Below are 72,089 nucleotides of genomic sequence, written 5' to 3'. Positions count from 1 at the left end.
TTCCTTGGGGGACACCCCTCCTGTTCATCAGTCATGTGTTAGTAATTTGTGACACACAGTGCTTCATAGGGGAAATACCATGGGTGCTTTGTAGCATTACACAATACCTACAAGATCATTACTTATTCAGATCCATTCATCAGAAAATAAAATTAGAGAGAAACATTGAGTATAATATGTCATATATTAAAAACAAAGAAAGTCTGATCTGCGGCACAGTGGCGCAGTGGGTAGCGCTGCTGCCTCGCAGTTGGGAGACCTGGGGACCTGGGTTCACTTCCTGGGTCCTCCCTGCGTGGGTTTCCTCCCAAAAACATGCTGGTTAGGTGGATTGGCGATTCTAAATTGGCCCTAGTGTGTGGTTTGTGTGTGTCCTGCGGTGGGTTGGCACCCTGCCCGGGATTGGTTCCTGCCCTGTGTTGGCTGGGTTTGGCTCCAGCAGACCCCCGTGACCCTGTGTTCGGATTCAGCGGGTTGGAAAATGGATGGATGGATGGAAAGTCTGATCCTTCAACTACCTATTTTGAGAGAGAGAAAGAAGGTGAGGATGAAGAAATATTTAAAAACAGTTTTTGGTTCCAACTTATTTTCACAATAGCAGATTTCTTTCAGCTGTTAATACTGAGAAAAAATGAAAAGAAAAATTTAAGTAAAATAAAATGGAAATAAAATGCATTGTCACATTTAGTTGTACTTCAGTCTGCAGATTCTGAACACTTTAGCTGTTCTTCAGTAAAAATGCTGCCCAAAGAGTAACTGTATGGTGTACAGTTTGTGTAGCTTCATTGTCAAACCACCTTTCCAAACCATTTGATTTTGCAATAACAAAATTCTACTCAGGTACGTAAAGTGTAGAGAATGATTTTATTTTCAAAGAAGGATTTCTTGCTACTGTGCCAAGTCACAAGAACGCTGTTGACCACAAAATGCAAACACCTGACAAGTAAGCTGGAACATTTTACACTCATGATCCATTACCCAGGATGGTCCATAAGGCATATGAAATTAAGATTAAAGAAAGCCAGCAGCACGTCATCACTGACATCAGACCACTTGCACATATGATGATTGGTGTCCCTGTCTGTTTGGTTCAGTCACAATTTCAGAATGAATTTCTGTAAGGGATCATCTGTACCTGATCAGCCTGCTTTATGTCCTGGAGATCAGTGAAAGTTTCCCAAAGCTCTTGTTTCCCAATGCACATTTAGAAGTAGTTTTATGGTTTATGCAAAATGATCACCTTCATATGGTTTACTATCACTAGAACTAGAATCTCTGTGGCTGTCGCAGGCCATTTCTGAAGAACTGAAACACAACAAATCCCTTTCTTCTGCATTCGCTTTCCATTCCTATAACACATACTCGGCCCACCTTGTTACCGCAACTGTTGTCCAACATTTGCCTTCCAGTTTACTGGTGATGGGTAGACACGGAGATGATGGTTTGTGTGCGACTAGTGGGTAACATGTAATGTCAGGGATAACAGCATCCCCTGCATCCTGTGCAGAAATCTGGTCATGGCTGTCAGATTCTATTCCATGTATTGACCTTACCTGTCTTTTCTTGTTCCTTTAACAAATTCCTTTAGATATCTCAATCATGTTGTTCACTTTCTCACAAAAATAATCCACAGACCTTAACACTTCTGTTTAAGGGTATTGATCTCACTCGTGTATTTGCAAGGTTTGAGGCCGGTTACACTGTGTACTGCATAATTTCACAGTCTATAGAGAGTATTTTTGAACAACAGGGCAATAGTAATCTTTTGAATCTGGGTAATGTTTCCAGTTTGGCAGCCACCAGAGGAGTAGACCCTTCCTTATTTTGTGTCATTCCATCTGGACATTGAACTCAGTATTGTACCTGCTTTTTGAGATACCCATGAATTTATACCAACTCACAGGTGATTTGTGTTTCAGATCCACTGAAATGACGCAAATACCAGACAGTTCTATATGAATGGGCTGCTAACTCCCACTAATACGAGTTTAATATTTCATTTACAATTGATTTAGTGCATGCATGTTAGCTTTTACAAACATAAATGACCACACTGTAATTTTGACTGTTGCTGTAGGCCTGATGATCATTAAATAATCATTAGTTTTTAGGAGGAGAGAGTAACACACAGAATAAATGTTAATGTAATTATAGACACCAATAGAGTACCATTCTGGTCCTATTAGATTATCAGATATGTGCAAAACAATTTGAGTTACAGTACATAATATACCATTGTAAATGATACAATGATTACAGTCACTTTTAAAAGTACAACCGTACATACTTCTTCAGGATTAAATATCATTTATGTTATGTGTTATCCCTCCCTTATTCAGTGTTATAGCCAGCCTACGTTATTAGGATTTTGCCAAGAGGAGGCCTAATTAATTTGGCAAATACAGTTTTAGATTTTTATATTATTACAGAGTGCAGCTTGGAACAATTTAAAACAAAACCAAACAATAATAAACCATAAGCGGGATCAATTTGATAAGATTCAGTTACCATAAAATGAACAATTTCAATGTCAAACTTAATGACAATGCAACTCTTCTTCAGTGTTCATTTATAATATTAATATCTGCATTTCACCTTCCTTTTATACACAGCAAAATAAAAACCCTAATTAAGAAATGGTTCCAACTGCACAATTAAAATTGTACTTGCTGATCCAGAACCACAGAGCCATTTAAAATAAATAAATAAATAAATAAACACATATATAGCAAAGTTTAAAACTCCATTACATCAATGTAATACTGCTCAATACCACCCACTCCTGAAATAATATGAAGAAGAATGCATCATATCCCTCTTTCAGTTTCCTGATAATATTGGATAAAATGTTAATTTGCCAATTTAGTGCTCCTGCATATTCACTTTAAAAATGGACATCATCTTTGATGTCGTTTATGACAACACTAATCCGTTTGCTATAAACAGACTATTTATGAAATACAGATAACAAATACAAGGATCAGATAACGTGTCTCCATTTATTTACCCCTATGTATAGCATCTGCAAAAATGGCAAATACAGAGAAACTGTACTCGCTACCAGCATTCCTCACTGCACAACTGTCAGTCTCAGCTGTGCTTCATGCCATAACTTCATTATCTAATTAAAGACCCATGAAAAGGCGTTATTCAGTTTACTACATCCAGGCTACTGTTGATGTGTACAAGAATGGTTATCACTCACTAAATCACTAATAATAATACACTTGCTGCTAAGCTCGGCGGGTTTCAAAGAGTCCATTTGTATGGAACAGAATTCCAATCAAATCTGTTCAGTGGCATAATAACAAAACAGATTGGTTACAAAGTCCAATATTGCATAGTTGGATGCACACTGTACAAAATAGTACAGTAGAAATAATGTACACAACAAGAAAATGAGTGTAGTTCAGATGACCACTGTACCAGTTAAAGCAGCTTTCCCTTCCCTTACCAATAAGAATAGAAATTTCTTTTTAGTTTTAGTTTAGTTAGTGACACCACTCCTTATGCTCCTTGTCATTCATATATCGATGCCATCATAGGCTGACCTCTCTACACAATGTACCTTAAAAGGTGTCAAGGATTACAAAATATTACTGTCAAGGTCTGATCTTTTCTTGACCTCCTTTTATCCTCTTATCTTCTTAAAATTCTTCTAACAGATCCTGCTGATGTAGTGATGAAAAGTCATCTTTGCCTTTTCCTCTAACTATAATGCTATGTGCCCATTTCCCCCTTAGCCACATACTTTTTTTGTTGCAGTTTCTTAAAGTTTACAGTTTTTATCTAGTACCTTTTACTTAAGAAAATCTGAAATTTGTAATTTTAGTTCTTTCCACAAAAGAAGGCATCTTTGATTGTCAACAGTTTCTGGTCTTTTTGCTGACATGGATAATATACTGTATCGCTTTCTTCTTGGTTGTTAGAGAACTATTCACATGGCTTAAATTCATTTGCTTCTGCCGCTAATGTGGTTGGACTGCACACTGCATCATTTGTTTCTTCACCCAGTGTAGTACTGTGTTGATATTATATGGGAATTTTCCGAGTTGTCATTTGTAATGTCACACTTTGCTGAGTTCTTTCCAGTTCTGAGCAAGGTTGGTTTTAATTTTTTTTTGATTCATGCAAAACGTAATTAAACATTAACCCATTAAGTGTCTATTGTACCAATCCAGGGCGGCATGGTGGCGCAGAGGTAGCACTTCTGCCTCGCAGTAAGGAGACCTGGGTTCGCTTCCTGGGTCCTACCTTGTGGAGTTTGCATGTTCTCCCCGTGTCTGCATGGGTTTCTTCCGGGTGCTCCGGTTTCCTCCCAAAGACTTGCAGGTTAGGTGCATTGGTGATTCTAAATTGTCCATGGTGTGTGTGTGTGCCCTGCGGTGGGCTGGTGCCCTGCCCGGGGTTTGTTTCCTGCCTTGTGCCCTGTGCTGGCTGGGATTGGCTCCAGCAGACCCCTGTGACCCTGTAGTTAGGATATAGAGGGTTGGATAATGGATAGATGGATGTACCACTCCACATTACTACAAAACGAATTTATACCAATTGTGGCTGACTTGACTATTATTATTTGTATTGCATATGCTGGAATGAAATACCATCATAATTCTGTGAATTCAGGTAACAAAGTTTTGCTAGAGTTGTTCTATTACAGGGGTGGGCAAAGTTGTTCCTGGAGGGCCGCAGTGGCTGCAGGTTTTTGTTCCAACCCAAAATGCCTAATAAGGAACCCTTATTGCTCAAGTAACACTTCTGCTTCATTTTAGTTATCTTGCTCATTAGGATTTTGAACCCTTATTGGTTAATTTAGTCTTAAACAGCTGTATTCTCGGGTTTTAACTGCTCCTTATTAGCAAGAAGATGCAAATGACAAAGAAAACCAGCATTTCTCCATTTAGTGGGTTTCCATTGACACCGGTGTATGCTATTTGGTTTAGTTAAATACTTGTAAGGCAAGTGAAGGGAAAAAAGTGAAGGACTGAGAATTACTCATCCATTTTAGACTTCACATCATTTGGATGATATCCTTAGAAAGGAAAAAAAAATCTAGGAGATGAGAATGACCTGACATGGCAGAGTTAAAGCACCAACAAGCCATGAAATTAAATTATCTGCAAGGATTGTTTTCTAATTAAGCAACTGGGTTGGATCAAAAACCTGCAGCCACTGCGGCCCTCCAGGACTGACTTTGCTCACCCCTGTCCTATTAGGAGCTACAGTTTGCAAGGGTATTTGGGTGGAAGCTCTTACTTGGAAGCTCATTTTTCCTAAAGGATGTCAATGCAGTTTAACATCAGGACTTTGCAAAGAAAGCAAGAGTAGATGATGAAAAATTAAAAGAAAAGAAAAAGACAAAAAAAAAACCTGGGATATGAATTGTTTATTGAAAGAAACATTCAAAAGAGTAATAAGATAACAAGCAAAGGACCAAATTACAAGAATAAAACTACAAGAAACTGTCCCTATTTAAATACACTAGGCAGATTTGTTGTTCACCCATAAACTTAGACATCATGCTTACATTTAATAATAATAACGTGATGACATCACATGTCACAATATCAATTGTCACATAGTAGTTACTACACACAACATGGTTGCAGGACAAAATGTGCAATGCTCAATCATAAAATGTAGTAGTTAAATGATAGTGTGATGACATCACTCTCCAAATGGTAAAATAACTAATCCACAAGAAAAAAAAGAATAACATGCAAAATAAATCAAAATCAACAAAATACACAAACATATTAATATATTCATAGAGAAGTCATGATATCTAATACCATGTTTGTAGCTTTTGCTTTTAATCATGCCACTTTATACAAACATCTTTTTTGTTTGGTTTTTGGTTTAGGCAAAGAAGAAGGAATAGCCTAGTCTAGTAATAAAAACGTTTGGACAATATCTAGAGAGATGCTTCTGCCAGCAAGGAATGAATTTTAAATTTCACTCATGTTTCAGGCATGTCACATGTTTTTTTGCTTCATGTGTTTTTCAACATTTTGCTGTAGCTCTTCTTTTAATTTCTTTCCTTGCTTGTTACAACTACTGCATATGTCTGCCTACCCAGAGACGCCTGTGCCCAATTCCTCATCCAGTTTTCAAATGACTCTACATTTGTCCTTCTCTGGCCATTAATTTATCATATGTTATGACAGGAGCATAGTATCAAATGCTTGCTCAATGTATATAAAGAAGCGATTCAAAGCAAAGAAGAAACTGTTTCTGGAGTTTCATAGCATTCGGTGTTACTCCTAGCATGTCCATGTCTACTCCAGCTATTTTGCACCTTGTTGATTTATGTTTAATTTTTTTCAGTTCTGCATGTACTCACATACTGCATGCTGTTTTAGTAGAGAACTGGGAACCAAGGGGGGTGTACTGGTGTGACTGGGATCATGACACATTGCTGAGCAAGCAGAATTCACTGGTTCACTGACTTCCATCTTGACTTGCTGCCATATTTCACACAATGACTGTTAATGAATGCTCTTTTACACGATATGTGCATCTTATACACCTTGTCATTTGGTTTCAACATCACTTGTAATGCTGCTAACTTTAAAATATCACTCGTAGTTAAACTATTTTTTTAACACAAAAAAATGTTACCATTAGAAAGGCAGAAAATAATGCATCTGTGAACACCTCAGTTGTTTTTTCTTTCCTGGATTAATCTTTTCACTGTGAAAAAGAACGAAAGGTCTGATCTTGTCTTTTTACAAGCTGGGGAATCAAGTTAAAAGCCTTTGCTCTCCTTATCTCGGGAATAAGCCTCTGCTGGTATGACAGTTTGCTAGTAATGCTCAGCTTTTAAAGCACTCATCAGTTTTTCTTTAACACTCATTACTTCACTTGCAGAGAATGACAAATGCCGTGCTCACATTTAAGCACTGCCGCACTTCAATTAAAGCGCATGGTGTTAAAATGAAACCCTAGTCAGCTTCCACTTTCTTCTTTAGATCCATTTTTCAGCATGCCATTACTTCTGCTGCTTGGAAATGTCCTTAATGCCCCTATCATTAAATAAACTGTGCTTTTTGCCATCTTTCTTCGCTCCAGAGCATCACTTTGTCTAAAGAAATTCAGTGAAGAGTCCTGTCACTACCTCTCCCTTGTACTTGACAGAAATGTCTATACAACCTTTAGGTACATTTCATTTAATAAATGTTATCACTTGCAGTGTTTTGCATAATGTGAGTTTTTCTTTAATCATTAAAACTTATATGTGTATTAAAAAATTCCATCACATATAATGTGTATATATATATATATATATATATATATATATATATATATATATATATATATATATATATATATATATATTAATTAAGGATTCTGCAGGGCAACATGTTAAATAATGCTGCCTGAGGCAAGGTTTACTGTTGTTGACCTCCACCCACCATCCCATATATCCTTACTAGGAATTAAACACATAAAATACATTCTGCATTGTGATATACTGTAGACTTCACAATACAGTACAGTGCATCCTCCTAACAACAAACAAAATTATAAATAAATAATATATATTATTTTACGGAAAAAAATAAAAGGATTATCTTTAAATCAATAAAATACACAGCAGAGGGATTAAAAACAGTAAACATGTATATAAATTCTTCACTGCTTCTGTTTTTGACCTGCCAAAAATATTTTTATTTTGTCTTGCATTTGCGAAACGTAATGTGAAACAAAACTATTTTGCTCATCCTGCGCTATTCTCTCCATTGCCACTTGCCAGCTATGCCCTGCTAGTTAAAAGACACCTGCCCTTTAAACTAAACTTGTGTGTTTCAAACTAAGAGACATTTAACAGACATTGTACATGTGATTGACACATTAATACAATTCACAGAATTAGCAAAATTTTACAAAATAACATTATTAATTTATACACAACATGATTTTTGAAAACCAGGGAAACAAACATCAACATCATGTACTGACCTGTAGCTAGTATAATTCCCAAATGTTGTGCTGTCAGTTTGGAGACTTCATATTTTTCCCACGCTTCTCCTCAGTTCTCTAATTTCTTCCCAGAGTCAAAACTCAAGCTATTAACTTGCTTGGTGACTCTGCACTGACTCGGTTCAAGTCAGTCATGCTGTGTGTGTGAGAGTTCTGTGCAATGTGCTGGTGCCCATCGCAGGTGGTAACAGACTAAGGAGGTTAAAAACATAGATGGATGGATGGATTTCTACTCATTACCTGTAATGTTTTGAAAAGCTTTGAATGGTCCGTTATGTTAGTCCTCACTATAAAAGTGTCTATATAAAATAGATAGTCATTGATATCCTATTGTATGAGCAAAAAAAAAAAATTGTGACCCCTCAACATTTGCTTTGAAATAAGCTGTCTTCTTCCAGAATCATTTAAACATATATCTTTTTTCCTTTCATCCGTGCACATGTATAATGCAAAAGCATAGCCCTGATAATTTACAGCCATGAAATTACTTAAATGTTCATTTCCATGGTGTGGTCCTGTCAATCCATTATAATAATTTACTTCTTTACACATATATCCACATTCATTTCCTCCTGCAATTAAAGTGTTTGCATTCAAATGAAAATGGAGCTCACAGCGCACTTAACAGAGAAAAAAAAAGTCATTATAATTTTATGGCTAGGAGAACTTCTTAGTGCTGTTACTTGCATTTTGTAGTAAAGGCCATTCTGCACATGACACTGCCAAATGGGCACAGCCATCAATGACAACACTTTGACAAAAGATGCTTCTTATTAATTTGTGCAAAAAATAAATATATTGATCTTGGTTACATAGTGACATCACCTAACAGCATTTAGAACAAAATATCCAAGGCTTCTTCTAATGACAGAGTGGAAGCAGCAAAATACCAATTTTAAAAATACAAAGAAGTCTAGACAGATCAAATCATTGTTTTCATATACCCTATAGAGAAGAGTGTTAAGGCACAATTCTTTCTATGAAAATATTCTTTTGTGCTCACTTTGTTTTTTTCAAAGATGTTTAGCTACCAGACAAGATTGTGTAATACAAGAAAACATACAAAACATTTCAAATTTACAGTATCACCTCGAAATATTTTTGCAAATCAGATGGTAGTATAAAGAAAAGATATCTGGAAAAGCCAAAAATTCAGTATAAATTTTAACTTGTTTTAATCACTCAATCAATCATTTAAGCTTTATTTATGGTGTCTTTTACAGAGCACGCTACGTGAAGGCACTAAGAATGCACACAAGCATTCAAGTCAAAGCACAGTAAGAAACTGCAATCCAAGATTATTCAGATAAGTGATAAAAATAATGGCACAAAAAAGTAGATTGAACGTATGTGTCCAGTAGGAAGAAAACTATAATTAAAACAATCATACTTTCTCTTGCTTCTATAAATCTCTCTATATATAAAATCCAATGTCTGTCTGTCTGTCTGTCCGCTTTTCACGAGAGAACTACTTAACGGATTTAGATCGGGTTTTTTTCTATAATTTGCTCGAACATTCCGGTTGATTTTGCAACGTCTCTCATCGCACTAAGTATTATAGTTTGGTTTCAGTACCGATTTATTTGCACGAATCTGAGAGACAGGCTGTGGGCCAAGGGGAGGGGGAGGCAGGACCCTCCTCACTCACGCGCCAGCCTCCGTTCGAGTCGCTCTACCTCTCACCACGTGTTGAAGCGCACCTTGCCTCCACTCCTACCTGTTTGATCAGCACACATTATCATCTAGAGATTGTTAAAGAGTAATGTTTGACGTTTTTAAGAGAGAGAGAACAGCTACATGTGTTTTAGAGGGTACCTGATCATTGGCAGAGATATCAAGACCACGTGCTCTTCTCTCCACATGGAGGACTCTGTCCCATCAGAGCTGAACACGATCAGATACAGTGGCAACGTTTGACATTGGAGTGTACCTACCTTGCGCTTTTATATGCTTCCCCTTGGCCATATTATCCGTAGTTATGGATTGGGTTATCATTTTTATGCAGATGATACTCAGCTCTACTTCAATGTTAAAAGTGGAACTTCATCAGAGCATTCTCATCTCACAACCTGCCTTAGTGAAATTAAAACCTGGATAGAGCAGAACTCTTTAAAATTAAATTGCAATAAAACTGAACTCCTGCAAATTGGGACTAAAATGCAACTTAATAAAATGAGCTCCTTCCCAGTCCATCTTGGCAGTGATCTCATCAGACCTGCCTCTACTGTAAAAAATCTTGGTGTCATTTTTGATTCCTCCCTCACTTATTCCGCCCACATAAATCACATTAAGAAACTTTCTTACTTTCACCTCTGTAATATATCCCGTGTTCGCTCCTTCCTCTCCTTCTCTAATGCTGAGAAACTTGTCCATGCTTTTATCACATCCCGCATCGATTATTGTAATTCCCTACTGGCAGGTGCCCCTTCTAATCTTATATCACAGCTCCAGCTTATTCAAAACTCAGCTGCAAGAGTCCTTACTCGAACCAGCAGCAGCGAGCACATCACACCCATCCTGCTCCGTCTTCACTGGCTCCCTGTGTCCTACAGAATCGAATATAAAATCCTACTAATAACCTACAAAGCTTTAAATAACCTCGCACCAAACTACATCAGTGACCTCCTCCATCACTATGTGCCTGCCCGCCCACTAAGGTCCTCTGATTCTGGTAATCTTGTTGTGCCCCTCACTCTTCTACACTCTATGGGTGACAGGGCCTTCAGCTGTATAGCGCCCAGACTCTGGAATGACCCACCGAAATTAATCAGGTCAGCTGACTCCATGAATTCTTTTAAAAAACAACTCAAAACTCATCTGTTCAGGAAGGCTTTTAGCTCTACTTGACTTTATTACCCTTCTCTCAGTTTACTTCTCTGTCAAGATGCTCATGTAACCTGTATGTGTGTGCTAGACCATCAATTATGTTGTCTGTTTTTTTTTCAGAATTTACTGTCTTAATCTTCTTTATTTATTTATCTGGTTTGTACAATGCTATATACTGTATATTCTGCCGTTCTTTATTATATTCTGTAAGTGCCTTGAGCATGGGAAAGGCGCTATATAAATAAAATGTATTATTATTATTATTGGCCAGAGATACCTTGCCAACTTTTTACATTTTTGTCAAAGAGATCACAGCTACATTCCTACTCCTGATAGCAAAACCAAAAATATTGTATATCAAGAAGCCCTTGGATAACAATAATTCTTTGCATTTATATAGCACTTTTCTCACTACTCAAAGCGCTCAGCAATTGCAGGTTAAGGGCCTTGCTCAAGGGCCCAACAGAGCAGAGTCCCTATTGGCATTTACGGGATTCGAACCGGCAACCTTCTGACTGCCAATGCAGATCCCCAGCCTCAGAGCCACCACTCCGCCCTTCAAATGGTATCAATAAAAATTCTTCTCAATACAAATTATTATGTCTTATTTTTTTAATTTCTTTATTGATTTTTAAAGTCTATCCTGTTTCACTACTATGCGGGCAGAGCCACAGGGAACAGCTAGTACATATTGTAATAAAATCAGAAAAACAAAGCAAACAGTGCTAAACATTTATTTCTTCCATACATTAGAAAGAACTGTGAAAGAATTGCAGTAGACTGAAAACCTGGCCAAAACAGCAGACTGATGAAGAGGACATAGAATGTAAGAAGATGCATGGAACTAAAATCAAAGCAGACAAAGGTGTTCAGGTCATTTAAAGTATGAAATCGAGGAAACTGTGATTATAAGGAAAGTATTGCTCTGTGGGCAGTCTCTATGTTTATGTGCCAATGAGTCAGGAAAACTGAACCCAGTTCAGGTGTCTGGTTAGAGAAAAGGAGATATGAGAAATCTTTCATATTAACCTTTTTATTTTTAACTGACCTTCAAAACTCATTTGAAACTAGCAATAAAGAATACTTTTTGTTTTATAAATGCATGCAAACACACAACAGGTGTGTGGGTTTCTTAAAAATAAGGAAATTAACTTTCATACATGATCATACATATTAGCTTAAATAATACTAAATTAATAGCACTACTAGATGGCAGCAAAAGATCAATGGTGTGTATTATTGTTCTTCTTGACACCCACTGCACGCCCAACCTACCTGGAAAGGGCTCTCTTTTTGTACTGCCTTTCCCGAGGTTTCTTCCATTTTTTCCCTACAAGGGTTTTTTTGGGAGTTTTTCCTTGTCTTCTTAGAAAGTCAAGGCTGGGGGGCTGTCAAGAGGCAGGGCCTGTTAAAGCCCATTGCGGCACTTCTTGTGTGATTTTGGGCTATACAAAAATAAACTGTATTGTATTGTATTATTGAAATTGCTTGGAAGGGATGGCACTTTGTTTTTTTTTTTTGCTTAGAATGTCAACATGTGGATTTGAAACTTAATATGGAAAGTAAATTATTAAACTAGCTAAATGTAACAAAAAATATCAAGCTCATATGAAGTACAGTGATGTCTCTGTACTCATGGGGGTTATGTGTCAAATACACTCACGAAAACTGAAATCTGAAAATATTATGGTTCTGCTTTACATTTGCAATTTTAAATGTTTAAATGTAAAAGAGATTTAGATCAGTAATTAGGGCATAAATTTATAAGTTTACATACTTTATGCCTTTTACAAAACAAAAAAATACAACCTAATGTTCTTAACAAATACCTAAATACAATTTAAATGAACAGAGAAAAACACTGTACCTCACAAGGGTAACTGCTTTCTGTAGGAGTTTCTGTTCCAGCAGATGAAGAAGGATCAGTTAATATTGACATTTCTGGTTACAGGGTTGGCATATTTTTATGCTGCAGAAGCATTGTGATAGGAAGTTGACTTTTCTTTTTTAATTTACTAAGCAAAGCTGTGTAAGGTGTTAAAATATCTTCGAGATTCTCTTTGAATTTTTGTTGCTCAAAATAGGTTTTCATCATATTCTTAGAAAAAGTCGACATGGTATTTGGCATCACGTAATGCCGTGGGTATATTCTCCTACTGGAGCTTCTTCACTTCGTGCTGCAGAGCTGGTGGGGGGTGACCTGGTTGGTGGGTGAAGGGGTTTGGGCCGTAAGGGCGGGCTGAGGAAATGACGTCAACTCATTAAGTGCCTTCCGCAAATACTCGAATCCATGAATACAGAGGCCTGACTATAGTAACATTTAAAAATATCATAAATTACATATATAGAAAGAACATTTACTTGCTGCTCTTAAACATAAACAGTAGTCTGTGCACCGCCTTCACAGCATCAACACACAAGAAGCTGCTAAATTGCTACAGGTCTTCATTAATACATGGATACCGTAATAGCAGTACCATCCCTGAATATGGCATTACTTAATAACTTGAAGGAAAATCACTTACTTTATGTTCACACACACTTTGAATGAAACACGAAACAAACTTTACATGCATCAGTTCCCTGCTTACTACATCCTGAGACAGCATTCTTATTGACGTATAGGTGGGAACAATATCACACAAGTAATTCCTGGAAGAGGCAGACACCACAGTGCTTTTCAAAATGAGGGACAGCCTTTTAACAGCAGCACTGGCTAAAATTAAAAAGAGAAAAAATGGAGGCATTGCATTGCTTGTGTTGCTTCTTTAAACAAAGACATGGAAAGAGTCCAAAATGATTCCTCTTACCTGGTGATAGTTAATGGGCTTCCCAAATCACAATGCACTTATCAGTACATCTAACTTAATGTTACCATTTCTTCATGAGAATCTTTAAGTAAAAAAATGAAAGAAAAGAAAATAAAGCTCTTTTTACAGTACAATCGAGATCATATGACATTTGCTAATAGACACTGTATTTTAACCACAGCACCATATGTTTCTTAAATTTATTCTACTCGTTTATGTGAAATTATTTTAAAGTGCTTGTAATTTCTTTCCATTGCACTTCCAATTGATGCAATCTGAGTTTCTTTCAAGAAGACAAACATTCCTTAATATGCTTACTGCCAGCTTATTGGCATTGGCATGCTAATAAACCTAATTTTCTCTCAAGAACACATCTTTTGAGTGTGCCTTGCAGGCAATCAGAAAGAAAATGGATCTGCTGATGAGAGCTGATGCTCCAAAAATAAATAAATAAATAAAAGTTTTGTTGACGCTCCTTCTCATAGCTTCCTCATTGACATAACATTTTATTCTAATGTTCTTTTTTTTTTTCACGCAATAGCATAAATTTAAGAGACACTCTACATGATTATAACTGCCTTTCACCTGATGTTACATCACAAAGCTCTGTTCAATAAAACAGAACAGTATCCCTTAAATATCATTATAACTAACTTTGGCAGCCTCCGATTTGGCACTAGGATGGCACCACGAGTTCTCAGCAACAGGGAAAAAAATTGGCATGCCAATGTGGGAAGAAAGATTAAACACAAGGGGAACATACTAGTTGTCCCAGAATTAATTTACTTATGGGCACTGGAGCTCTAATGTGTCACCATGAAAAGAGCTGGAGAGTTTCCATCAGGATGGTAGAAGAAAGGTAACCCAAAAAACATCTGCCATCTTTAACACAGTGATTATTTATATAAGTGACCAAACTTACACTATTACACTAGGTGGAGACACGGTCAGAAGTCAGGCAAGGATCTATAATAATTAATCTATACTTAAAAAGAACAAAGTAAACTCAAAGTGAACAGTCATTCCTAAGGCAATGTTCCTAAAATTATTAAATATTTAAAATGCTAGCATAGTCCCTATATCTGATAAAATATATATGTGGTATTTGTGATTTTACAAAAATGAGTACTAGGCCATGTAATGATTTTTTTAATTAGAAAAAAAAAATCTCTTTTGTATTGAGAAAATAATGATTTTATCTCTCTATATAAAATCCAATGTCAGTCAGTCTGTCTGTCCGCTTTTCATGAGAGAACTACTTAACGGATTTACATCACGTTTTTTTCTATAATTTTTTTGAACATTCCCGTTGATTTTGTGACTTCTCTCATTGCGCTAAGAATCCTAGTTCATTTGCAGGAGTGATTTATTCGTGCTAATCCAAGAGAGATACTGCGACGTCAGGAGTGGAGAGCCGGGCAGGGCCCTCCTGGATGTTCTGTTTCACTACTATGTGGTCGGAGACGCGAGGGGCAGCTAGTATATACATATGTATAAGTGTCTGTGTGTGTATCTGTGTCCATGTGTGTCCATCTGGTTTACAAAAACTAGCTAAACATGTAGAAAAAAGATAAAAAAAAGGATCTAAACATAAGAAAATTGGTCTTATAACCCTATTTTTGTTGTCCAACGTTATACGCCGAAATTATACGCCTGCAACAGCAGCATGGTAGTGACTTTCTTGCACCCAACCCAGGGCACGGGAATGAGGTTTCTAGCTGTAGTGCTAATGACCAATAACTTTGAGTGGTGGGAAATGGTCGAATGCAAATAACACTAAATTGATGTACACTCCAGGTAACCAAAGCCCCAACAAGACCAGGCTAGAGTTTCTAAACCAGGCCATTGTGGTAGCAACTAGCCCTGCATTTTCCCAGCAAAACACTTTGACTATAAGAGCGATCAGTTCAAAGTGCAATGCCGAGAGTAAGCAGCAAAAATGGGCAACTCCATCCAAAGAGGAAAAACTGGTGCAAGGGAAAGGATTAGATGCATATTATTATACCAGACCAAATAAAAAAAACAAAGCCAATGTTGATTATTTAGATTTCAACCCCTCTTAGATGGGTAGCACAGAATATATAATAAAGCGTCAATGTCTGTGAGTGTGTGTCCGGTTGCTCACAGCAATCTGATTGGTCAGTTTGGCTTTGGTCTGATTGGTCAGTTTCACTGGGGTTGCTGAGACAAACGTTAGTGAGACAGGAAGTGGTAGGCAAGGAAAGATGTAGGAGGATTGCTGAGAGTTACCTTCAAAGGTTGTAAGCATTCACAAAAATAATAATGATGTTTTCAAAGTGGGTAATGTGGGCCTGTCTACCATTAGTGGAATTCAAAAAGGGGACAGGAGTTGAGGAATGTCCCTTAAAATGACAGAGACTGAGAAGCAGGCTCAACATAAATGCGACTAAAAAAGGAAGTGCTGGCTAGCACAAGTTGAATTACAGTACATGAGGATGCTGATGGTACACACCGAGATTGGTTATTTGGCACTGGCAGTAGCTCAAGGTTATGCTAGCCAGGAGTCTGTGCATAAGTGCGAAGCTATTATTATGGATCATTGATAACTATTCAAAGAGCAGACAGCATCATTTTTCAAAAAATACAGATTGAATATTAGAAACTGTCTAACTTATAAGTGCTAATTTTCTTCACTGTGCATTAATTGAGCAAACACACTCCTAAACAAGTTCTACTGAACACATACTACAGGACCTCCACATGTGGTGAGTTAACATTTTCACCGCTCTCTGCTTTTGTCTTCAATCCAATACTTACTTGATTACAGAATCAGCATTGCTGCTGTTCATTTAATTATTTTTACATCAATATTTTATTAAAATATTTCTTGAAACCTGGACTTAACTAAGAATTAATTTGAGTTTACATTGAAAATTCACATTGACTAGTACTTACCCCTAGAAATGCAAATACATGCCTTAAGATTTGGTTTGAGCAAGCATCTAAAACACAGAAACATCCTAGATAACAAGGTGCAAAAATGGGCATATTATATAAATATTTCCATGCCTGTGGTAAAATCTTAAGGCAAATTGCAAAACAAGCACAGGGAAAGTTTGAGTTAAAAAAAAGCACTCAGCCCATTTCCAAACATAGCATTTACACTTTCACTTAATTCACCTGTGGGTTGAAAGAGTGAGAGTCTGAACTGGGCAGTAAATCACTCCATATCTGAGTCCACATATGCACACACTAATGCACCCTAATGCTCACACCCATACTGAGCCAATTTTGAAACACTTCTTAACCTGTCAAATACTTTTTGCTGCAAGTCCAGATTTTGCACAGTGAGAAAGTGCAAAGTCCATAAAGGGAGCAAATCTAGGATGGACTAATTGGCAGCGCTACCCACTGCATCACCACCCCACATGCATGAATATGTTCAGATTGCATGGGCACTGTTCGCACCATGGAGAAGGATCTCTCTGCAATATGACACAACAAGCACATTGTTTTTATGAGACTCCCGCAGGATGAACTCTGAACTGCACATTCAAGAGGAGAAAAAGTGTCTGCTTCGTTTAGAATTCTCGCGCAAAGCATTCTGGACTTTGAAGGCGTCTCAGAAGTCTAGTTTCCTAGCAACCATATAAACTGTAAGTCGTACTCGTCTGGGTGGAAGGTGGGTGATCTGATTGGGTTTTCACTGACAATTAGTTTTAAACAACAGTAGTATAAGTTTAAATTTGAGAATTTAATTAATATTGAGTATTAAATAATAATGTAAAGGCGCTTGCGAACTGCACAAGACTAGTCGTGACTGTAACATAGATTTTGTGATACATTAAAACGGGAGCACTGGAACAATTAATTTAAAGTTGCATGAGCTCAGTGAGCCATCGTTTTTTCCCCACATCTCCGGACAAGCAGGCTGGCAAATTAATAACCATAAGTTATCCAAGTGTGAGTGTGCCCTGCAATAGGCAGGGTTGGTTCATGTGACAAGGGGAGGAATGTCCTTCGATTTTTTTAAATTTTAGATTTATTTATTTTTACTTTGTTTCGCTTTGTGCTAGTGGCGGTGTATTCGATTACGTGCAACATACTCGTATGTGGACGAAGAATCGGTGATTAAATATATTTAAAAGCTGTGATAAGAAAGAAAGAAATGTGTATTTTTCTGTAGGTGCTGTTATTTGTAAACGTCACTTTGTTCTTGAATTGTTTTTAATACTTTACAGCGTAATAAATATTTGACTGTAAATAACGCACATATTCTTTGTGCAACAGAAGGGCCATGACTTAAATTTAATTATATATTAAAAATAAATTTATATAATAAAACTATTTTCATAACAATTTTTAAATGCATGCATGCATTGCCTACTATCAAGCCGAAACCTTTAACATAGACTGATGCAAAATAATTGTAGGTTTTTCTGGTGCAAAGTACTCAGACTTACATTTCCTCCACGATCGTGTGTTTTGTTATGGTGCCCAGAGAACGCCCCAGGTGACCCGTGACGATCATTAATGTCTCCTTTCTTTATGTCTTTCAAGTTAGGACAATATAAAGAGTAAAACACAGAACTTTGCCAGCTAACTCTGCTTTTGAATACTTGAACGGAGCGCTCAGTCCGCCGCAGCTCACTGCTGTCCACACCAGGCTACTGTGACGCCAGTCTCCACTGACCAGCGGGCTCACATCAAGGGACAGCGCTGCTTAACCCTTTAGAGCCCTCTTACTGTTTAAAAAGATTGTACGTGTATGTAAGATTAATACAGAATTAAACATCCATGCACAGAAAAAGGTAAAATCTCTAAAACAAAAGGCACATAAATAATGTAGGCTAAAAGGATCTTATAGTAACAAAGGAACTTTGAAATGACAATTTTACTTCAAGAAAAAATGTTTTTTTTTTTTCAGTTCTCCCCTACAGATTCACAGCCCACATTATTATGTTGTGATTCCCCCCCACCTTCGCCAGTATGGTCTGGCGTGAGTTCTCCTAAATGCCAAGGAATAATTCACGCTCTGTCTGGGGGCTCTATAGTTCAAAATAGAATTCGTTATGGGGGTTGGTATTACAAATAATTTTAACTAAACACTGTTCCTTACATAAAGACAACTGTAATACAGTAAGAATTAAGTGTTAATAATGTAATGTAACCTTGTCAAAGTAGCATAGTCCATGATGGTGCTGGAGGACAGAATCAGCCCTAGATGACTTGCCAGTCTATGGAAGGGCCCACTCACGCACATAGCCACACACTTCTTAGGGGATGTGGAAAAAAACGAGTACCCAATCAATTTTCATTAAATTTTCACTGTATATATAAATCCAAGTGAGGGCAACATTATTTTATGGTTAGCTTACAGTGAAAAGTAAGAGAAAATGTGGGAAATAAAATTTGGGTCTTGTACTGTATGTATGATCATCGTGTAGTTTAAATAGCTTCAATAAAGACATAAGAACAATTTAACAAGAACAGGTCACTAAATCCAACATTTCTCACACCTCCTGTATGATTGATATTTGTGGAGTAACACCAGGTACCTTAGGTTAATCAAGGTGTAAACTGTGTGTTTAAAGGAAATAATAATTGACAAAAACAACATTGTAATTATCAGCATAAACAATTTTTTTGTAGGTATATGTTACTGAACAACTTGATTTCGAAGGATCCCCATGAAGATTTGGTAATTGAATCAACAACCTGATTTTAGGAACAACTGGGCTGAACTGGTTCAGGTATGAATTATCTTTTTGTAATATCAAATAACAATTGAATTAAACTGAAATGTTCGATTTCTAGACATTGCTGAATGTAAGAAAGTTATTGTGAAATGTTGAATCTTGAATGGTCTGCTCTCTAAGGATAAGATAAGAGAAATATTAAGGGCATACAATTTACATAATAAAATTAACATGAGAATCTTAATTCAAGGTCAAGGAGGTCCAGAGCCAATCCTGGCAGCACTGGGATTTTTTGAATTTTACAGGCTTTTATTATAAATTATAACTAGGGGGCTTTGTCCCTTGTTCGCTTCGCTCACCAACCCCCTGGTCTGCACTACGCACCAGTCTCTTCACATCTCTGCCGCTCGTGTATGTGAATTTCACTTTCACCAAACAACAAATTTTTTAATTCTCGTGGATACGCCTCTTCATTGGGAAGAAACACTACTTTTCCCTAAATGGCAACATGAATTAGACAATCTACAAGTCTCAGAATTAAAGTTTAAATCTGAACGATATATTCAATCTCTTTTTGCTGTTCCATTATTTCACCAAGTAATAATTTCCATTTGTTTGCGGTAATGTGATCTTTACTATCGTTTTTTTGAGACTTTTGAATTTTAGTACTTTCATTATCTCTAACCTGCTATGTATTTGCTTTGCACCAACGTTTGTGAACCTCTTTATGACGTTCTACTTTTTCATCTACTCTTTGTCTATTATTTCCAGCCCCAGGCGTGGTTAAATCTTTTGGCACAAAGTCTTGTCTTGCACGATTTGAAAGTATCTCTCTGAAAAATTCATGTCTCGTCCCAGGCTAAAAAGTCTCGTCTTGTCCCAGGACTTTTTTGTATAATAGAGAGATCTATATTGTGTAACTCCTGCAATGTTATTCCTGTAACCTGGGATTAGAATAAGGCCCTTGTCCCTCTAGCATGACGTAAAAGGGCATATGTCTAAAAAATTATATTCCAATACCCCATTCAAAGGGTGTCAACCCACCAATCTGTGTGTGAATCCTGACAATGTCTATTAAACTGGCAAAGACAGAGAAACAGAAAGAGGGGGTATTTTCTGGGATGTCCAAGGTTGGCTCCTGCCTAGAGGCTGTTGCAGCCAAGGTAGGCTCTATCTCCTTACAATTATCCAAGCAGGTTAATTAAATAATGAATACATGTTGTCCTAAAAAGTAAATAGTTTAATAAGGGAAGTATCAAGAGATGGATGCAAAACAGAAACCAAAAAGTCAGGTAGAAGTTTGTAAAGGGAAGACAGAAGATCTGGCAATACATTCACATCACTAGACAGAACTCACAGATAGCAAACCTTTGCAAAAATCAAAAACACTAACGACTCCTAGATCTTTCACCAAATCCCTATACAAAGTACTAAATTCAAAATAAAAAAACAGAAGTTCAAGCCTTAAAGGTCAGAAAGTAGTGTGAGCATTTACTATTTGTTTTGGTATTTATCTTCAGTCTTACACAAGGAGAGGTGACCTTTATACTATCATGTCAGTGGTGTCAGAGGTCATGTCTAGCAATGGTTCTCCACATCAGTGCGTCAAAGCCTCTTGTGAAAAGAAAAATGGCAGATCTGGAACAATAAAAATAAAATGTTACAAAATGTCAATACTTCCAAAACAAAATCGAAAGTTAAAAATAAATAAATGTTTAGATTCAGCACATTTCCAAACCCCCTGAAATACAGAATTAATCATAAATAAAAACCTTGTAAAAATTAATGACAAATGGATTATATGTCTGTTGTTATTCTAAATTTAATGTCATAATTTGCATCACCTCAAAAATGCAAAAATGTTCAGAAACTTTGGTGAACTTGGTGAAATGCGCTGAAGCCAATGGAGTAGGAGAAACTGAGCTAGTCTGAGTGAATTATAATGGTGTCTGAATCCAGTGCTCTGGAGGAGTGAGGCAGCAATAGTGTCTACAATCCTGATATTAGTTCAATATAAAAGCTGAAGAACTAGAATGATATGATTATATACAGTATATGTGAACCCATTCACTGCTTTTTGGGTTAAATCTAGAGGTGATCTGGCTGCTATTGTCTTACAGAGCATTACCTCACAAAAAAAACCCACTGTAAGTAAGACAAACTTCTGTTTAGAAAAGCTGACTGTAATTATCTTTACTTATTAAAACGAGCTTTGAGAAATGTGTCCATTACCAACCAAAACAATAGTATATTGAAAAAAGTAATTTTGTCTTTCTTTGTGCTGTTGGTTTCTGATATTTATGAAATGCAGATTGTACACCACTTGTCACTCTGTATGTCGGAAATATATATAACACCACAAAGAACTTTATGTTCCCTTAACACCATTATTTTTTATGTAGAACAGGTCTTCCTATTGTCAAGTGAGAGAAATAAAGTTGGAAATGATAGTGCAGCATGTCTAAGATTCAGATTAATTTCTAGTACAGTACCTTATTGAAGGTATGCTGTATGCTACATTGATATACTGATGAAAATAAGACTGCATTTATTACCATACATTTAGAACACTGTCTTCTCAGCCACCCCAAATGGGATGTTGTGGTGGGAAATTATTAAATGAATAATGTATGTTGCTTAAAAGTGGTCTGAATAAGCACATTAATAGAATGGTTGGAGGGAATTTCCACCTTGATATAAAATGTCTTTTCTTAGAAACTGTTTTCAATTTTGCATAACGGACATGTAATCCGTCATGCAATGTCGTCCTGTTTTTATCTGGGATAAGACATGTCAGTGCTTTTGGAGAGTAAGATGGGGACAATCTGTGATTTTATGGAAAATGACAATGAGAGCAAATAAAGATTGAAATGTACTTGAATGCCCCTTTTGTAGTACTAGGGTGATGTACCATGTTAGCCATTATGAATGTAGTGAGAAGTTAAGCAATCTTGATTACATCTTGCCTGAAGAAGGGGCCTGAGTTGCCTCGAAATCTTGAATATTGTAATCTTTTTAGTTAGCCAATAAAAGGTGTCATTTTCCTTGAATGCCCCTTTACTGTTAAGAGACTAAAAAGTAGATGAGGGTCTGCTTTGACACCAGGAGCATTTAACAGCAAAGTAAAAACTGACATCCAGTAGGGTCTAAATGGAGGAAAAGCAAATCTAATGGGAGGCTAAAATCAGAAAAAGATGAAGAGAACAGATCAGATTTATAAAACTCGGGTACGCACAAAAGCAGGCTTGAAATTTGCGTGTGCAGGTTACCTGGCAAACATCGAGATTTATAAAAGAAAACTCGACAGGTGAACATGCATATATTTATGGAAACTCCAACCTATCCATATACAAGATTTCAAAGAAACTGGGAAATGACAACACTCTTGATCAAGCAGCGAAATGCAGCCAAACCAGCCAAACAACGACTCATGGACATAATAATTCATATCATTGATCTGTTATTAGAATATGTGTTTACATTAGAAACATATTACACCTCAAATGTGGTAATTATGACATACTGACCATGTTTTTATTCCCTTTCAAGAGGACCAATGCTGCGTATTTGCACTGAAGAACTTTTTTGAGTTTTCATCAGTTTATATAGACTTCCTGTTGTCACTTTTTTGAGAACTGGCTAACAGGTCAGGAATGTCTTAGCAAAACCTTCACTCAGTACATTCAGTTTTTGTATTGTGCGGATGTACATACATAAAACATAACATATTTTGTGCCAACACAGAACGGCAATTTTCAGCAGTATCTGGTTTTTGTAATGTAATTGGAGCACGTTACTACACTCATATTGCAATAAGGGCATCTAGAATAAAGTTGCCTTTGTTAATTGTCAGCAGTGACATTCCATTAATGCACAAGTGTGATAAGTGGTCTGTGGCGCTGTGCTAATTTTAAATAAATAATCGTGCATGCATCTGGCCTGCATTATCCATTGTAACAGCAGTCATGTCATTACATGTGCTGGGTAATAGTGGCTATTTGCTCTGACGCTGGTGCCTTATACCTTTCCCCGACCCCCAGAATTCAGAGGAGAAGGGCTATAATGTGATGCATACATGATCTTGCACTCTCAGTTGGGGAGAACAGACAGATAGATACTCTTGAATGCAGGTAGTGGAGTCTCGAAGTGTCAGAAGAGAGACTGTTCTACCACCCAATGAACTTCTGGAGCAACATGATTACATATGTACGAGGTTCATTAGCATAGCATATGGTGTATGGGTTCATAGCACTAGCATATATGGTTGTTTCAGGACGGCAGCCAAGCAGGGTTTGAATTGCATTTACATACACATATTTACAAGATTATTATGGTTTATAAAGGTAAATTGTGCAGAAATGTGCATATACCAGGATTTATAAAATCTGATTTTTTGTTTTTGCCATGTGCATTTTTTTTGTACCACCAAGAGAGAAGACATGGTTGACAGGCAGGCAAAAATTGTGACCTGGTTTTCAAAATAAGAGTGTCAAACATTGTAATGAGGCACAACAAAATTAATTCAAAAGGACAGGACAGCAAAAATAAGAAAAAAAAATGTTTTTCAAAAAGCACACAAAGGGTTTTGTGTCTGTGAACTTGTATAAGGGAAGGTCATCGGTGACAACCACATATCCTGTCGCCCCATTGAAAGAATGTGTTGTGGAATTCTAGGTCATTACTGAGAAAAAGAATAAACAAATGGTGGCCCCCATGAAAAACAATGAAATAGTAAAAATTAATTAAAAATCTTTAAAAATCATCAAAATGAAACACAAAAACAAAAAAAAAGATCTCTAAGTTTCAAAACCCAAAACAAATAGTGGAAAGTAAAAAAGTACTCCTTCCAAATGTTAGCAGAAATTAAATAAGTAATAATATCTTAACAGCTAATGTCTAGCTGCATCTCTCGCAAGTGGGGCCTAATTCTGGGATGAGAACGGTGTGTAAGGTTAAATCTCATTAGTCCATATGTTCTCAGACTGAGGTAGAGTATATTGTTTGAAGAGTTACTTTGTGCTGTTTGTAAATGAAAATGTTAAATCTTATGTTTTAGGAAATCTTGCAGACACTGATATAACTTTAAGATTACTCCCTTAACTGTACAATATTTTAATAGCAGTCTCTATGTGGTAGACAAAAAGGGGCTGTTGTGGAAATTGAGGTATATTACAGTGAACAAAATCTCTAATTTGCAAGTAATGCAAAACATGTTCTTGTGGTAAGTTGTGTTTTGCAGAGAGCTGTGAGAATGTCGTCTAAGAATTACTTGTAGAAAGCCTCTAAGCATGTTAATAGCATTCATGAACCACAAATTAAATGCCAGGTACTTTAATAAATAAAGGATGCAAATGGCAGTCATAATCCCAGGGTAAAACGTTGGCCATAATAATACAGCATTTTCAGTAGAGTTTGAACAACTAGATTTTTTTCTATAACTAAGATTATTTGTGAATGAAGGTGCATGTAGGAGAACATACAAAGAGAAAAATATTAGATTGTCTTTCTATAGGAACATATGTGAATACAGACTTAATAGCATGTGACTTTTTCGTACTGTGTATATCTTAGATTTGCCTTTGTTTGTACCAAGCTTTCCTTAATGTGTAATGATAAAAAAGTCTTCATAAAAATAATATGGAAGGACAAAAAAGAATAAAAGTCATCTCCAATCAAATAAACTGAAAATAGCTTTATAATGTGTGTAAATGATATATCCATAAAGATGATTTACCTATTGCACATACATAAGAATTTATTTATGAATAGCTGAGAATTACAACTAACTTACACTTAAGTAAAAGAAAATTATCATAGAGTCATGACCAGAATTTAACCGAACACAGTAATGTAAATTAGTAAGCATTATAAGAATAAATAATATTTCCTAAAGATTACAATGTTTTCTTTGAAATAGATAGATAGATAGATAGATAGATAGATAGATAGATAGATAGATAGATAGATAGATAGATAGATAGATAGTGTAACTCCCACATGGGATGGATGAGCATCCTGACAAGGAGAGGAGATGGTTCATTATCTGGATGGGAGGCTCCTAGAAGACAGACAGACATCCCTGCCAAGGAAGAGAAAGGTGCCACACCCGAAAAGGACTTCTTGGGAGGGTGGATGGACATAACACCCAGGTTTGCTTCCCGAGTCTTCCCTGCGTGGAGTTTGCATGTTCTCCCCGTGTCTGCGTGGGTTTCCTCCGGGCGCTCCGGTTTCCTCCCACAGTCCAAAGACATGCAGGTTAGGTGCATTGGCGATTCTAAATTGTCCCTAGTGTGTGCTGTGTGTGTGTGTGTGTGTGTGTGTGTATGTGTGTGTGTGTGTGTGCACGCCCTGTGGAGAGCTGGTGCCCTGCCCAGGGTTTGTTTCCTGCCTTGCGCCATGTGTTGGCTGGGATTGGCTCCAGCAGACCCCCGTGATCCTGTAGTTAGGATATAGCGGGTTGGATAATGGATGGACTGTGTGAGGTTTTGAAATTTTAGGACAGACATAACTTACCTTGTGTGACAGAATAGAAGAGCTCAGTATGTCCACGTTTGTTCAAAGAGGTATTGTGTTATGGTACAAGAGAATGTCCAATGATTATTGATGAGCAAGCAATGAGATAGGAAAATGAAAAATGTAGCCAGGGCAGACAGAGATCTAAACCAGGAGACTGATAATAACTGGCAACCAAGAACTGGAAGACAAGATAAGAATCGAAAGTCAAAAACAAAAGCAAAGTCATAACCAAACATAGCACTAGGGCCTACTTAGAAATAAAGCTAACTATGCTAAAGATTTTAAGAACATTGTTTATCTACCAAAGGACTGCGCATGGTGAAACGGCCACCATATTTATAGCGTCACTCCCTTGATATCAATACTGCTACAATCTTGATTACGTAATACCATCCAGAATATATTGCACAAATATCATAAAACAAGAAGAGATAAAATTAAAATTTATTAAATCAAATCAAAACTAAAATAAACATCATAAATGGAGTCCTATTAACAAAAACAAACCCTTAAAGGGAGCAAAAAAACCATGTTATAATATCACATAGTGGATGTCATTTAATTTCATGCCATTCCAGGACAATAGTTGAAAGAAACTTTAGATGATACAAATATTTTCTGAATGTCCCATCTGAAAATCATGAAACTAATGTCTTCACTGCAGCAAAAACAAATGAACTTAGCAAGCAAGTGCAAGGTGCCCCATAAAAGTGCAGGTATGAGGTTTGTGGCTGTGATCATATTTAAGACATTTTCAATTGGTGACAAAGTTTTAGTCGCCATGGATTGCCATTCATGTTTGTAGATCCTTTCAGTGATATGTCAGTCAGTCATTATTCAACCTGCTATATCCTAACACAGGGTCACCAGGGTCTGCTGGAGCTAGTCCCAGCCAACACAGGGTGCAAGGCAGGAACAAATCCCAGGCAGGGCACACACATACACAACTGAGAATCGCCAATGCACCTAACCTGCATGTCTTTGAACTGTGGGAGGAAACCAGAGTACCCAGAGGAAACCCACGCTGACATGGGGAGAACATGCAAACTCCACGCAGGGAGGACCCGGGAAGTGAACCCAGGTCTCCTAACTGCGAGGCAGCAGCGGTACCACTGCGCCACCCTTCAGTGATATGTGTATAGGCAATATTCTGCTGTACCATTACAATATCCATATCCACCACATATAGGATGACCACTGGGTTTTTGACATTTTTATAATAATACATTTTACTTTGAAAGGATCTTTTAAATGCACCAAGTACTTAATAAATATTCTAAAGGAAAAATGACAAGTACAAATAAAAAAACACTAATTTATACTACACAGAAGCCAAAATGACATGTATTAGAAATTCAGCAAATAAATAAAAATACATTTCTGAGTTAGCACAGTGAGCTGCCATATTTTTATATCACAATGAGTGCTGCTTACATATAAAGGCCACTCTTACCTCTCATTTACATACTCATGACAGATAAGGCTCTTTGAACTTAATACAACTGAACGTTATTACAACCCTCAAATTACCCGTACACATCCCTGCTGAAGATATTTATTCCATCAGATGGGAGCACATTTGAGATCTCTGAGCCTATTGCTCAAACCACACTAAAATGTGCAGTGGTTAATGTAGGGATTATCTATACAGCGCTCCCTGGCCTTTTCATCAATGATTTCTATTAGATATGCAGTATGTCAGTAGAGTGTTTCTTTTGGCATGCCTGAAACTCTTGTACCTTTTCTTTGAATGTGTGTCTTCTTATCCCTTTATTTTTGACATCACCGGCTATTCATATCCATATTCATATCTCATTTTGCCATGTCGTAAGTCATTCTGTCATCTTGCCGGGACGTTTTGCAATGATTTCCTCCATATAATGTGTGGCATTTCTAATATAATGATTCATTTTTTTTGTCTGCCACAGTCATGGTTTCAGTGTGAAATCATTAGAGCTATCCTTAATGAGTGTTTTACTTACTTTTGTGATGTTTGGGATTTTTTTCATGCAAGTGTGTAAATCATTTAAAACATTCTCAGCAAAAATTAAAGACTCAGTTTTTTATTTAACTTTTACTTTAAATTATTAGTGTTCACATAATAGGCAGAAATATATCTTTTCAGCCAAGTAAATTATAAAGCAAAGGTAGAAAATTTTTAAATATATACATTAAATATAATACTGTTTCAACCATTAATTATGGGAGATCTTAGGGATTTAGTATGGTAGACTAATGGTAGCATATCATTAGTGGGAGATTGTCGAAATGCCTTATGCAAACTAGAGCTTACCTGTTTTGACGTTGGGTTTTTACATGATGGTGTTAAAGATCACTGTTCATGCAAAAAATATACATATACTGTATTTTAACATTTTCATGAAGTATTAATGTCATTTTTACAGACGGAATGAAACAACCAATATTTCCATGATGAGTCTGGGCTCAGGTGATTTAAAATCAAAGGCAGGACTGAACGGCAAGAGTGCTACAAAGGTAATGTCATTGTATGTTGCCACCTAATTGCTATATTATTATTATTTTAAAAAGCGATATCCCAAAGATGATCATTTAAACTTCTATCTATCTATCTATCTATCTATCTATCTATCTATCTATCTATCTATCTATCTATCTATCTATCTATCTATCTATCTATCTATCTATCTATCTATCTATCTATCTGATAACACAGTATACTGGTGTCCAGGTCTGCATCACAAAATGAGTCAGTGGTGGACACTGAAGATGCCCCCCTGTGGTTAACACTCCAGGTCTTTACTCACCTAACTACACAGTATGACTTGTAAGGATAGACTAAGATGAATTATATATTACCATAGCAATATCAACTGCATGAAATTTCATTTTATGACGCTCCTACACATAAATCATCAATACTATCATTTAATATATGTTGTAACAAATAGAAAAAGGAATTGCTAAAGGTTTGGTGTATCTCGACGGGTTATTTCCATGCTGAACAAAGGAAAAGAATTTTAGAGAAACCACATTTCAAAACTCTATGTCTCTAACTTTCTTTTTTGTTCAGTGTAGAAATAGCCTTTACTTTTTGCATTTGTAGATGCATCTTGGCATAGACATTCACTAACTTGAGAAGGCTAGTTGTGTTAAAGTCAGAGCTGTAGTCAATAAAGAAGATCCACATATATGAGATTAGTGATTCTAGATGTTGAATAATTTCATGACAACCCATGAACATGGCCCTACCCAGTAACCTCTTTGCCATGTAGATAAACTGAGGCATGTTTGACACTTATCTCGTACAGTGGACTTTCACAGTATGCAGAGAGTTTCTTATTTTTTTAGAGGGGCATTTTTTGCCTATAGAGATTTTGTTTTATGGAGATTTTGATCTTTTGATTAGTTTTTAGTTTTGGAATCATATCAACCTTCTTAGCATTAACCCCATGCATGACTTGGGCTCAGAATAATACAGGGTGAGTCAAAATTATGTTAACATTCGAATGGCGGAAACAGTTTATCCACAAAACATACTTCATATGTGCAAGATGATTTACAGGAATGTCTCAACCTGTTCGCCATCATGTTCAACACATGCACCATATGTAGCATATAAATTGTTCACAAAAATTGTACATAAGCATATAGATAGCAGTACCATTAGTGTTAACATAATTTTGACTTACCCTGTATGTACTTATGGTTAAGCCCAAGTCAGATTCGAGGTGACGTGTAATAATCTGCTGTACAGTATTAAACCTGAATAATGTTCCAAACAGTATTCTGCTGTCATCTAGTTGAAAAAAAATAACATTATGTTGCAAAAAATATTAATATTATTGTGCTTTTTGCCATCAGTATTCATGAGTGGGCAGAAACTTCAACCAAAACACAATGACATGTAAATGAGAAGCTGTAAAGCCTGTTTTAGAACAAGCTGAACCATTAGTTGAATCAAACGATAATGATAACAATGTGAATTGGTCACCAGACTTCAACTTGCAGAAAGTGAAACTGTTCCATACTGCACTGTATGACCAAATCACCATGATGTGCCTGCTGAATTCAGTCGCCTGAAGGTTCACTGTGATGCAAGTAAGTACACTGGACAACAAAAAATGTTAAGCCCTCTAAGCATGGTTCACAATCTAGGGAATGAAGGGAAATGTGGAAGTCACTAAGCCTTGTGTTCTGGTAGCCTATAATAACACAAGGGTTGCATCGGTCATGTGGATCAGACACTGTCATTCTGCCATTTCATACGCAAGCTACAGAAAAAATATTACAAGAAAAGTGCACAAAGAACACGCTTCTACTGTTCTGATTTTAATATCGGGCTTTGTGTTGTTGACTGTTTCAAAACATGTCACACGGAATATGTGCCCTAAATCTACATCAGAACAGCAGTGGACACTAGACATATCTGTATTTACGTTGACATTTACATGTTTCTGTTACATGTAACAAAATATATTCAGCCTTTACGACTCATTTTCCAGGGTTAAACATCTTTGGGCACTTAAAGTTGTTTTTTTTTTTTGCTTTGTTTGTATACTGTTGCTAGTGTAGTTGTTACTCCAAAAGTCATGAGACCTGATGTCATAATGGTATAAATGTCACCATTGTGCACTTCATAGTTGTCCACAAATCTGGAATCTAGCAAAGAATTTTCGTAGTGTTAGTAATGTGTCTTTTCGCAAGAACTAAAGATTTTTGCAAGTTTTTTGACTCAGTCTGCAGTTTGCGCTAGATAGCTTTTGATTTCATTACCCTTGGTAATGACCCCATACTTTTTTTAGACCTTGATTTTTAGATCATCTATCTCTCGCTCCTTTTATTTTTTATCTGTGTCTGTCTTTTCCAACCCTGGCAGAATGATTTGTAAATCTGTGTAAAAATAAATTCTCCTTGACCTCAACAAATTTTTGTGACTTTGTCTTAAGGGTTTTAAAGGTCAATGAATCTTGTGGTTGAATTTGTTTTTGTGTAGAAAATTACATAACCTTCTTAAACCTACTTAATCTAATTCATCATCTCAGTAGCCTGGGGCTTGTACAGAGCTTAGTAGGAATCAACTCTGTACTAGGCACCAGTCCTTTGTTGGACCCACTTACTCAAATCCACACTTCTGTTCATAATGAACCAATTCAGATTTACCAGTTAACCTAATATGCATGTCTTTGAGATATGGGATGAAAGCTGACAAACCTGAAGAAGGAAACAAAACCAGTAAAGAGAAAACATGGTGAGAGAAACCAAGCACAGAACTCCAGCACAGGACACTGGATCAGTGAGGAAGCTAAAATATATATTTTATTAAAGAGCTTTGAGATAAAGTCTCAAGGTGCTATATACCCAACTACATAGCTGTTTGTGTTGATAATGGTGAGTTTCTATTTCAAACAATCTCTGAAGTCAGTATTAACTGTACAGAATGCTATTCTCCCAGTTAAAAAATAGTTTAAGGGAAAATTTCTAATTTTTTCATTTTAATTTTAACATAGCTTATAAAATGCCAGCATAAATGATGTTATACATATAAAGGCTAACTGACCTGTTATTTGAATATGTTTCAGTAGAATTCACACTTTTACATGTCTGTACCTCATTAAGATTATTGGGTAACATTTTAGTTTAGGTACTGACAAAATGCATCTATTACTCATTTACTATTAAGTAAAAAGACCTTAACAAAGGCTTCTTTTGGTCTTCATAACAAGTGAAAAACATCAGTAGATTGGTTATTCATCTCTGTGCAGCGTGGTATACTGACCTGATTGTAAGATTATTTGTTAATATGACAAATTCAAAGGTCTTATGCTAAATATATAATATTCAGAGAAATGTGTCTCATTTAAGCCACCTCAGACCACACCAAAGTGATATTTTTAGTAGGTCCCATTGCAGAGATGAATAAATACTTTACTGATACTTTGTAAGTGTTATGAGGACCTAAAGAAGTGTATGTTAAGGTTTTGTTACATAATAGCAAATGAGTAATAGATGCATTTTTGCAGTACATAAACTAAAGTGTTACCAGTTATTGTGAAGTACATCCTGTGTTTCATAGTTTTTTACAAAATGCCACGCCAAACAAAACTGCTGTGATCGAAAGAGAAGTTTGAGAAATGTAACATATCCTGGAATTGTGTCAAAGACTTTAGCCAATTTTTTAAATTTTTATTTGTTTCAGTTTTCAAACACCAGTATGGACACTCTGGCAATGACAGCAGTGGCACTGCAAGATCATATCTCAAGGAGTGTCCAGCTGTCCTTTACAGATCCTTCAAAAAGGAATCTCAGAAATACAAGAGATAAGAGGAATTTCAGAGATTGTCAAGTAAAGCCTAGAGTGGACAGTGGACTGAAAATAAAAACTGTGACTGAGAACAGAGATGACGCACAGGAGGAAGAATATGTTCTTGATCCAAATCCCCCACGTTTAACTTTAGGTACTATATTAAATTGTGAAGTTAAAAAGTCTGTCTGCTTGTTCTTTTATATGACTGATTATTAAAACTAAGAAAAGTTCAAAAGCTATAAGCAATGATGGGAAAAGTTACTTTTAAAAGTAACTTAATTACATTACTTATTACTTACAAAAAAAAGTAAATAATGATGTTACATAGTTACTTATTACAAAATGTAATGTGTTACAAACAGTGCATGCTTTTGTGTTTTATGGCCAGCATTGAAATAAAATTTTAAACCCATGAACCTTCATGATACTGACCAGAAACATAGTCAAATTTGATAATTTTCCTGTGTTTACACATACTGTAGCTCCCCAGAGAGGAACATGCTCCACAGGTTTGGGGGTATGGGCAGTCTGAGGGGGCAGAAATACCAGGACAAGCCAGCTACAAAATGAAACCCCTGAGCAGAGGAGGGGTACACAGACAAAGCACTTAGGGAGCACTTTGCTCGCATCTCCTTGTCTTACATCCCCCTGGTGTTGCTGAGATGATCACTGGCTCCTTGTGACCCTAAACTGAATGGATTAAATTTACCCCTTAGCACATAGTACTAGGTTGTTGTACCGTGTTAGCCATTATGAATGTAATGAGAAGTCACGCAAAATGACACCTTTTATTGGCTAACTAAAAAGATTACAATATGCAAGCTTTCGAGGCAACTCAGGCCCCATCTTACATCTTGCCTGAAGAAGGCGCCTGAGTTGCCTCGAAAGCTTGCATATTGTAATCTTTTTACTTAGCCAATAAAAGGTGTCATTTTGCTTGACTTCCCCTTACCACGTTAAACCTTTAACTTTTGTTCAGTTCTTATCACTTAATTGCACACTATACACATGCTTAACCTGATGGCACCAGACGGCTGGAGTACGTTTGAGCACAAAGTTAATTGGACAGCATCAAGCAGCATCTTTGTGAAAAAAGGTAATACTTTTGTGAAATAACATGTTAATTTTTTTATTTTGGGAGTTCTGGGAATAATCTTCTGTAGTACCACGCATCTGTATGTAATCTGATTATATACACGCGTTACTTTTAATGAGTTACCCCAACACTGGCTATTAGTGAGCTGGCAGTTTGGCCTCAGTGTTTTGTAACAAATTTTTTATTGATGTCAAAAACAAATAGTAAGGAAACCAAAAAAAGTGCCAATGAATGAAAATGGCAAGTTTCGATATACTGTATGTACAATTTCGCAAAACTGGCAGTAAAGTTTGTCTCATAGGCCATTTCACAATTGTAAAATGCAAAACTCACTAAGAGGTTTTTTTGAGGTTTTAAAGTTTTTTTGGGGGTTGGAAAACAAGAAAACTTTCTCCTTAAAACCTTATTCACCTTTCATTTACTTATTACAACTGCAGTACGTTTTTTAAAAATGTGACACAATGCCTATCTTCAATATGAAGACACACTAAATCGCACCGTTGAGAACCTTACTGTGTTTTCTCCACAGGAAAACTAACTACACAGGAAGTTGCTGCTGTCAAACCTCCCCTCACGTCCACACCCTCACTTAATAGCTGCCTTGTGTTTTTTTTCTCTTGAAGTCTTTAAAAATTTAAACGGTAACATTTTAGGTATTGCAAAAATACATCTATACCTTATTTACTGTGTAAAAAGGAGACGCAACAAAGTGAAAGAATATATAATAGTATATAAATAGTATAATTTGAAAGAATGCACAATAATGCAATAGACATTCAATTGTGGGGACGCCTTTCCAGATGCGGGTTCAAAATAGAACTGAGAACAACATGGCCGCTTCCCTGGTTATACAGTCACTTGGCAGGAAGGGGCGGGTCCAAGAGGGTGGAATACAGAAGTGATGTCAGCGATGGAGTGGCTGTCAGTCTTCTGTTCTGCATAGGGACAAAGAGAGAAGGCATTAGACCTCAGCGCTAACCCCTTGTTTCATGGATAATTACCCTCAGCAGAGCATTTAAGTTGTCTTCCATGTGCATGCACGTGACAAATGCTATGTAACAAGATGTTAATAAAGGCTTCTTTCAGTCTTAATTAGACTTATAAAGCATCAGTAAAGTGGTTAGCAGCATATGAGTAATATATCCATTTCGGCAAGTATCTAAACAAAGTGTTACCCTTTAAATAACAAACGATTAATATACTAAATGACAAGCTGATGCATGCAGATTTAATGCGTGAAAACGCTTCCAGACAGGAATGGGACAAATTTCGCTGGAAACGAAACACAATTTATTTCACAAACATTTTTACACAAATGGTTTCACTCATTGCTAGGTCCGAGTAGGAAGCACTAAGATATTCTTTTATAACTAAACATTCAGTATGCACTGATGTCATGTGGATCATCAAAGCACATGAAGTGTACAAATGAATGACATGGGTGTATTATACCATGTATTCCAAGGAGACACTCCATTAACCAGCAGATTAATGGAATGCATAGGTGTCATGTATGATAATGGTGCTGTGTGATAGAACATACAGTATCTAAAACCCTAACTTATATATGCATTTTTGAGACCACAACTGAAAATGATTTTGGTAGCTCTAAATGGGGCCTGTGTTGGTGAGTAGGGGTGGATCTATGATCGTCAGAGGCTGTGGACTGGTGCTCTGGCTAGGATTGGCTCCTGCCTGGGGCTGCTGGCAGCAGTGACAGCTCCATCTGACTGTATGCAAATTTATAATACATGGAACACAGAAGGCTGGATGGTAGGATATCCTGTAAAGTGACAATAAAGTGCTCACCTGCATTAGACATGCAAATGTGATATAGTTTTGAAATCTTTCCCCATCCATCTTTTCAGCTCAAAGGATGGGCCTTGTGGAAGCCCCGGCAATGCCCCTCACTGCAGACGAGTGGTACAAAGTCAAGGAGAGGTCTATCCGAGAAGGAGACTTATCTCAGCCATGTCCCATTTGTAAAGAGGACTTGGGTCTACAACAACAGGTACTGGGTTTACATTTCACAGCCCTGAATGTGTAGTTGAGGATTGTATAGTCAGGTTGCGGTATGGTATAATTAAAAAAATATAATCATTATTTATTCATTTTTCCAAAACCACTTTTTTAATGACAGCATTGGCCAGTGCATATTCTGACAGTTCTGGGTATAATGTAGGAATGAGCTCTGGATGAGGTGACAACTCATACCAAGACACACTTATAGTCAGTCACATCGGGATAGTTAAGAGACACCAATGTACATAATGAGCTCGTCTTTGGCATGTGAGATGAAATCGTGATGTCATAACTTTATTTTGTAATCTCCAAAGTCATTCTGAATAACTCATTTTTGTTAACTCATTGTTTTCTTTTTTAATTAAAAGTGTTTATGTTTCTGATGCTATCGCAACTGAATTTTGGATGAGTGTTTTGTTACGGTTACACCATTTCATGTCCAAATGCTGTTTTTGCTAACAAGGCCTTGTTTTAAGTTATGAAATCATTTCCATAATGATTGTCTTGCATTAATCCCCATTGTCCAAGCTTTAGATACATTTTGGTGCAAATTAAGCCGTTACAGCTAAGGATTTTAAGGCTATGGATTTTTTTTTGTTTTGTACTTTTTAAACTATGGCTGCATGTATCGTTTGCCATTACCTTGCAACACAACTGAAATGAAAGACATAGACAATGAAAATATCTTTCATTGAAAGCAAGGTTTGTCAAAATCTGTATAACATGACAAACGGACTTTATTTTGGCAGAAATGTTATTCACCAGCTGCATAATGGAGTAAAATTGAAGGTTGTCGGTGCACAACATGGACACTGATGTACCAGAAAGTGTTTCACACACACATAATTTAGTTGGTTGCATCATTGGACAAGTATGGTCAATCACAACATTGTTTTCTAGAAGCACCATTGCAGTCACAGACTATTTTCAAATCAAACTCTACTGAGACCACTAACTTATCATTGAAGAGGAGCTGTTCTCATGAACTATCTGTCAAATGATACAGTGAACAGCCGGTTGCAGTTAGTGAAGGCGAGTGTTCATGGCATCACTACACATACGGTATGACTGATACTGATTCAGAAATAATGGCTCATTACTGCAAGGAGGAACTATAAATCCTGCTTTGCTCTCATCAGCAGTCCTCCAGCATGGTGGAGAGACAAAGCAGCCAAATGCTTACTTTTATGGTCAAATCACAAGTCTGTCCCTGCTACGTCTGTTTCCAGTGAGTAGAGAATATCACTGCAGAGGATATTGTCACAGCAGAGAGTCCTTAGCTTCATGCACACTGTTGATATTTGCATTTTTCTTAAAAGGAAAAGTAGATCCAGTCATTCAAGCAGAAAATAAAAGGACAGCCATTTTTGGGGAAATGGATGATGTTAACTCAGAAAATTAAACATATATTTAACATGGAATGGTTTTGCACTGCGGTAGCTTTATGGAGTCATTATTGTCATGTGCACAGGATACAATGAAAATCCTAGTTGCATGTGCTAATTAACATGCAACACATTTTGTGTTACAGTGGTGCCAAACGTTTATGTTAATAATTAAGATTGTTTTTAATAAAAAAGAAAAAGCTTACAGAAATGTATTAAAACTGACATTGTATTATGAGCTAAGTGTATAGTCTCATGCCTGCTAACCACTATGCTGGCCAACACGTCATTAATACAATGAAATTCTTATACAGTATGCTGTTCTTATTTAAAATTATAGGAACTCAGTGTGGAAAGCTTGTTCACAAAATTGATAGATAAATATAAAAAGAGATGGCTACTCTGCAATGTCCCAAAAACATAAAAATATATTTAAAAAAAGCAAAACAACACAAAACAATGTGTGACAATAGCTGAGCAATTAATATGAGGTATGTTTTAGTTAATTAAACAATTTTCCAAAATGTGGTGATTGATGTATCCATCGATGGATTACTGAGCCTGCTTAACCCAGCTCAGGGTTATGGGGGTCAGAACCTATGCCAACACAATTTGGTGCAAGGCAGGAACAAGTCCTGGTCATTGCAGGGCCTAGTCAAACTATTCAACTCCACTCATTTTTGTATAGCACTCTTCACTGAATGCAGGCCCAGAGTGTTGTGACAAGTTCACAGGTAAATATAAATACAATCTTTACAAATTACCATAAGGTGTACGCATAAAGACACAGATTTGTTTTAACAGACAGGAAACAAAGTGGTTTGAGACTGATGACCATAAATGAAAGCTAGCAATATCTGTTGAACTATTGCCATTTGACAGCTATGGAGAGGAAAAGAAAAACCCCAGTTAAACCACTCACATCCACATCATAAATATCGAAGTCCATCGTTGTTATTTATTCTAATCTGCACATTTTTGGGATGTGGAAAAAGCTAGAATACCCATAGAAAAACCCATAATCATTATTTGGGCCAGCATTTGAGCCCAACACCCTGGAGGGGTGAAGCAGTGGTGTTAACTACTATGTGCCACTTATGCTGTATAGTTTTTAATGTAAAACAGTAAAATAGTATCACTTGTAAATTCTTAACCACATACTGTTTTACCTTACTTTCTCAATATTGTTATCTCCAGTCAAACAAAGCTCAAAACGGTACCATAAACACAAAATCTGGCTTATACTTCCAGGTGGGCCTGAACAATACCAGGTAAGCTTCAAAAACACAAAGTTAGGGCAGCTCTCAAAACTCAAGAATCAGGCTTGTGGCCTGCAAACCAAAAAAAGGAGGCAAAGGTTATAAATCATGAAAGGGAGAGGGAACCCCCTAACCCAAAACAATGAAAAATAAAATTAATATGCTAGAAGCATTAGCAGGAATATTATTAAAAGTAACTCAGAGAAAAGATGTAGTCATAAATCAATAAAAAGATGTAAACTGAGAGATCAATAGCACTGTAACCAAAGCCAAATCGAAAGTTTTATTTACTTTAGTTAGTTATAAATGCACTAAAAAGCAAAAAATATTTTTTTCTTTAACCACAATTTTCGTGGTTATATATGGCTAAATAAAATCATGGGGCGCAGATAAATTAATTGATTCAAACAATTTTTTAAACTTGTTTGGCATGGTGGGGAATTACAATGTTGTTGTTATTTTTTTACATTTTATGATGAAAGTAGCTATTCTTTTAATTGATTGAATGAATTAATTTATGTGTGTGTTCGCTGCGAAAAAAATATCGACGACAGAACGGCAAGCTTACGGCAATACTTCCTCACCGTGATCATCAAGGCCACTCCTTTGCAAAAAGTAAACAAGTAAAGTCGGCACACGTATTTTCCCACTCCACTCACTGAAGGAGGCAAGTGGGGGCAATCCGATGTGTCTCTCACTTGTATGCTCCTATAGCTCACTATATTCTGTCTTTGTCATTGTTGTGTGTGCGTTAATTGGAATCGCATAACCATTAATTATGGCAAAATTTGTATATAATTGCATCGGTTTTGATGGATTATTGTATTATCATCGATACTGAACATGTATGCAAAATTTGAAGAAATTCACTTTGCCAAAAGTGGGCTTAAAAAGCGGTTGTAAGATTTGACCCAGACAAACAAACAGACAGAAGAGTCAAGTTAAATAAAATTGTTTAAAAATCAAAGTCAAAATGTCAAACTTGAGTCATATCCAGGAAATGGGGTTTAAGCAGAAAAATGATTGACAAAAGGGTGTTTTGAATCTGCAAACTCAGATGAGGAAATGCCCAGAATGGTAATCGGCAGCTTGTGACATCTGAGGACACGCCAACTGACAACACAGAGCTGACCTAATGATGCAATGGCAAAACTGGTCACGATGTAAATAACCGCAATGATGGTGAAAAAGACACAAAGAAACAAACAATACTGAAAATAAGCCTCTGACCACAAAGCTGGTGTCATATTCTTAATTATATGATGGACAGCTATGGTCATTACCTTGCTAGGACATCAGCTGGATGGAAGGACCGGGGGAGACAGCATCCACAAGGCACTACCTTCCCCGGGACAACAGATAGCAGTCTTCCTGGGAGGCTGTGGCACCACAGATTTCCACAGGGTATGCTGGGAGTTGGAGTTTGGTACAGACCAGTTTAGTTCCGTGAGTGTCACCAGGAGGAGCTGTAGAACCCTACTTTGGGTTTTCATCACACCTGGGAGTGATTCCAGTTAACCCTGATGATCCACCTGGAGCACTCCCAGGTGTAACATAAAAGGAGCTGCTTCACTCCATTTGGGGAGCCAGAGTCAGGAGGAAGAGGGATGGAGCTTGACTGTGGAGGTGTGGAGACTGGAAAGGAGAAGAAAAGGAACTGTGTATTGGTGCATCGTACTGTGCTGCTGTGGGAAACGAGGGAAAAGTGCTTCCCGACTTGTAAATAAACGTGTGCTGTGCTGGATCTCATGTCTCTGCCTGTCTTTGTTGGGGTTGGGGCAACTGGAGCGCCCCTGGATTCCACAATCAGACTCTAAGAAAAACAACCTAAAACAAGTCCTCAGAATCAAGAAAACACAAAGTGAACCACAGAAAAAAATGGTTCCCCTAATCACAACAAAAATATTAATGAAGTTCATTCAAAAAGATTTCATAAAACAAAGCAAGAGCAAAAATCAAAAAAATGGTTAGGAGTTAGCAATCTGAAATGAACAATATGAACTCTAAGACCAAAAACAGCAATAGCCAAAGACAAGAGCAATTTTCAAAATTAAAAGATTAAAAAAATCAAGCACAGAAACAAAGAAAAAACAAAACAAAATGAGCTGAACAATAAGAGAAGTAGCTAATGTTTCAGGAATAGTGCTGAGACACCTCAGATCTAATACAGGATTGAGGACGACCAAATAGCTGCAATGTTATGGGGGCTTAGCCCCCTTAGTCTCAATATACAAAATACAAGTAGCCTACACAGAATTGCATAAATTACAATAGCATAACTGAAAACCAAAACACATTAAAGCATTAAACTAGTAAAATACACGAAAAGATTCAACAAAGTAAACAGATATAATGAAGAAAAACATAAGCCAGGGATGGAGCTCTGATAAAACCCCAACACATGACTTGAGATTTCATGTCAATAAAAAGTGAATTTTACCCGTGATTGGTGGACAAAAAGACAGAGTACAAGATCTGCAGTGATCATCTATCCAGCAATCATACCACATGCACACCTCAAGAGGTCATCCATCTGAAGCTAAGCATGTTTGGGCGTGGCCAGCACTTGGGTGGGAGACCAACCAGGTAAAGTTTGGGTTGCTGCTGGACAGCAGGGGGTGCTTACCCTGTGGTCTTAATGTGGATCCCAATGCCCCAGTGCGGTGGTGCCATCCTTCAGATGCGACACAAAGATGAGGTTCTGACTCTCTGTAATCATAAAAGATCAATGTAAAGAGTGGGGTGTAACCTGACATCCTGGCTAAATTGTTCATCACGGTCTGGTCAAACTCACAATGTAAAAAGAAAAAAACACTTTTGAGTAGTGAAAAAAATCACTATATAAATGTAAAGAATTATTATTTATTATTATTAGTACTATCTTTGGCTCCTGAGAAGATGACCATGTGATAAAAAAAAACAGATTTCCAGTTCTATTACTTACTCGTCTTCCATATCCCTTCATTATACTTTTCAGAGAGCTCATTACCATCTTCTGTCAGTTTGGGGATTTCTAACTTTAAATCGATAAAATAGTACACATAAATGAGATACTGTAGTTCCTTTCATTTTCAGAATCAAGATTGTTACGTGGGTGATGTGTATACATTAGAACCATTGGTAGTGCAACAAGTAGGATATTTGACAGACTCAGCGTTAAATAGACAACACTTTGCCAACCAGAATGTCCAGCTGTTTTCTTGACTTGGAGGAAAAAACTGGTGTTCTGGTTTTGATGACATCTGAAGAGATAACAATGGGTTACTTCTGGGGGCTTGAATCCTGTAATATGGCCTGGCATTATATTATTAGGGCGGCATGGTGGTGCAGTGGCAGCACTGCTGCCTCGCAGTTAGGAGACCCGGGTTCGCTTCCCAGGTCCTCCCTGCGTGGAGTTTGCATGTTCTCCCCGTGTCTGCGTGGGTTCCCTCTGGGTGCTCTGGTTTCCTCCCACAGTCCAAAGACATGCAGGTGGATTGGTGATCCTAAATTGTCCCTAGTGTATGTGCTTGGTGTGTGGGTGTGTGTGTGCCCTGCAGTGGGCTGGCACCCTGCCCAGGGTTTGTTTCCTGCCTTGCGCCCTGTGTTGACTGGGATTGGCTCCAGTGTAGTTAGGATATAGCGGGATGGATGGATTATATTATTATTTTACTATGTAAATGTGTATAATTTTATAATGTCTGCATTCCAATTTATTGCAAAGAAAATGTTTTAACCTTTCTAATTCTGTCTTTTAAAGGTCCTTCTTTCCTGTTCTCACGTTTTTCATAGGGTAAGTAAACAAAAGTAAATGTTATTTTAAAAATTTGCATACTTTACCTGGAAAATATCTTTACTTTCCCTTTCTGGCTCTTTAAAAATAAAAGTGAGAGTCTGTGGGTAGTTCTGTGTGGGTTGAAATTGGTAGGAAAAAAATAAAAGCATACAGGTCAATTAATGAAAGAGATGAAAATCAAAGTCAAAACAGCTAAAAAACAGACAAATCATCAATCGTCTAAAGCAAGCATCTGTGTCCTGAAATGTTAAAAGAATACTCCACCCAAAAATATGTTTTAATATGCTACTTACCCCATGTAGTCTGTTGTGATAGGCAAGAAAAAAAAGTAATCTCGTGTTTTCATGCAGAATGGAGAGAATGAAGTTAATGACATAATAGAAGCCAATAGTAACCAGTGCTGTACAATGGGAAACAATGTAAAAAACGTCCATGAGAAAAAGCTTGTGTTACATTATCCAGTCGCTGTGCTTAAAACTTGCACATTTCATGATTTTTTGCCAATACATCATTGCATAGTTACTTCCTAAATTATCAGCATTTACATAAATAGAAAACCTAAAGTGTCATGGGATTGACTTTCTTGAATTGAAGACCCACCTCTCCCTTTCATTCATTGATTAAGAGTCCTGTCTTTAATTCAACAAATCTATCCCATGATGCTTTAGTTTTCCTGTTCATGTGGGTCCACCTATCCATCCATCTTCAAACACGCTCAATCCATGTCTGGGTCGCAAGCTCACAAAATGGAGAGAGTATGCACACAGTAAGGAGGTTGTGGGTTTACTTCTCAGGTCCCCCCTGCGTGGACAGCACTTTGAGTAATGAGAAAAGCATTATATAAATGTAAAGAATTATTATTATTATAACTGTTCCAAAAAGGAAAGTAACAGTGTTGTTAAATGACTAATACTGTATGCTGTGAGGTTCTGTCCCTGACTATAACGTGCATAACGCTGCCACTGAAGCCATAATTACATATTAAGTATTTAAGAGCACTTCAATTGGAGAGAAGTCAGTTAGCCACTGGATCCGACCATAACAGATAAGCCATTTAAAAAAAAAATGAAGCAGCCTTCATGGATAAGAACCTCAGAGGAACCTCAGATAATACCATTCATTGACCTGTCCCATTATGGAAATCCTTTCTTCTTCTACCCGACCCTTCATTTTATATGAACCTCTGTGTAAGCCCTCCCCACCCAGTTACATTTTTTTACCTTACGTTTAGTCCTTCTAAAGCTAAAAGTTTTGTAACCATTTGAGCATGTTTCTGAACTTTGTCTTTTACAACCTTATTAAAAATTTACAATGCTATTTGCCTTAACATTTTAACATTATGAGAAGTTATAGGGACAAATGATTAATCAAAATGGAATCCTAAGAACACCAATGAACAGCTGTTGACAAAAGAAAAAAAATCACTCTTAACATTTTACGTGTTCTTCTTTTTGTAGGTTTGTTTACAAGCTTTTGAACGATTTTCACAGAAAAAATCCTGTCCCATGTGTAGAATGGAACAGTACCAGACAAGGATTATACACGATGGAACCTTTCTCTACAAAATAAAGTGTGCGACAAGGTACCCATGTGTAATATGATATATTGTTTAATATGTGTAGACTCAAGGAGGTACACTAGTGCAGGGGTTAGTGCTGCTGTCTCTCTGCTCCAAAGTCCTGAGTTTAAATACTAGTTAGGGTGCAGTGTGATATGCAAGTTAGAATAACACTGGGTAACAAAAATGAAACTTTTTGTCATGTGGATCAATATAGGTGACTCTTACATTATTTTGTGTGCTGAATTGAAGTATCTAATAAGACTTTCTCTATCACGCAAAAAATTTTAAGTTGACACACGATTAAAATTTACAGTAAACGTATTATTACACTATATACTGTATACATACTAGGAGTGCCTCTCCTAAAAGTTAAAAGTGTACAATTTTGTGCACAAGTTGTCAGCAAGCATACTGGAACTCCACTTGCCTTGGGGTCGCTTTTCATACTCATCGATGACCACTCTGAGATATCCAGGGAAAAAGTCTCGAAAGTCCAAAATGATCTTGAACAGTGCAGTGGCAACCTTTAGGAATGTGCCGGCCCAGGTTTATCTGGCCAGTTTATGTAGCTCTGCCACAGCAGTCCTAGGATGTTTTGCCGATCTCTGTGCCCAGATGGATAGCTGCATGCTCTCAGGTGCTATGGCTGAGGTGAAATGCCTTCAGTGAGATTGTCAAGCAGACCTTTATATCGTTTCTTACAACCACCATGAGAACTCCTTGCAAGTCGTAGTTCACTATAAAGGAGTCATTAATGGATGAAATGGTCTGGTATGCAGACTACATGGCAGGCCCATCAGAGCTGGAGCTGCATCAGGATGGCGTAAATGCTGGGAAGACCTGAGAGTGTGAGGACTTCTGTGTCTATTTCTGGGTTAGTTTCTGTCCATTGATAACAATGTTGGATATGACACAGGGCTTCCCAAGAGCTGGCTGATGCATTACTTCAGTCTTTGTGCTATTGTTGGTAAGACCAAAAATTCTGCAGATGTTAGAGAACCTGTCAATGCTTCATTAGCAAACAGAACAGTCATTAGCAAACAGAAGGCCCCTGATGGGTATCAGTTGCAGCCCTGATTGTTACTCGAAGATTGGCTGAAGGTTGAAGAGAGACTATCAACCAACATTCTAAATATACAATCTAAAGAAAACTCAGAAAGTCAATGACAGAATAATTCTGGTACATTTCTGAATTCAGTATGAAACAATTACCTTTAAAACACCCCTAAGTTGTTCTGTGACAAAGTTTTTATTGACCAGTGACTCTAAATTAGCTCAGTGTAAGTTTGCCCAGAGACAGACTGGTACCTGGTTCAGGGCTGGATTTGGCCTTGTGATAGATAAATGCTGTCAGGATAATCTGTGGCCTCCATAGTCCTGCGCTGGATTGCGCAGGTTTTATAATAGATAGATGGATAAGTAGATTCATATCGTCTGATGACCTCATGTAAAGACCAGCACTGTGCTCTCATGGGTTTCAATTGCACACCTGTTTGCTGCCTGTGCAGAGGTTTACGATGGACTGGCTCTCTGTCCTGGGCTTGTTGCTTCCATGCACTCTGTGCTGTGCACTCAGTCCTAAATGAATTTGGTTTTGCTGAACTGTTTTTGTCAGCAGCTTCATGGCAATCTTGCATTTTCGTTAAATACCTAAAATGCCTGCTTTCCTTTTTAGAGACAGTTCCTTTGTCTCTGAAGAGAACGACAAAGGCTAAATCCATCACAACACATTCACTGCTCCTTTATGGGTGTGATGTTCTGAAACATCAAAGCATTCATTCAGTCATTTCTTTTCAACCCTGTATAATGCAGTTGAAGGCTTTGTTGTTTGGAGACTATCACGAGAGAGCGCTGATCACCTGGAAGTAAGCAGTCCTGGTCACATTCATACCCACTCCCAACACTCGGACATTTTAGAGTCACCTATTAGCCTAACTGACATTCTGTACAGTTACGAGGGCTGAATTTGAATGTATGGCCCTGGAGCTGTGAGGCAGCAATGCTAACCACTGGACCTCTGTGCCACCCATTGAGGAATGTGTAAAAATTTAGAGAAATATGTTAACTTTGTTATGCCTCTTATTTAACTATTCATGTTTATAACAAAATATCGGGGCAATCAACATAGCAAATACTGTAGGTTGCTACAGAAACCTACATAAAAATGTATACTTTTTTGGCTTTTAGAATTCAAGCATACTGGCGTGGATATGTTATTCGAAAATGGTACAGGCACATAAGAAAAACAATTCCTCCCAAAGATAAAAACTTAAGAAGAAAATTCTTTGAAGAAAAGGTGAGTAGAATTGTACAGAAAGACCTTTTAATCATCCATGCGTCCACCCACCCATTTTTGAATTTGCTAATTGTTTGAATTATAATAATATAAATTGTATTTTTACTCATTCTCTTGAATTATCACCTCTTACTAATAAGATGTACATTGTATATTGTAGTTGTCTTTCTTTAACTTTTTTTATCACTTTTTCTTGTTGTTTTGCCAGATCACAGCTTTAAGTTGTGAGGATTGGTAGAAAGAAACATAAGATATACACAAGAAAAAACTGGACATTGATTAAAGTGTATAAAGAAAGCACAGAAACGTAGTAGAAAAATCAAACAAAACTAATTGCCAAAGCTAACAAAAGTGAAGTCAAAAGTAAGGTGCCAAAACTCCTATCACTTGCGTAATTTTCTTGCACTTAGCTATACGAGAACTGAAGAAGTGCCCACATAGATGGCCTCTCGCCTTTTGGTTGGTTTTACCTTCACTTTCAAAAACATAACTGGGTGGAGGTGCTCTTATAATATCTCTTTATCTCGTACATGACCTTTTATATAAGTTGTTCTCCCAGTTTGTCAATTGGTGTGTTCTGGGACTCCACAGGATATTGGCAAATAGGTGGAACTGGCTCCATGCTTAACTTTGCATTGCCTCAAGTTGAAAATTTTAAAATGTTATCGCGGAGGTGTTTCTGGAAAAGGTCAGTGGTCAGATAGGGTTTGCTAGAGCAGCATTTCCCAGTCGTGGCGGCATTGCAGATGGGTAGATTGGGGCAGATACACAGCCTACCTCCGAAACCCCTGCTCTGACAATCGTTATTAATTGCACAGGAACCGCTCAAATTTGGCGATCCCACTTAATTCAATGAGGGCATGCGAGAAAGTAGGTCTTGACACAACAAAGACAGAAAAAAAGGTAGCCTGGATTATCTGTAGTTTGTAAGAATGTTTTGACTATATATAAAACTAGGAGAGAGCTTACATTATTTGTACTTTTCATACTTAAGCACACATAACATCAAGTCAAGTCAAATCAAGTTGGGCAGCATGCACCGGTACAGCGTGTTGCCGCACTCACTACACGACGAAACAGCTCGGGATGCCGGTTGGCAACCCCCCAGGCAGACATGCGGTCCAGTCCCACCCTCTAGAAATGACCCTCTATCTGCTGCAGCCAGGTGTTACGTGGGTGACCCCTTGGCCTGATCCAGCCAATCGGGTCCTCAACAATAGGATCCTACAAGCCCTATCACCCTCAGGGAATCGTGCCACATGGCTGTAGTGCCGTAACTGACGCTCACTCATAATGCAGGTAATGTGCCTCATTCAGGACTCCATGAGCAAAGTCAAGCCAGCGGTACCCAAGGATTCTCTGAAGAGACAAAGCACCAAAGGAGTCCAGTCTTTGCCTCAGGTCACTGGGTAGCATCCATGTCTCACAACCATATAGCAAGACAGGAAGCCCCAGGACTCTAAAGACTTGGACCTTCGTCCTTTTGCATAGATATCGAGAGCGTAACACACCCCTTTCCAGCGACCTCATGATCCCCCATGCTTTCCCAGTCCGTCTATTGACTTCACAGGAAGAGTCACTAGAGACATGGGTGTCTCTGCCAAGATATATCAGATAATTAAAAACTTCTCCTTGAGTTATTTGTTCATGGGTAAATTGTACTTTCACTTGCTTTAACTTTTTGGAAAGTTAACTCTACTTTTACTCTGGAATGTCTGTTAATTACGTTATACAACACTGTGTTCTACCCAGGTCCAAAATTTTGTTTCAGCAAATGCAACTTTTGCTACATTTATAGTCTTCAATTCTGTTTTTCTGCTTGACAGTTTTCCTAACATATGATGTCCATCAATTGGTTCTAGTTTTTCTATAGTGACAGCCATCACTGACCCTTCATTTGTAGTTATTGTTCCTTGCATTCTTCTTCACTACTAACAGCTTGAATTGAGAGCATTATATTCAAAATTCAAAACCTAAGCCACAAGTGTAGGAGAAGCTCTTCTGGGAGTAAGAGTTGAACTCATATTAAACAGACATATCCACTAGGTGATTCCTAGATTCCTTCATGGCAATTAATTTTCAGCCTAGATCATGGGCTCTGGCTCATTCTTAGCTGTGGGGACTTCCTTCCAGTCTGCCAAGTCATAAGCAATCCGTATCTTCCCATCTTAAGTTCATAATCTGACAGCCATTCAACCTGACTACTACCCCATAATCTTGAGAACTCATGGAGGCACCAATACTGCGTTTGATCTACCCACACTTGGTAAACACAGGATTTTGGGTTCCTGTTTCAGATGTATCCAATTTGTTTTTGGATGTGAACTTACGCTAGATGTCTCCTTGTGATGTGTGGTTCTGTTCCTGCGATCTATCAGACCTGATTCCTGCCTTTCACCCAGTGCTGTTGGGTTCAGTTCCAGTTTGCCATGACCTATATTGGAAAAAATGACTTCAGAAAATAAACTGATTTTTTTTTCAGGTGGTATTTTGCTGTTAAGAAGTACAAAGTCTGTTTTGTAGACATTGCAATCTGAGTTGTTTTATAGTCTGTGCATAAAACTTTTATAGAGTAGAAAACAAGTGGATGTGGGAATGTCTGTGCGATTTTAACATCTATGCAAGTCCTGGATTTTATGTGGACCAGCTAGTTATTATACAGTATATGTGTTGATATAGAGGGTTTTTAAATTCCAGTCCCCAGGGACATAAACAAAAGCAACTCTCTTTTGGGGCTCATGGGTGAAATTGTAGCCTGACTCTGGAATCTTAAATCACATCAAAGCATACTTTGATACTCAAACAGCATCTGAGTCACTCACTTGGGCTTTGAGTAGTTTGTTTAACATGTTTCATTCTGTCATCTGTGTATGTTAAAAGTTTTCAGCTCTTAATCTTTGGTATTTAGACAATCCTCGGAGAGTCCCAAGTTTACATCCACAGTTTCTGTAACGTTTTCATTGTTAACTGAAGAATCACCTCGCCATATTTAATCTGGACCTATTAGTAATTGCCAGGAGACACACCAAAACTCAATGTGAGTATTCAGAGAGCAGACTGTAACAGCTCAGAATTTAGTAATACTGCAGCAATATCGGAAATTGGTAAATTACAGCCAGCAGCCATATGCAGATGTGCAAACAGTGACAGGGACAAGGAACTTGAGCTACTTTTAAAAAAGAATAACATCAGAAGCAACAGAAATGGACATATTAGTATCAAAGGGCATCACATAAAACAACAAATAAAGTCAGCATGACAGATCTTTGTATCATACAGTCATTGAGCATTTGGGTTTTGGATGCAAGCCAAATCCTGAATTTTGATATTTATACATATATAGCTGAACTTCTGTTCTACTTTCCATTTTTTCTCTTTCTATTGCTTTTATGTATGATTATATTTCACTTGCCATTCCAGTTACTGTCTACAGATCATTGAAGAGCTCTCATACATGAGAAGATGCTGTGTTTACAGTGATGTCTGTGAATTAAATTCCCTTTGCACATAAAACATGCATCTGTCCATTTTCTTTTTTTAATTTTATTTATATTAATTTTAATTAAAAGTAAATAACAACCATACAATCAAATCAAACTTAACAAAACCAAAATGTATACTGCACCCAAAAGAAACAGAGAGGAGAGCCAGCCAAAAAAGCAAATCTTTGAAGCAATAAGGAAGGAAGTGCATCCTTTTCACTGATATAGAAGCTTATTCTAAAATGTTATTGATTAGATCTTGCCATATTTTAAAATAGTTTTGAACAGATCCTCTGAATGAGAATTAGATTTTTCTCAATTTCAGATAATATAGGACATCAGTTACCGATTGACTATTGCAGACCAGGCTTCCGTATACTGTATACATTAATCTGTGTCGATGTCCAGGTCTTTATGGCCAGTGTATTTGCCACCCAGTAATAAAATTGAAAGTTAGGTATTACCAAGGTGGTGGGTTGGAATTCTTCTGGTTGAGCAAAGTAAGTCTATGTGCTAGCAGTGAGGTAAAGGCAGTTATGATTTGTTTGTCCTTCTCCACTTTAGGTCCAGCTGGGAGTCACCAAACACAGCTGTTAATGGGTTAGGAGTGATTGTGACACCAAGGCTATCTGATTGGCATTCAAAGATTTTTGTCCAAAACAATGTTAATTTGGCGCATGCACAAAACATGTGGCCTAGTGAGGCTACGCTAGATTGCAGCATTCACAGGGTTAATTGCCCTGGAAACATTTTTGATAGTTTTAATCGGGATAAATGTGCTTGATGTAATATTTTAATTTAAATAATTTAGTGCTTTGCACATATGGAGCTAGAATGTTTTCTGTGCACTCCTGCTTTCCATCCTTTTGTGAAATGTTAAATGAAAGATACTTTCCCAATTGCACCCTGGATCTTTGAGAGGAAGGGACTTTAAAATGTTTTTATAAATTATGGAGTCTTCAAGACTGATCAATCAGGCCCGGCCTTAGGCATAGGCGAAGTAGGCGACCGCCTAGTGCCCCAGCGTCCGGGGGGCCCCGGATCGACGGCGGCCAGGCCCCCGGCCCGCCCCTCCCCTTGCATGTTTAACAGTTCAAACTGGCTAAATTGTAGCAGCTAACTACTCTGGGCAAAAAAGGGACACAGGGTGATGACCTCGTAACGTTACAAGAAAACGTTTCCTTGGTCTAATTTTCACGCATTTCACAGAGCTTCCAGGGGGGTTTGGCCCCCCCTCAGGGGGCCCCTGGACCCCCCTTTCACCTAGGGCCCCATAATACCTAAGACCGGGCCTGGATCAATATTTCTGGAATAGAAATGTAAGGTGGAAGGTGAGGAAAATTGGGCAGGTTCAGTTTAGGAAAGTTTCTAGTGTGAAAGTAGTGGAACAATTGTATTGATGAAAAGTTAAATTTGAAGCTTAATTGCTTGTAGGATCAAAACATTAGTGATGTACAAGTCTCTAAATGTTTTAATCTCCGACATTATCCAAGCATTAAATACTGTGTATGTTTGAGATGGTGGAAAAGAGTGGTTGTCATGTAGTAGTGCAACAGATAAGTCTTAAAGTGCTTCCTACATTGGTTCCATATTTTAAGTGAATGAAGGGCGATTGGATTATTAATTTATTGACAATAATTTGTATTTACTGGGGCACAGAGCAAGGAATATAAAGAAGTACTGCAAGTTTTTAATTCTGTTGCAGAACAGGCTTCTGTATATGCATTGATCTGTGTCTATGTCTAGGTCTTTATGGCCTGTATATTTGCCAACCAGTAATAAAATTGAAAGTTAGGTAGTGCCATGCTCCTACATCTATCCATTTTCTGAACATTCTTATTTCATTTAGAGCAATCAGTCCTTGTTGGTGTGCCAGTCCATTTCTGGACACACTCAGCCACATACCTACATACACTTAAAGAGGCCCCATTTAGAGTTGACAGTCAATGTAAATTCTAGGCCAGGCCAATAAAAAACCTGGGCACACTGAGATACAGAAACAGACACTTGACTTCCATGTTTAAAATATTAATGAATAAATATGGAAGCACTTGGCTTCATATGGTGGTTGGTGTCGCTGTCCCACAACACCAGGAGACTGGGTTTGAAACTTGGCGTGTTTTCTTAATAATTACATAGGTGGATAATTGATGACTCTAAATTGTCTCAGTATAAGCGACGGTGCCTTACAATGGACTGGATTAAGTAGGTAACGGGCATTCATCATAGTAAAAACTGTCAGCAATTAGCCAACATTTAGACTTGGTGTCATCAAGTAGATTTGATGTGGGGCTGACTTGTCACATGCTTTTGCTCATTCACTGCTGCTGCTACCAAATAAGAGCAACACTGTGTGGATTCTTCACTCCGTTCTGTTTGCAACAACTGCACAACATGAAAGTCCACTCAAAAATATGTTATTTTAAAAAAAATAAAACTTTAGGTTTCCGGTTTCCTTCTGTGTGCACTTTTTGTGTTTAAATGTATTTACAGGTTTTTCAATAATTTTTAGCCTACTACTAGGATCTGCATTATTTACTCAGGGGATTGCCCTAATACTGGCTGACACACCTCTGTAATGTCATGCTTGCCTTGTAAAGCATCATGGGCCGCTGGGAACAAAAACGTTTTTCTAGAAATAATTTCAGCGAACACAGGATATTTAATGCAGAATGGCAAATTTCACCAATCAACACTATAGATTATTGTTGATTATAGATTTACAGTTCTCTTTTGCTGTTGATCCATAACTACCATACTGCTTCATTGTTTCACTCCTTCTAAAGCCCTCATCTGATGGGATTAGTTTTATACCAGCAGGTGGGGTAAAGTTATTACAGAAGGACCTCTATAAGTTTAGTCCCATCCAAATCACTCAAATGACAGAATTTTACTGACATGTCAATGCACACAGGAGTAGTTTAATCTAGAGTTGTGTTTTTACTAACATTTTATAGAAGGTAAAAGGCACCGAAATCTTTACTGAGATGTTAATGTGCAATCCGTAAAAAGTTACTGACATGAGCAATTAGGATGGGAATAAAATTAGAGAGGTCCTCTGGTAAAAATGACTTTACCCCACCTCCTGGTGTGAAACTAATCTTGCACATTTAGGGTTTTAAGATTACAAAATTAAAATATTAATAGCACTGTGACTTGCGACATATTTTTCTTAATTTGCAGTATTTTCTTCAGCATATATGTTTTGATATTTATGAAATGCTGAATTATTACTTTACCAGGCCCAGAACCTTAATCAACGGAAATGCTATAACTAAACAAAATTGGAGTCTTAGCCGATATTTAATGTGATACTGTAAGTCCATCTTTCCATCCATCTATCTTCTGCCACTTATTCAGATCTGGGTTGTAGGAACAGCAGTCTAAGCAAAGACCCCCAGACATCCCTTTTCCCCACCACTACCTCCAGCTCCTCCAGGAGAATACTGTGACATTGTCAGGCCATTTGAGAGATCTCTCCAGTGCGGATCCTGGGTCTGCCCATGGTCTCATGCCCAAAATGTCCAGGAAACATGCTAGTCAGATGTCTAAACTAGCTCAACTGGCTCCTTTTGATCCAGTAAGTCCTCATTATTTACCCAGCATGGCGGTTAGTGCTGCGGTCTCACCACTTATGGGTGCTTGGATTTGATTTGTGGCCTGCCTTTGTAGTCCCATGTCACAACCCAGCATGGTGGTTAGTGCTGCGGTCTCACCACTTATGGGTGCTTGGATTTGATTTGTGGCCTGCCTTTGTAGTCCCATGTCACATTGGGACATGCAGTATGTGTTAGCCTGATTGGTGACTCTATACTGACCTGATATGTATGAGTGGGCCTGACAATGGACTGGCATCCCATATACACCTATCTCCTGTCCTCAGTTTCTCCAGCATAGGCTTTTCATGACCCCATACTAGAAAATCAAGCTCAGAAATTGACATGGCTAGTTTACTTTAGATCAAAAGAAAGCAAACAGTGCTGTAAAGAACAGTATACTAATAGTAGTAATGTGTGTACAAGGCAAAATGTCACCTTCAATAGTGAAATTCTTTGATCTTTATCAAGAAACGCTGCTTGCACAAGTTATCTAAGTGCAGTTTGTTATTTATTGTGGCCATTAAATCTCTTCAGACATGTGACATTACGCACCAGCACTCTGTGTATTGACAGGTCTAAGAAGGCATTTGAAAAAGCGAAGTGCCTTCCCCTCCTCCTCCCACCCATCCCTGGCCACTTTGACTTTTACAGCAATTTTAATTTAGATCTCGTCAAACAGAATAAAGCTTGAGGTTTACTCAGATTGTGGACTTCCTTTATCACACTGGGATGGCAAACATTCTGTTGCTACCTTGCAGTGGCACCAGGCAGCAGGGATTTGAAGGATATTAAAGGAGAAAAAGCTTATCATGCGATTCCTTAATATGCAGTAAATTCCAGGCTTTTCATTTCAAGTTTGAAGCTTTAACATAAGTCAACACATTAGGAGGCAATTTGCTGACAATAAGATGGATCACCTGCACTGCAGACTGTGTGATTTCTCTGTTGTTGTTGCTTGTCTTGTTTCTACATGACTTTTGGGCTGGTGTGACCAGATGCCCTTTGAATGCTCGTGGTAAAGCTGAATTGATTAGAAATCCGTTTGTGACGTCAGCATGTGGCTCTTATTCATGCCCACTCTCCTGTTTGGACACATTAAAAGGTGGATGTAAAGTCTGCCAGCCATGGGTAAAGAAAGCTTTAAAGGTTTAATACAAGGCATTAAAATACTTGAAACAAAATAGCACTGGAATAAACCACAATTATGTCAACAGTACATTTATGTCATCCTCTTTGTCCCTTGATCTTTTCCCAGATGTTCACATTCTTGTGTTAGTCTTCAGCTTGGGAGCAAAATAAATGTTGCTGAACTCAATGCTTTTCTTAACAGGTTGCCATCTGGATATGTTTTTCCAATACTTTGATTTCTGTTCCTTTTTTTTATATTGCTCTGTTTTAATCAATTTGTAGGCCTCCTGCCACAGGGAGTAAAGATTTTAAGGTTGCTCTCCCTCCAATAACTTTGCACACTCCATTTGACTAAGGTATATAGAGTCTGCAAATTACCCAAATGAACACCCTGTGCAAAGGAGGAAAGGTCTCAAAACTCCTCAGAGTAAGAGACCCCTGAATAGCAAGCACTCTCAACATAACAGATTGGATAAAACATTCAAAATTTCTGAAAACTTGCTTAAAACAGCACTGTACTGTGCTTTCATATATTTTTCTCTAGAGACTAATTTCCGCCATATGTAAAATAAATATGATTTGTTGTATGTGTGCTTGCTGGAGAGAAGACATTCCGTATTTATTGCAACATTGTAGTTTGATTATGGAGTTAGCTGTACAGTATGTTCATAAGGGCTCCTTCAAATTGAGTAGTTTGTGGAACAAAATCCCACTGTGAGTGCTTGTGCAAAACACACAATTTAGTTACTGGTGTAAAAGTTGTGTCCTATTATTGTTTCTGTGAGGAATTCACCAAAATTAAGAAACCAGTGTCAGCACAACCCATACATGGGTCCAGGTGCAAGTAACCACAAATGTCCCCAACTAACTGCACCTACCAATGCACAGAGTAATAAGAAAAATTATACATGATACTGAACTTAATACTTATTAGGCTACTAGTTATTTAAAAAACAAAAACATGAGCTTACAATTTGAGTTATCAGGCTTTTAGAAAAATCCTGAGTAAAGTCCCACTTTTCCATCCCAAAAGTGTCTTTAGACATGTAAAGGACTAGCCGTAGTCTATGCCTGTTTAACCCAACCTTTGTGGTGATACGGCCCAGTTTTTTACATACCAGTTTGGGGATTCAGCGTAGGGTTCCCCTCTGTGAGTTTACGTTAATCAACAGGAGGGGGGCCCTCAGTTGAATTTAGTACGATTGTCAAAGCAGGGTGGAGAGATCCCTCGTGCTCATCAGAGCGTTGCATGAATGAAGTGCAATAGTCAATGATTTTCCTCCTGTTGCGCCTGTGAAACGAACGATTGTCGGAGCAGTGTGTTGGCGTGGGGTGTCGTCCACGATCAGTTAAGAAATGCTATGCACAGTGCATATGAAAATGATGAGCTGGTTTTCTGGAAAGTGACATCTTTGATTTCCAAATGTTTGCTTTTCATTAATACTTTTTCTGATGATGTCTTTTTATTAGGCCAAAGTGCTGGGTCGAAAATCTTTCATATCAGAATAATTCCTACTAACTTGCACTGAATGAATGCTCAACTTTCACAGCTCTGGCCTTAGTTGCATCTGCAATGTTGTTGTTGTGTTGCACAGGTTTGGTGAGTGTTCTGGCTAAGTGGGTGCTACCCTGGGAATTATAGTCTGCTGACAGATTTTGGTGGTATGTGTTATTGCTACATGGAGAACTCTCAGCCCAGAAACATACCCTCTTGTTGTTTGTGTATGTTTTCTAACTGTCTTTTCAGTTCATTGTGTTTCTCACTACCAGACTTACATTTTTCCATCACCTTTGCCATTTTTTTGTTTTCGCATCACTCCACACTAATAAGCATACAGTAACAAAAGTAACTATAAAGTAAGGTTGTCTGTCATTCAGTTTTACAAGGGCACACAATGATGTACTACTCAACAGTAGTCACCTGGGGTCAGATTTACAAAAAGCTCAAAAACAGGTAAAAAGCACAAAAAGAGGCCTAAAATGTACATATGCACCTTTCCATTCAAAAGTTAGAATTTCTAAAAGGAAACTTAATGGGAGGATATCAGTATATTTATGGCAGCTCTGACTCATCTGTTTGCAAAGGGCGGAGTGGTGGCTCTGAGGCTAAGGATCTGCGCTGGTATCCTGAAGGTTGCCGGTTCAAATCCCCGTCACTGCCAAAAGAGCTCCTACTCTGCTGGGCCCTTGAGCAAGACCCTTAACCTGTAATTGCTCCAGGGGCGCTGTACAATGGCTGACCCTGCGCTCTAACCCCAAGGGGTATGCGAAAACTAACAAATTTCTAATATGAGAAATCGTATAAGACGAAATAAAGAACAAAAAAAAAAAAAAAAATTTTCAGAGAAACAGGGAAATGGCAACACCCTTGATCATGTAGTGAAATGCAGCCAAACCAGCTAAATAGACAACTTTATTTGTCCCCAGGAGGAAATGAGATTTTTTACAGAAGCTCCTTAAATAAATAAATACATAAATACATAGATAAATAAATACACAGTGAGTCAAAATTATGTTAACATTTGAATGGCAGAAACAATTTATTCACAAAATATACTTCATATGTGCAAGATGATTTACAGGAATGTCTCAACTTGTTCACCATCATGATCAACACATGTACCATATGTGACACATAAATTGTCCACAAAAATTGTATATAAGTATATACATAGCAGTACCATTAGTGTTAACATAATTTCGGCTCACCCTCTATATACAGTGGAACCTCGGTTCACTACCATAATTCGTTCCAAAACTCTGGTCGTAAACCGATTTGGTCGTGAACCAAAGCAATTTCCCCCATAGGACTGTATGTAAATACAATTAATCCATTCTAGACCATACAAACTGTATGTAAATATATATATTTTTTTAAGTTTTTAAGCACAAATATAGTTAATTAAACCATAGAATGCACAGCGTAATAGTAAACTAAATGTAAAAACATTGAATAACACTGAGAAAACCTTGAACAACTGAGAAAACTAACACTGCAATAGTTCGCGCTATAGCGCTACCAACCACTGGCTAAAAATACATTTTTTTTTAATGAGTTTTAAGCACAGGGAAAAAAATGAACATTTGAAAAAATCCGTAATTTAATAAACCACCAAGAAAAGTAACATTGCAACAATGCACGCTACGAACCGATCGCTGTAAACAGAAGTGAAAACAAAATCAAACCCAGTGCATTCTTTAACTGCCTTCCTACCTTATGAGTCCAGCCCTCTCTCTCTCTCACGCTGCCTGTGTGTGTGCGCGGCTCTCTCTCTCACATTGCCTGTGTGTGTGCGCAGCTCTCTCTCGTGCTGCCTATGTGTGTGCGTCTGTCTCTCTCTGGCGCTGCCTGTGTGTGTGCTCTCTCTCTCGCGCTGCCTCTGTGTGTGTGTGTGTGTCACATGCTCTCTCGCTCACTCTCTTGCTCGCTGCACAGGAAATGCACAGGGAGAGACCGAACATTTACAAACCGAAAGGGAAACTGGCTTGTTCGTATACCGAGTGTGTGGTTGTGAACCGAGGCAAAAGTTTGGCGAACTTTTTGGTCGTAAACCGATTTGTACATGTACCGAGACGTTTGTGAGCCGAGGTTCCTCTGTATACACATACAATATGGTCTGAACACACACACCAGAATGACTGAAAAGGAAGAAAATATAAAAAGAAAGATAAACGCTGACTTGCACATATAATAATTCTTATCACTGAGCCATTATTACCAGGCCGCAGGGGATGCACAAACCAGTGAGTTTCTTCATCCTGGTCCCAAGCCCAGATAAATGGGGAGGGTTACATCAGGAAGGGCAGATCAGTATGCGAAAAACAATACAGATTTCCATACCAGATTGGTTGAGGCCCAGGTTAACAATGGCCGCCACCAGTACTGTTAGCCAATAGGGTGCTGGCGGAAATTGGGTTATTGTTGGCCGAAGAAGGAGTAGAAGAGGGGGAAGCCATGTCCAAAGACAGGGGAAAAAGAGGAAGGTAAACAGAGTGGAAGTGAGGTTAGGAACTTTGAATGTTGGCAATATGACTGATAAGGGCAGAGAGTTAACTGAAATGATGGAGAGCAGGAAGGTTGATATATTGCGTGTGCAAGAGACCAGATGGAAGGGGAGTAAGGCCAGGTGGATCGGAGGCAGGTTCAAATTATTCTACCATGGTGTGGATGGAAGGAAAATAGGGTAGCGATTATTCTGTAGGAATAGTATGTCAAGAGTGCTTTGGAGGTGAAAAGGGTGTCAGACAGAGTGATGCTTATGAAGCTGGAAATAGAAGGTATGACGATGAATGTTGTTAGTGCATATATGCAGAAGGTCAGATGGTAGTGAATTTTGTAAAAAGGATGGACATTGCTGTTGTGAATACTTATTTTAAGAAGAGGGAGGAACACAGGGTGACGAACAAGAGTGGAAGAAGAACACAGGTAGATTATATCCTATGCAGGATGATCAGTCTTTAGGAGATTGGAGACTGCAAAGTGGTGGCAGGGAAAAGTGTAGTTAGGCAGCATAGGGTGGTGGTCTGTAGGATGATGCTGGGTATATAGAAGAAGAGAGTTAGCACAGAGCTCAGGATCAAATAGTGGATGTTGAAAAAGGAAGACTGTAAGGGTGAGTACAGGGAGGAGGTAAGACAGGCACTGAGTGGCAGTGAAGAGTTACTAGACATCTGGGCAACTACAGCAGAATTAGTAAGGGTGACAGATAGAAGGATGCTTGGTGTCACTTTTCAAAGAACCGTCCAGGAATATTTTAGCAGGCTGCACTCCATCATGCCCAGTATGTTGGAAGCCATTAACTGACTGATGAGGCACTACATTCAGTTTTCCTATGATATGGATGTATATACATAAAACATAGCATGATTTTGTCAACATTAAAATGCAGTTTGCAGCAGTGTCCAGTTTTCCTAACTTATCTACTGAAGTCTGTGAGGAATTCCTCCACTTTTTCCGTAACAAAATTAAAGATCTAAATAATTCAACTAACATAAATATATCATCTGTTTATATCTCTCCCTGTTTTCCCACTCCATCCAGCTCCTTCTCTAAGTTCTCACCAGTCACATCTGCATCTGTTAATAACCTGCTTTGTAAGATGAGGCCGACTACTTGTGTACTGGACCCCATCCCCACCACACTACTTAAATCCTGCCTTCATGCCATAATCCCGACTGTTACAACAATAATAAACTCATCCCTTGACACTGGCTCTGTGCCGCTCACTTTTAAAATTGCTTCTGTAACCCCAACGTTAAAAAAGTCTGGCCTTGATGCTGACAATCTTAACAATTTCCGGCCTATTTCCCACTTACCTTTCCTGTCAAAAGTTCTTGAGCGTGTTGTAGCTTCCCAACTCACCAATTACCTAACCTCTAATAATTTGATGGAACCCTTTCAGTCTGGTTTCAGGGCGCGGCACAGCTGTGAAACTGCTCTGCTACGGGTAACCAATGATTTGCTTATGGCAGCAGACTCTGGACAAACCAGCATATTAATTCTGTTAGACCTCAGTGCAGCATTTGACACAGTCAGACATGACATCCTACTGTCCAGAATGGAGAACATGCTGGGTATCTCTGGCACTGCCCTCCAGTGGTTCAAGTCCTATCTGACTGATAGGCAAGAGTTTGTTAGTCTTGGCAACAGCAGATCCAACTCCGTGCCAGTCACACAAGGAGTCCCTCAGGGCTCTGTCCTTGGTCCTCTGCTTTTCTGTATTTATATGCTTCCCCTTGGCCATATTATCCGTAGTTATGGATTGGGTTATCATTTTTATGCAGATGATACTCAGCTCTACTTCAATGTTAAAAGTGGAACTTCATCAGAGCTTTCTCAGCTCACAACCTGCCTTAGTGAAATTAAAACCTGGATGGAGCAGAACTCTTTAAAATTAAATTGCAATAAAACTGAACTCCTGCAAATTGGGACTAAAATGCAACTTAATAAAATGAGCTCCTTCCCTGTCCATCTTAGCAGTGATCTCATCAGACCTGCCTCTACTGTAAAAAATCTTGGTGTCATTTTTGACTCCTCCCTCACTTATTCCGCCCACATAAATCACATTAAGAAACTTTCTTACTTTCACCTCCGTAACATATCCCGTGTTCGCTCCTTCCTCTCCTTCTCTAATGCTGAGAAACTTGTCCATGCTTTTATCACATCCCGCATCGATTATTGTAATTCCCTACTGGCAGGTGCCCCTTCTAATCTTATATCACAGCTCCAGCTTATTCAAAACTCAGCTGCAAGAGTCCTTACACGGACCAGCAGCAGCGAGCACATCACACCCATCCTGCTCCGTCTTCACTGGCTCCCTGTGTCCTACAGAATCGAATATAAAATCCTACTAATAACCTACAAAGCTTTAAATAACCTCGCACCAAACTACATCAGTGACCTCCTCCATCACTATGTGCCTGCCCGCCCACTAAGGTCCTCTGATTCTGGTAATCTTGTTGTGCCCCTCACTAATCTACACTCCATGGGTGACAGGGCCTTCAGCTGTATAGCGCCCAGACTCTGGAATGACCTACCAAAATTAATCAGGTCAGCTGACTCCATGAATTCTTTTAAAAAACAACTCAAAACTCATCTGTTCAGGAAGGCTTTTAGCTCTACTTGACTTTATTACCCTTCTCTCAGTTTACTTCTCTGTCAAGATGCTCATGTAACCTGTATGTGTGTGCGAGACCATCAATTATGTTGTCTGTTTTTTTTTTTCAGAATTTACTGTCTTAATCTTCTTTGTTTATTTATCTGGTTTGTACAATGCTATATACTGTATATTCTGCCGTTCTTTATTTATTCTGTAAGTGCCTTGAGCATGGGAAAGGCGCTATATAAATAAAATGTATTATTATTATTATTATCAAGAACAATATAGAACTGCAGGGAAGCATGGTGGTACAGCCTCACAACTTCAGAACACTGGGTTTATATTTCATCATCCCTATGGTTTTTTTCTTGGATACTCCATTTTTCCTCATACTTTCCAGACCTGTGTATGTGTCATGTTAATTTGTGACTTTAAATTGTCTGATGTGAGAGAGTGTGTGTGCCCGGTGGTGTCGATGTAGGTCTCATCCCATCCCATGATCTGGATACCATTGTCTATGAAAAAACTCTTTTAGCTTCTGTCAAAATTTGAGGTGTTCTTCAGGGTGCAGAATCCAAATCTGGAAACAGAATTCCTTTATCACATCCTGTTTTTGGGAGATGAAGGTTTAAAATGAAAAACATGGGAAAGGTGCTATATAAAATAAAATGTATTACTATTAAAACATTAATTTTAAGAAAAAAATATATTTTACAATAATTATTTAGACTTGAAAAAAGTATAAATCTATATATATAAAATGTAAAACTGACTGACTCACTCACTCACTTACTCATCAACAAAACCAACAGTTCCTTTTTAGCTAAAACGCTGACATTTGGCAGGATGGTGCATATAGGGCAGTTGGAAATAGTTTGTGTAGACAAATTCCAATTGCAGAAGCAGATTCAGCAGTAATAAAGTCTACTGATTTTTTAATGTAAGAGGATTTTGGTGCAGACCAGTGATATAAATAATGAGTGGATGACTGAATCTCACTGAAATACAGTGTCTTACTGCACAGTACCCCATTCTCAATTAGTACAATGCTTTTGTAATTATTTTAATCTTCAATTTCAGTTACATGAACTAAATCAGAATTTCTTAAGGATGTGTAATTCCAACGTTGACAACTTCATCTCTGAAATCGATAATTCTGTGGCACTAAGTAGGTCCATTATTCAGCAATATGAAGACAAGTACAGGTTTAAAATCTCTGAAGAGCAATGGGATGAGATACAGCAAAAGGTAAGCATCTTTAGTACAGTAATAATAATTGGGTAAAATTTGCAATGACAGTGGAATTAATGTACTGTACTTACTGTAATTCAGCCTGTAGCTACAACACAGTCATTGCAGCTTTGAGACATTAACTGTCACTTAATAGGAGCTACTTTTAAATTTCTATGGCAGAAATAATAATCACCCTTATCTGCTTACATTTTTTGCTGTTCTATTTGGTGTTTTATAGTTATCTAAGATACGGTATAAGACTGCTGCTGTTTAGTTTAATCTTTCTAAATAATTTACTGTATATAAATGAATCATGTGTTAATTTACAAAATTCACTTGGAACTATCTGTCTGTCTATCTATCACTGTACTTGAGTATCTATTGGGGATATTTGTACTTTAGTATAAAATATTTCGTCTATTTTAACTTTTACTTCAAAATGCTACTTCATAACATTTTCAAATGCAAATCACTACTTTTTACTCAGATGTATTTTGCTCAACACATTCGTATCTGCAATATTCAAGCAGAAAACAAAAGGGCTGTACAAATACACACAATTATTTTTTCAGTGTTTTTTTATGCTAAAATACAGGATTCTCTCACTTCAGAAACATATACAGAGAAACTGGGAGAATTTTCAAATGTGTGCTGCTGGCACTAACACCTGTTCATCTACACAGTCAGGGTTGCCAGGTCCTGCAAAACTCCCCAGCCAAAGACAACTCAAAACCAGCCTATTAGCACTGATTAATAAATGACAGCATTTCCCTTCTGATTATAATGAAAATTGAATAAAAAAAAAGAAAAAATAAAGATGTACACACTGTCAGGGAAATACTCTGTAAACAAAGAATAGTCTCCAAATATTTTTGATATTCTAATATTCTTTCCATTCTTTATTACTGTAGCGGGGCTACATAGTAATAGTGTTTTCAATGTTTGTACTGAGTGCGTTTTGTTTCCATCATCCCGTTTGCTGTTTATAATGTGTGCATCAGTGAATGTCGTCCCCGTAAATACAGGGGGACGGAGGATGGAGAGAAACCGTAGCCCCAAGATGCAAAGCACCTGTTTACAATCAATCAATTACATCCGGCTCATTACTATATAAACAATCAGGAGGGAACAGACCGGGAGGAAAGAGAAAGACGGAGATTACATTTCACTACAACGAACCACCATCACCTGCTATTTTTCCACATCGCGCTTTGGTATCCAGTTTGTTTATCATTCCGCCGGACTTACTTCAGTTCAATCATCGCCAGGGACCCCGGGATTGGACTACATTATCCACCACACGCCGAGGATTCATGGTGAGGTTGTTCCATTTTTTCAGGGAAATTCAAACACATCACTTATCTGTTGACCAGTCATCCGTATTCAGGACAGTTGTATACTCGGACTCAAGTTCACTATCACTGGCATTTTCCGTATTCATTCATTGTTATTTGTGTTTTGTGTTTGTTACTGGGACAAAGGAAGGTTTGTTATTGTATATTTGGTGTTGTCACGTTGTTGCTTTGGTGGATATACAAATCTATATACAGTGAAACCTCGGTTTGCGAGTAACTTGGTTTACGAGTGTTTTGCAAGATGAGCTAAAATTTTTGATAAATTTTGACTTGATAAACGAGCGAGGTCTTGCAATACGAGTAGTATGTATAAGCTTTGTCTGCTGAGTGTCATGTGATCACAACTAAGCTGATGGTTCTCTCTCTCTCTCTCACTGCGGGATTGTGGGCAATCGTCTCCTATTCTCCGCCTTAGTCGGTGTGCCCCACTCATATAGTCAACATCCGTATGTGCGTATACTGTTTACTACAGCATTGTGACTCTGTGTGTGTGTGTGTGTGTATGCTGTGACGTGCGAGTCCTCGTCTTGCATCCCAAAACATGAAGCTGAGTCTCAGTACTTTAGCAACACCAGCTTTATTCGCGGTTATTTATTGTAGTGGGATCTGCCGCTCTCCTATACACAGACACAGCAGTCAGGCAGGGTCGTGGCCAAGTAGTACTGTGCCCTGCGCATTTATAATGTTCCTTGTTCCTTGTATCACCCATCGATGGCAGGCACTTATAGCATGTCCGCAATCTTTTCGGATTCGCTTTTACGGTGAACTGCTACAGCGCTGGGAGACTGCGATTGCTTTGGGACGCTCTTCCGCATGTTGCCCAGTTGGGTGGAATCCCACAAGAGTTTATAAACTCACTCACACCAGCCATGATTCTTTTCAAAGGTAAAGTGCAGGTTAATTTGTTTTATGTATTTTTACTTTATATTTTGTATTAATCATTTTTATATGAATGGTTTTGGGTTGTGGAACAAATCATCTGAGTTTCCATTATTTCTTATGGGGAAATTCACTTTGATATACGAGTGCTTTGGACTGCGAGCACGTTTCCGGAACGAATTATGCTCACAAACCGAGGTTCCACTGTATATATACTTATTTTCTATGTGTGAAATTTGCATTTTTTTTTGTTATTGTTTCATTTAATATATTTATCCACCTATTTTTACATATCTGCTTTTGTGTGCTTATGTTTAAACCATCAATTGAGGGGAAAATATTATTTGTTAGAGGTACGGCTTGGTATTTATAGATTAGTCTCAGTAATTTATCCAGGCCACAGGTCTTGGAAGTGTAGCTGCCGGCTGGGTAAGGGGTCGGCCGTTACGTTACAATAAGCTTAAGGGATCTTGAGGGAGCCTGCCACGTGATGAGATCGGAACATTTAAAAAAGCAATGACCTTAAGTAAGTTAGGTTAATTTGCACAACACACTCAAACGACACCAATCAGAATATAGATAAATGGTATAATCTTTAGAACACTTGTATCTTAATTTTATCTACAGGTCACAATATATTTAAACAGATAGATTAAAAGTCTTTGGCGCATAACTATATATGAGGATCTTCTTATATATAAATTCTTATTGAGAACAAAACAAAAAGACCTAATTGTCATTATGTTGTCATTCCCATGTACTAAATACAAATGGTACAGAATGTCATAGTTATACACACAGTCACAGTCAGAAGCACTTTACAAATTCATACAGAAAGGTTTTCTCTAACAACAGAAAATCCCCCATTAAGAATGATGTTTGTGTAAACAAGTCCCTCCATATTTAACAGATTCACACAGAGTTGATTTAACCCTGGCAACTTTACTGTGTGGTACTCCAATTGCATGCTGGAATGGCCCTTCCAGTACACAAAACCCTTTGTCAACAACACAACAGGTGTATTTTACATTGAGTTATGATACAAACATGGCTGTAAGTGTCCTCAGTACTGTTTGGGACAAAGACACGTTTTTCCTTGATTTACCCCTCTTCTCCACAGTTTAAAATTAGAAATCAAACAATTCAGATGTGATTAAAGAGCACATATCAGACTTTCATTTAAGGGTATTTGCATACATTTCAGTTACGCCATATAGAAACTACAACAGTTTTTAATACGTAAAGGAAAGAAAAATGTCTTCGTCCCAAACATTGTGGGGGCGCACTGTAGATTTTTTTTTCTTATATCGTGGTCTCATTTTTTTTTTTCAAATAATTCAAGACACACTTACTTTTCTTCCTTCCATTTTGCTCAGTTTTCATAATTATCAGTAACACAACATAACTGCTTAAGTTTTCTTTCTTTCATCCAGTACTGCAGTCTTCTTCATCTGCCTCAGCAATGGAAGAGTAGATGTCAGCTGTGAACAGTGAAGGTGTCATATGAGCGTTTTTGAATCTTACACATGGGCTCAAACATGCATTATATTTTCCAAATTATATTTTCTGCTGCACTACCTCGCTGTGATGCCTCTGTGCTCCATTTGTTCTCTAATTTCCTCGTATGTGAGACAGATGCAAAGATGCAAGCGCAGTGAAGTCCCAAAGTAACACTCATCCCAATGTTCTGTTTCCAATGCAGCCTTCACTCTTTTCTCCAAATTCAACTACAAAAGTAACTGACTTTGGCATTAAATTTATTAAATATTTCTTTAAGGTTTCGGATTTTTTTCACAGCTGTGATGTATTTTTTAAGAAGCACAAAACACCACATTTCGCCTATTTGATACTTTTACCACTGAGCAGTTTTCTAGCTTGCCAACTTTGGCAAAAACCTGCACATCTGGAAAACTTATATGCAGTCATTCCAAGCACACCTTGCTGCAGCTGGCATAATGGGGTGGGGCTGGATGTTGGTGACACGCCATCTCCACTGCTGACGCTGTCCTCTTGGTAGCCCACCCAACTTGGGCAGGGCTCATCCGCAGGCTATCGTCAGGTAAACTTGTGTGCTCACGTGCTGTGGTTCACTTTCCTTGTCACATGTGTTGATCACATTTTTCTGAGTATCACAGCTCTAAAGCAGATTGTGAACTCTTTGGAATGGCCCAAGAAAAAAAAAACAAAAGACCGTCCCTTTGAATGCGAAACTAGAAGTGATAAAGTCTGGTAGAGTACTTTATTACACATTATTTAGTGAATAGTACTGCCATGTTACGGTTTGTTTTGAAGACGAATGCTTTTATTAAACTGATTCTGTCATTTGTCATGGAGTTTTAACTAAAAGGTTCATTTTGTGTGAAATGCAGATGGGTGTACTTTTGTTAAACGCTGCTGAAACTTTTGAAAAGATTTATGTGCAGTTTAAAAAATGTAAAATTAATGAAATAGTACATAAAAGTGTTTTTTTATTTGACCATACTTTTATTGGAAGTAGTAAATTTAATTTATTGAAAAGATATACTGCAATATTTTTTTAATGTTCAAAAACTTAACTTTGGCATTGTTTCAATACAGAATGCAATGCAGAATTTAAATCAAAATCACTTAAGTAGTTTTTTGACTTGAAACTTTTTAAACTTTTACTCAAGCAATTTTTTGGGTTAGTTTTACTTGAGTAATATTTTTTAAAGCAGCAATAGTTTTACTTGAGCACTGGTTTTGGGTACCTTATTATTAAATGTCAATGTTGTCCAACTGTATTATTTACTACATCTATTTTTTTTATAAAATTCTAGTGACTTAAAGTCACACATTAATAAATTGATATCCATATTATTTTGCAGGCAGTTCTCCGAGAAACTCTCGACTGTCCAATCTGCATCACTCCACTTAGCTGTTTTGGAAGCTTCACTAGTCCACCATCAGCAAACAAAGGCACTGAAATACGTCAAGTTGTCCTTTTGTCTTGTACACACGTCTTTCACCACAAGTGCCTTCAGGCTTTTGAAGACTTCTCTGAAGAGCAAGTGCCTGTCTGCCCTTTGTGCAGATCTTCATACCAGAAAAAGGTCTTTTAATGAACTCAGAATTATTTTCTAAAATAATGGAAGAATCACAAAAGTTGCTTTCACCTTCCAAAAAACTGATACAGAGCAATTTAATTTTGATTTTTGTAGTTATTCTAAACTGTAATCTTTATAGTGCAAAAGAGGTATAAATGTCAGCATATGTGAACTTCACATCCAACTTACGCAGACATGTGGCTGTAACAAGTTGCTTTCTTCCTGCTGTGTAAGAACAGAAGAGTTTGTTTTTTTCTTGAAGTCACCGTCATTTAACCAGCAGACATACCACCTGTGCTTCAGAACAAGTCATCCGCCGAAGTGAAGCATGTTTGGGCCTGGCCAGTCCTTGAATGGGAGACCATCTAGGAAAAGTTAGCTTTGTTCCTGGAAGAGGTGCTGGTGCGGCTGGTGTAGTTTGAGTGTGGATCCCAAGTGCAATGACAGGGGCACTGTGCCCTAAATATGGTGCCATCCTTTGGATGAGGTGTAACACTGAGATCCTGATTCTCTTTGGTCATTAAAGATTCCTGGGCATCTTTCAAAATGAGTTGGGTTTATCCCTGTGTCCTGGCTAAACTGCCCATCACGGCCTTGTCCATTTTGTCACCATAACTATCCCCTGTCTCTCTGATTGACTATCTTTCACCTCTTCACCACCTAACTAATGTGTGGTGAAGGAATGAGAGATAGTTAGCCAATTAGATGGCTGCCATTGCATCATCCAGGTGGGTGCCACATACTGGTTCCCCTCTGTCTATGTGAGTAGCAAGAAAAGTGCCATATAAATGTCATTGATTATTATTATTTAGATTTTTGTAGTTATTCAAAAATTTTCTTCAATGAAAGGACACTCAGGCTACACCCACACTACTGTTTTTGTTTAAAAATGCAATTTTTAAAATTGTTTTACCATAGGTGGAGATACCTTTGTAAACAATGTGAAAATGCTAGGGTGGATGGAGATCATTTTGTTTAAAAATCCATCCATCCATTTTCCAACCCGCTGAATCCGAACACAGGGTCACAGGGGTCTGCTGGAGCCAATCCCAGCCAACACAGGGCACAAGGCAGGATCCAATCCCGGGCAGTGTGCCAACCCACCGCAGGACACACACAACACACCCACACACCAAGCACACACTAGGGCCAATTTAGAATCGCCAATCTACCTAATCCGCATGTCTTTGGACTGTGGGAGGAAACCGGAGCGCCAGGAGGAAACCCACACAGACACAGGGAAAACGTGCAAACTCCACGCAGGGAGGACCCGGGAAGCGAACCCAGGTCTCCTAACTGAGAGGCAGCAGCGCTACAATTGCGCCACCATGCCGCTTGTTTAAAAATGCAATTTTTAAATGAAAACGAAGTAGTGTGGATGTAGCCTCAGAAAGATCAGTACTCTATATACTAAAGAACGCAGTTCAGTTTTAAATTTTATCAGTTGCTTAATTTGACGGACTTTATCCTGCTTGGCATTAACCCCAAGTATGACTCAGAGTTGGAATTCACTTTACAGCGATAAGCCCAAATATCACTCAGCACAGTATTTTTCATCAAGCTGCAAAAAAGAATTACTAGGTGTTCTGCCACTATAATGTATCATCAATATTCAATAGCGAGGAGGAGCATTCATCAAAATATAATGGGGTGTAAATGAAAAGCTGCAAAGCCAGTTTTAGAACAAACTGAAACTGAACCATTTATTGAATCAAGTGATAGTGGTGACAAAGTGAATTGGTCCTCAGATGTGGGCACAGATTGTCAAATTAATGCATATGTCACTGTACAATGAAACTGTTATGACATGCCTGGTAAATTCGGTCACCTGAATGTTCTTTGTGGTGCAAGCAGGAGTGTGACAAAAAAGGCAAAATGACTGCAATGAAGGAGAAGGACAAGAAAGATGTTAGCCCCCAGGCACTGTTCACAATATGGCAACTGTTCATGTTTGTGTGAGGGGAAATGTGGAATTTGCTAAATCTTGCACTACGGTAGCTTACAATAACACAATGGGTGTGTTGATTGTGCAGATCAGGCACTGACATTCTGTCCTCTCTTACTCAAGTAACAGAAAACTTACTATAAGAGAAATGTCCAAAGTAACACACTTCTGCTGTCCCAGTTGCAACATTGGGCTGTGTGTTGGAGACTGCTTCAAATATGCCACACAAAGGATGTGTAGTAAATCTGTCCCAGTACAGCAGTGTACACTAGGCATACCTTTCCTATAGTGTTTAGGTTGACGTTTAGGTATATATGTTACAGTTACATGTAATAACATTTTTTCTTACTGAAAAAAATTAAACATTTTTGACCTGTTTTTATGGCCGTAAACAGAACGCTAGGAAGGCTACTTACCGAGGAGATCGATACATCTTTTCAAATGAAACATGTACCACTATAAAAAGCATATTTAAAAGTTATTTGTTTACTTCTTAGTAGTGAATGGGCTTCATGATGTATTTTCAGTTTTTTTTTTCTTTTATTCCTGAATTTGACCCACTTCACCCAATTTATTTTGACCCACTTGCTGTTATGAAGTGAAATATGGACAACAAATGTAATTTAAACTCTATTCTTGCTTTATAAAGAAGCATGTTATTTATTCTGTTATTAAATATTTGATACGGGTTAGTGTCTTAAAGCAAATGTAAACAGATTTTTTGTAGACCTAAAATACAACTTTGCAAGGTTTACCTGGCATTCTGTCTAATTACTGTTAAATTTCATGAAACATTTCTGACCAAAATAAATCAATTTCAATTCAATTTTTCAACTTTTACATTTCAGTTCCAGATTCAATTACTTTATTCTTCCAGACTTTTTGATTTTTGAGATCCCAGGAGTTTTTTACATTAGACTGAAAGACCATGTGCACTGGCTGATGATGGACAGAGGGCTCACCACTCCTTTTCCACCAAGAACATAGAAAATGTTTTTATGAGAACACCATGTTCTGTTTAGATCATTTCCTATTCCTCTAACATTAGCTGAGTATCATCAGGTTAAGATTAAAAAGTCACACTCCTCAGCCTCCCAGGTAAGGTATATGCTAGGGTGCTGGAGGGTAGAAACAGGAAGAACAAAGTAGATTCTGTTTTTGCCATAGAACAGTAGGGCAGCACTTCTCCCTGGCGTGGCTGCTGGAGGGTGCATGGAAGTAGGATAACCCAGTCTATATGTGTTTTGTAGATTTGGAAAAAGCATATGATGCTGTCTCTTGGTATGTGTTGTGGGAGGAATATTAATGATGGGCAATTTGCAAGCACTAGTGAATCGATTCAGTGGAGCTCAGGAGTGCTAAAGCAAATGCAAATTCTGCCTGCATGATGTCATCAGCATTTTGTTTCATGCATCAATGTTTAAAGTGCAGGCGCAAAGAACCACCTGAATCATGTGTTTTGACTGATTTGATTCATGAACTAGCTACTACCCGATAATCAGTCTAATGATTCTCGTTCATTTGATTCATCACTACCAAGGACTAGTCTGATGATTTTTGTTCATTTGACTAACGAAGAATTCAATATGAGTTGCACAGTTCTCATTCACTGGTGATTCCATAACATGTTTAATTATGTATCTTAAATTGCATATGAATTATCATGTACAATATATATATAGTCCTATGAAAAAGTTTGGGAACCCCTCTCAGCCTGCATAATAATTTACTTTCAACAAAAAAGATAACAGTGGTATGTCTTTCATTTCCTAGGAACATCTGAATACTGGGGTATTTTCCGAACAAAGATTTTTAGTGAAGCAGTATTTAGTTGTATGAAATTAAATCAAATGTGAAAAACTGGCTGTGCAAAAATTTGGGTCCCCTGTAATTTTGCTGATTTTAATGCATGTAACTGCTCAATACTGATTACTTGCAACACCAAATTGGTTGGATTAGCTCGTTAAGTCTTGAACTTCATAGACAGGTGTGTCCAATCATGAGATATAAAGGTATTTAAGGTGGTCAATTGCAAGTTGTGCTTCCCTTTGACTCTCCTCTGAAGAGTGACAGCATGGGATCCTCAAAGCAACTCTCCAAAGATCTGAAAACAAAGATTGTTGAGTCTCATGGTTTAGGGGAAGGCTACAAAAAGCTATCTCAGAGGTTTAAACTGTCAGTTTCAACTGTAAGGAATGTAATCAGGACATGGAAGGCCACAGGCACAGTTGCTGTTAAACCCAGCAGGTCTGGCAGGCCAAGAAAAATACAGGAGCGGCATATGCGCAGGATTGTGAGAATGGTTACAGACAACCCTTAGATCACCTCCAAAGACCTGCAAGAACATCTTCCTGCAGATGGTGTATCTGTAGATCGTTCTATAATTCAGCGCAATTTGCACAAAGAACATCTGTATGGCAGGGTGATGAGAAAGATGCCCTTTCTACACTCACACCACAAACAGAGTCACTTGTTGTATGCAAATGCTCATTTAGACAAGCCAGATTCATTTTGGAACAAAGTTCTTTGGACTGATGAGACAAAAATTGAGTTATTTGGTCATAACAAAAAGCGCATTGCATGGCGAAAGAAGAAAACCGCATTCCAAGAAAAACACCTGCTACCTATTGTCAAATTTGGTTGAGGTTCCATCATGCTGTGGGGCTGTGTGGCTAGTTCAACCTAACCAACAAATTCTTCAGGATAATGTTCAAGTATCAGTAACAAAGTTGAAGTTATGCAGGGGTTGATTATTCCAACAAGACAATGACACAAAACAGTTTGAAATCTACAAAGGCATTCATGCAGAGGGAGAAATACAATGTTCTGGAATGGTCGTCACAGTCCCCTGACTGGAATATCATCGAAAATCTATGGGATGATTTGAAGCAGGCTGTCCATGCTCGGTAGCCATCAAATTTAACTGAAATGGAGAGATTTTGTATGGAAGAATCATCAAAAATACCTCCATCCAGAATCCAGACACTCATCAAAGGCTATAGGAGACGTCTAGAGACTGTTAGATTCTGAAAATGAGGCTCAACTAAGTATTGATGTAATATTTCTGTTGGGGTGCCCAAATTTATGCACCTGTCTAATTTTGTTATGATGCATATTGCATATTTTCTGTTAATCCAATAAACCTAATGTCACTGCTGAAATACTACTGTTTCCATAAGGCATGTCATATATTAAAAGGAAGTTGCTACTTTGAAAGCTCAGCCAATGATAAACAAAAATCCAAAGAACTTTTTCATATGACTGTAAATGTATATATAATGAATTAACAATGATATTTATATATGTTGGGTATGATGTTAAACTGCATCCGA

At 37.8% G+C, this 72,089-nt stretch overlaps 1 protein-coding gene across 1 annotated transcript; it reads left to right on the top strand.

Annotated features, from left to right (window-relative positions):
- The first annotated feature begins 19,036 nt into the window (after positions 1 to 19,036).
- rnf32 (ring finger protein 32) lies at positions 19,037 to 67,436 on the top strand. Its single transcript, XM_051929124.1, has 9 exons — positions 19,037 to 19,330; positions 28,198 to 28,288; positions 31,971 to 32,229; positions 35,043 to 35,185; positions 41,580 to 41,612; positions 43,073 to 43,197; positions 45,364 to 45,472; positions 61,361 to 61,528; positions 66,594 to 67,436. The coding sequence occupies exons 2-9, from the start codon at positions 28,223 to 28,225 to the stop codon at positions 66,825 to 66,827; spliced, it is 1,137 nt and encodes a 378-aa protein (XP_051785084.1). The 5' UTR covers positions 19,037 to 19,330; positions 28,198 to 28,222; the 3' UTR covers positions 66,828 to 67,436.
- The last annotated feature ends 4,653 nt before the right edge of the window (positions 67,437 to 72,089 follow it).

Source organism: Erpetoichthys calabaricus, chromosome 6 (assembly GCF_900747795.2).
Source record: "Erpetoichthys calabaricus chromosome 6, fErpCal1.3, whole genome shotgun sequence".
NCBI lineage: Eukaryota > Metazoa > Chordata > Cladistia > Polypteriformes > Polypteridae > Erpetoichthys > Erpetoichthys calabaricus.
Note: the sequence above shows the minus strand (reverse complement) of the source record. Positions and strands in the feature narration are given on the sequence as shown.

Coding starts and splice junctions, on each gene's coding strand:
- rnf32 (XM_051929124.1), top strand. CDS start 28,223: ATGATGAGTCTGGGCTCAGGTGATTTAAAATCAAAGGCAGGACTGAAC. Junction 28,289..31,970: donor ACGGCAAGAGTGCTACAAAG/GTAATGTCATTG, acceptor TATTTGTTTCAG/TTTTCAAACACCAGTATGGA. Junction 32,230..35,042: donor TCCCCCACGTTTAACTTTAG/GTACTATATTAA, acceptor CCATCTTTTCAG/CTCAAAGGATGGGCCTTGTG.